The sequence below is a fragment of the Arvicola amphibius genome, chromosome 3 (genome assembly GCF_903992535.2).
Source record: "Arvicola amphibius chromosome 3, mArvAmp1.2, whole genome shotgun sequence".
Taxonomy (NCBI): Eukaryota; Metazoa; Chordata; class Mammalia; order Rodentia; family Cricetidae; genus Arvicola; species Arvicola amphibius.
Window position 1 is genome coordinate 119,256,447 of NC_052049.1, and position 72,089 is coordinate 119,328,535.

General features: G+C 41.4%; 3 protein-coding genes across 3 annotated transcripts in view; 1 reads left to right on the plus strand and 2 right to left on the minus strand.

Moving 5' to 3' along the window:
* Window positions 1–11,069: 11,069 nt before the first annotated feature.
* On the minus strand, window positions 11,070–29,624 carry Layn (layilin). The gene is given in 10 exon segments (XM_038323446.1): window positions 11,070–11,968; window positions 13,740–13,842; window positions 16,762–16,845; window positions 17,725–17,760; window positions 20,776–20,803; window positions 20,805–20,885; window positions 20,887–20,919; window positions 20,921–20,936; window positions 26,447–26,744; window positions 29,423–29,624. Coding segments are annotated over 10 exon segments (1,227 nt in total). The 5' UTR covers window positions 29,604–29,624; the 3' UTR covers window positions 11,070–11,601.
* A 28-nt stretch (window positions 29,625–29,652) lies between these two features.
* Hoatz (HOATZ cilia and flagella associated protein) lies at window positions 29,653–55,655 on the minus strand. The gene is given in 5 exon segments (XM_042054719.1): window positions 29,653–29,847; window positions 29,942–30,040; window positions 54,384–54,454; window positions 54,911–54,949; window positions 55,430–55,655. Coding segments are annotated over 5 exon segments (630 nt in total).
* A 13,339-nt stretch (window positions 55,656–68,994) lies between these two features.
* The window catches only part of Btg4 (BTG anti-proliferation factor 4), a 4,281-nt gene continuing 1,186 nt past the window's right edge, over window positions 68,995–72,089 (plus strand). Inside the window, 6 exon segments of the mRNA XM_038324519.1 lie at window positions 68,995–69,042; window positions 69,044–69,086; window positions 69,089–69,167; window positions 69,601–69,738; window positions 70,307–70,487; window positions 70,489–70,506. Coding sequence (XP_038180447.1) covers window positions 68,995–69,042; window positions 69,044–69,086; window positions 69,089–69,167; window positions 69,601–69,738; window positions 70,307–70,487; window positions 70,489–70,506 — 507 coding nt within the window.

A 72,089-nucleotide genomic window follows, 5' to 3' on the forward strand; every position in this document is an offset into this window, starting at 1 on the left:
AAAACAAAACAAAAAAAAAGGAAGAGAGTGTAGCAGGCACACTGAGATCTCGTGGTGTGAGAAGGGTTGGTGGAGTAGGGGACAAGCCTACTTCTAGTTTCTTTACTAATGCAGAGATCTGATCATTCCAGAGTATCAGAGTAGACTGTACACAAACCCAAATAGCAACTTGTTAATCTGTAATAAAATGAATATCCTGTAGACCAGAATGCCTAGATAGCCTGAGCATTTTCTCCCTAATTATTAGAGCTATGTGAGAGGGCTGCTTCATAATTCTGGCATCAGAAACTGGGGTAAGGGGTATGATCCAGAGGCTCCTGGGATATGATTTCTAGTCTCTTATCTGTCTCTGCAGTATGGAGGAAGTTATTCTTTGGAATAGGCTAAAATAGGGCTTTATTTCTTGGAGGTACACACTGATCACCATATTTTTCTTTTGACTGTTTTTAGTGCTAGCCATTTGCTTTTGATTGCTTCTTTTTATTTCTATATATCTAGTTGATCCTTAAGTCCTATAATTTTACTTCCTTAAGCTCTTATTAGTCTGTCATTTCTTTTCATTTTTACTGCCGTCAATCTCTTGTCTGCAGTATGAAATAACTTCTTAAGTGGCTGTACCCTTCCCCCTACCTTTGCTTTCCTCCACTCTCTTCGCACTGTGGAAATGAAGATCTTCCGAATGTACATACCTAATCGTGAGATACTTCTCTTAAAACCCATGTGCCTCTGCACAGCCTTTTGGATTATAATAGTTGGGGTCTTGACCCATGATACGATTTATCTCACATGGTTCAAAGAAAGACTTTCATCTATATAATATATAATGTATAGATGTATGGAAAATTGGGAAAGTCAGTCGTGCATAGAGAGGTATCCAGATTCTACCTGGGGAACTGTTAGAGCTGAGGGGAGAAGAAAAAGAAATAGTTACTGGGTGTCTTAGTTTGCTTTCTGTTGCTGTGACAAGCACCATGCACAAAAGCAATTTAGGGAGAAAATGGTTTGTTTGGCTTGCACTTCCCGATCACAGTCCATCACTAAGAGAAGTCAGGGCAGGAATTCCAGCAGTAGCGGAGGCAGGAGCCATGGCAGAAAGCTGTTTACTGGCTTGATCTCTCTGGCTTGTGCTTCGCTATCTTTTCTATAGAACCCAGCACCAGATGTTCTGGTGTGACACCACCCTGAATGGGCTGGGCTCTCTCACAATATTCAAGAAAATGCCCATAGGTATGCCCATAGGCCAGTCCTTCAGTTGGGAATAATAACTTTCAGTATGTCAGGTTGACGGCTGGAAGCTAAGAGAATGGTTGGCATCAGCTGGAGGAGAGTCAGTGGCTGGGGCTTTAGTCACAGGGAGGCAGCTGCAGCCATCCATATGAAGTGAATGGGGGAAGAAATACTATGACTACCTGCCTGCCTGCTCACAGATGGCCTGCTCAAGCTCCCTTTCCCCTATCATATGGGAAAACAGATGGTAAGGGAGTTGGGAGTGCAGTATGCTGGGGACAGGACAGCAAAGGGGAGGGTAGAAAATGGATGTGTATGGGGATGTGTTGATATGGCTAAAGAAAAATACTCAGCACAGGGCCAGAGTTCAAATTATACAGCAAGGCTTATGGCTCCTTTTATGAACTATTTCTATCTTTTTAGTCTTGTTCTCTGCCAATCGCTATGCCACAGCTTTTTACATTGTGGGGTGAGATTCCATATGGAATTATGTAACTGATTTTGGGGATCATGAGAAACTTGACAACAGTAAAAGGTTTCTGAATGTGCAATGACCAGAAATTAGTTCAAAACCCAGTACATAATGAACCCGAGGTGCGTTTGGCAGTGCTCCCTCTGTTGGATCACATGGCTTCACTGCAGCCTTGGTCTGAACATACAATATGTGTACTTTACACTGTGCATGCTGTCACACCACACAATTCCAACAAACGCTGTCTGAAGTGCCTCAGCTCACATGGAGATTTTTGTATGCTCTGAATTGCCATGTTTTTACTTTGCTTACAAAGTTTTACATAATGGCTTAATTACAGAAAACAACAACTTAATATTTTTAATTCCTCAGCATGAATCAAATTAGTGTATCTTTGTATTGTATTGTGTTAGAATGTTTGCTTTTTAAAATTTCCTGTTTGCATTGCTAACTTTCATTCAAAACAGTTTTTTTGCAAGTCAAAATGTCATCCTGCAGTAGGGTTTCCAAGTTTTTGATTATAGGATATTTTCACTCTATAAAATTGAAAGCCTCTCCAAGAACTTTTGCTTTAGTTAAATCTATTAATATTTTTTTGCTAGGAATTTATTAATGTAACAGTTTAATAAAGTAACCATTTTTGAAATAAAAAAGTGAATCTTGTCTTGGGGTTAGGACAGAGTTTCTAACATTAGGTTTTAGGCCATTGTGCACTAGATATGTGAATGCATTGATGGCCATAAAATCACAATGTCAATCACCTGAAGATGCTCTATTTCCTACAGTTTCAAGTGTTCAGCCAAAGTTTAATATTCATGTAAAAGTTAACAAGCACATTCATATATTAGCATGCAAATTTGCTTTCACCTTCAATCAGTAGTAAAATTATATACATGCCAAAGAAATGTTTTAAAGCCATTTTTTTAAATAATGCATTGCCAGCAAAGGTTTGGTTTCTATAGCTGTTTTTTATATCTAAATACCTATGGTTGTGTAAAGTAAAAGGGGTTGCAAGCAGAAAAGTCTAAGGAGCTCTGGTTTACCCAACATTCCGAGCTCAGTGGTGCTGGACCCTGCACACATGCCTCATTCATTCTCACAGTATACTTTATTGACTGTCACCTGGCTCCTTCCTAGACTATCACCACTCTGAGATTAAAGACTGTGTTCTACAGTTCACATCCCCAGTATCTAACAGAGTAGTTATCATATATAGAACTGGTACTCAATACTGGTTTGTTGATCCATCAAATAAATACATTAATACCATTTATTCTTCAGAACCTATAGATCTATAGTCAGACTGGGTCAGTGTAGATCACATGTTCTGGAAACATTCAATTTTTTTCAGCTTTTATTGTATGTGAATGGATGTTTTGCTTGCATGTATGTCTGTGCACTATGTGTGTGCAGATGTGGCAGAGGACAAAAGAAATCAGATCCCCTTGAACTGGAGTTTCAGACAGTTGTTAGCAGGCGTGTGGGTCCTGGAAATCTAACCCCTGGTCCTCTGGAAGAACAGACAGTGCTCTTAACCACTGAGCCATCTTTCCATCCCTCTTGAAAACTTTTTCCCCAGTTACAAGTCACTATCCAGGTACAGGTTGATTTTTTTCTTAATAACCTCTTTATTTTGGGGTCTTTTTCTCTGCTGCTATTCCATTTGCTATAGGCAAAAAGTACTGAGAACCAGGAGAAAAGTAGATAAAGAGAAATAGCTAAAGAACATTATAAGAAGAGAGGGGCTTCGAGGAGTGTTTAGCACTTAACTGAAGTTTTACTTGTGGTAAGACTTGTCACATAAAGATATAGGGAAAGAGCATTCTTGCCCAAGGAAAGAAAAGGAGCAAAGTCAGCAATAGGCAAGTGTGTACCAGAGCAGCAAGTCTTGACTATTAGGGAAAGTCATGGTGAGTCAGATGTGGCAACTGACAAACCGCATAAGCCATTGGATGCTGAGCTGAAGAATTTGGACTGGATTCTGTAGACTCTGACAGTTTGAAAAAAATAAGGGGAGCATCTCGAAAGAAATGATTTTTTTTTTAGGGTCAAGTAGGGAATTTGCAACTCTGGAAATAAGTGCTGTTAGGGACTGTAGGAGTTTCAGAGCAGGCGAAGGAAAACGAAGGTTTTCAGAGGTAGAGTGAAGAGGGCTGAGCAAGTTGTTTTGAAGCCATTATCCTTGACTACAATGATCAACAAGGAGTACATGAGTCCAAGGTTAAACAGAGATTTGTTGGGCAGATATCTTCACAGCAATGTTGTGGTGACCTTTGGGTAAGATTGTGGTGTTCAGAGAGTCCTTGCTGCAGTTCTTACGATACACCAGAGCCCTCTCATCAAGGCCTCCTGACTCTATTTTACTAAAGTTTGACATAAATGATTATAAAATGATTTTTATGTGCTTCTAGATCAGAGGGAAGATACAGGCATTGGTCCATGTAGGAGATATATTGTAACCTTAAAAATGCTTAACCTGCACCTATTACTAGAGTGATTGGGCTGTAATGCAGAGGAGGCTGGGCTGGCTTCTTATCTCATATTCTGTCCTTAGTTTCTCTACGGCAGCCTTGGTGACACCTGGTACTATAGCTCCCTGTCCAGGAGCAGAGCCTTAAAACTCAGCACTATTTTGTGGGTACTCATTACTAGATTTAGTAAAAAGCAGAAAATTATGAATTTATTTGGGGGATGACACAAAGAAAAGTCAGATTGATAGGGAGAAAAGAGCTGGTTCCAAGATGCTAAGAGCTCATCGGTGGTTAAATGGCTTAGTAGCCCTGAACAAGCCATTTCAAGAAAGCTCTATTCTTGATCTAAAAAAGGGAAAGGAAAAAAAATCTCTTCTAAAAGGAAGACATTCTTTTCTTGGAAAACAAGTCTTTTCAAAACATGAGCTTCCTTGGTTTTAGATCAGGCAACTCTCTATAAAAATAACTCTTTACATCAGATCTCTCTGCCTACATGGGACTTTGTAAAAATAAATAAATAAATAAATAAATAAATATGCACTAGTTTTTGCCTATATATACTCTGTGTCAAGGTATTGGATCCTCTGGAACTGGAGTTATAGACAGTTGTGAGCTGTCATGTGAGTGCTAGGACTTGAACCCAAGTCCTCTAGAAGAGCAGCCAGTGCTCTTAACTGCTGAGCTATCTCTCCAGCCCCCCCCAAATAATTATTATCTCATAGAAAGTGACTCAATCCTTGCATGTTTCTTTGTATTCAAAGATTTCATATATATTAAAAAGACGTTCACATCGGCTAAGAGATTCTAGACTGACAGGTTTTTTTTTTTTGTAGGAAAATAAGGGAAATACACAATTGAAAGGGCAACTGGGAGAGTAAATCATTAAGCCTGTTGTACTTGCTTTTTCATTTTCCATGAACACACGCCTAACCAGTAACGTGGAAAGCAGTGCTCTCTGCAAGACAGCTGAGTTGAGTAGGGTGGCTCACAGGAACGGTGAATTCGAGGGTGACTCACTGTGAAGGATGCGTGATTTATCTGTGGCTGTGAGGAATGCTGTGATGAAGCACATGTTCAGGCTGTGGGCGACAGGGTGACTGACTGATCTGTATGGAAGTCCGGGAAGCTCGCACAGGCAGGTGGGACTTTGGAAAACTATTGGGTTTATGAAGAGTAGGCTACGTCAGGCACCTCCCTGTGCTACAATTGCCTCTTTGATGTACTTCAAAGGCAACATGTAATACACAGTGACCTTTGCTTATTTACAGGTAGACTGTGGACACTTTAGGGTAGGGCCATATTTATCTTTGTGTTTACAGGGTTGGAAACACAGAAGGTATTTAAGTTACAAGCGTCAATGAGAAAAACAGTAGGGGCATTGCATGAAAAAAATGCAAGTGATTTTCATTTGTGCTTCTGTAACAGCAAAGTTGTATATATTTAAAAGAACAATGACATTCCAGTTACATCCACATTAGTATATACAACCTAACCATCTATGGGATGATTTATGAAACAGGCAAAAAAAAGCAAAGCCCCCTACTGGTTAGCCCATTGACCCTTGATAAAGGTATTCTCTTCCTTGCAGTACTGTGAGGAGTAAGAGGTGATGAACTCAGCATGGAGGCATCTCTCTGGGAATTGGTATCTTCTTATTAATCATAGCTCAGCTCCTGGGAGAGAGCAGATGTTAGGTAAAAACCTGATAAAACACCAGTGTTCAACTCTACGCCACTCGTGATTACTTCCCGTGAGGAGAAGAAACTCATAGGGATTTCTGAACTTTCTACCTTACCCAATGTAGAACTTCCTCCCAGCAAGAGGAAGGTCTGTGATTTTTCCCCCATTTTTGTTTTTAAAACTTTCCAGTGGAAACCTTTTAAAATAAATAGAAAAATGCCTCTTTATGATATTCCATGCATGTATTGCTTTATACTTTGTTCTTTTGCATCTGCTACTACCCTCTCTTTGTCCTTTTCTTCCCCACAAATAGTCTTTCCTTATGCTGTCATGTCGTATCATATATATTCTATCTCCCGCTCTTGCTACTCCTGCCCCCGTAAGAGCTCTTGCTCCCATCAGTTCATTTTCTACTTTCATGACATCCACACACTCACTCACTCTAATGGAAACTCTCATACATAAGTACTTAAGTACATAAGCGCCAGGAGATTAATACAAGGAACCACCAGATACCTGTTATTCTGCAGAATGGTCACCAGTCCTCTGGTCCTGCTTCACTCCTCTGCCCGTCACTGTTCTTGCTAGCATGTTTTAAAAGATATGTCAAAAATTGAATCATTTTACCATATGCATCCTTAAAATATTTAAAATTTAAAAAGTAGGTAAATAATAATAATTGCCTCTCTGTGTACATGTGTGTGCACAAATGATGTGCGTGTACAGGCTCCTATACCATGACACGTGTATAGAGGTCAAAAGACAACTTAGTGGGGTTGGTTCTCTCCTTCCACTTATATGTAGCTTCCAGGGATCAAGCAGCTCATATGGCAAGGCTTGTGCAGGAAGCACCTTTACCCACCGGACCATCTCACCAGCCCCTAGATATACCTTTAGCCAGTAAGATCTTTTCTTTAAACAAAACACCACTCTTAACGGGAGCATAAATAAATCTTTAACTTTGTCATTCTATGTTCAGCTTTCCCCAATTGTTTTGAGATGTCTTTTCTTTCTGATAAATTCATTCAAGTAGAGACTTAGATGAGGATAACACACTAATGATTCCTTTCAGTTCAAGTTCTAACCAGGGGCTAATGTGTTCTTGTGTTCTCTCTCATTTTCTTTCTCTTCTGTGAGCTAAGGGTGTTGTCTGTCCCTGAGGCAGTTAGTATGGACCTTTTGAGCTTTTGAGGCCACCCCGGGAGGTAACACTCCCTCCCAGTCTGTTGGTACTGTGCACACGGAGCAGGAAGCTCTGAATCCACACCGCTGCTGACAGCACTGCAGTGTGACTAACAGGAAGGAGGATTTGGAGCGATTTGCAGTACTGCTTATTTAAGCACAGCCTATTTACTCTGCCTAAGCATTGCCTTGGGGGTTAAGGTTAGGCTGGCGCAGCGAGGAGGTGTGTGGTGGAGGGTAAAATGTTTATAGCAGTTAAGAAAAGACTGTATTGTCATGTGCACGTAAAAGTGTAAAGCTATTGTTAATGAGCTCTTATCATGTGCTATATTAGTGGCTTAGACTGCCAGAAGCAAGTATCACAGCCTGGGTATGGATTGAGCAAAAGAAATAGAATTTTTCCCCTCACAGTTTTGGAGTTTAGAAGTTCAGGATCAAGGCAATGACAAGTTTGTTTCCTTCCGATGGTTGCAAAGGACACCCTTATCCATAACTCTCACCTGGTTTCTGGTGGTTTGCTAGAATCTTTGGTATTCCTTGTAGGGAGAAGCATCACTTTGCTTTGCCTTCACTATCTCATCATGTTCTTCTCATGAGCACAGCCATTTACAAATGTCCCTTTTTATGGCAATGTTAGCCACTGGAATTAGTGAGCTATCTTAATGATCCCCCTCTTAACTAAGACCTTCAGTGCCTCTTAAAAGATGTTTCTTTTATGTACTTAGATAATTATTATTATTTTTAAAATTTTTATTAGTTTTTAAAGAATTTCATATAATGTATTTTGATTGTATCCCCCCCCCCCTTTTGGATCTACTCCTAGCTCTCATTACCACCCCCCAGACCTGTTGATTCCAGTGTATGTTGCCCAAATACCCTTGGGCATGGTTAAAGAAACTGAATCTCTTTCTCAAAGCAGCCTTCAAGTGCCAAGAGCTCCTCAGCGAGGAGTGGGACTTCATGTCCACCTCCCCTCTTCTAGGGGCCTCTTAAAAGGGGTTAGGACTTTCAATATGTGAGAAACTTAAGAGTTATACACAAACCAACCGTTATATATACCAAGTGCACTGTGTGTGTCTGTGTGTTTATGTATGTGCTCCTGTGTACTTGTGTAGAAGCCAGAGCTTGAAAATGAATGTCTTCTTCTATTGATCTCCACCTTATTTTTTTGAGACAAGGTCTCTGGCTGAGCCTGGAGCTGGTTCAGCTAGTCTGACTGGCCAGTGAACCCTGGGGATCACCCTGTCTCTGTCTCCCTGATAGGGAGCATTCTAGGTCCTGCTTTTTATGTGGGTGCCTGTGATCTGAACTCATGCTTTGTATGGCGAGTACTTCGCAGGCTGAATAATCACCTCAGACCCTATTATCCTTACTTTAGAGATGGAGAATCGGAGGTTTCAATAATGAGGCAGTTTAAGATGGCACAGCTAGTGAGCGGCAGAAGGAAGACTGGGAGCCTAGACACCTGATCCCAGAGCCCACGTTCTTATCGACTTTGTTTTACTGTGTTTCCTCACCTTCTATCCTTACCCGACCCTCTTCTTGCTTTAGATGGAGGAATTTAACACAAACCGGATTAGTAGTGGGCAAAATTTCTATGGCATCTTAATGCTGCCACCTAGTGGTATAAAAAATTAAAGCCGCCCCCAGTTTTCTGGCAAGGTCAGTTATAAGTCTATTCGGACTTGTGAGAACAGATATTTACAGTACAATCCTAACATTAGCTCCTTAATGTAGAATAATTTTCTGATTAGAATGTTTAAGTGCTAGAAAATGTTCAGGTACCTATTCAGGTTATTATACATTTAATAATTCAATTTTTCTAGGAAACTTTTAATTGCCCCTACTATATTTTGGGAGACTGTTTCTCCAAATGTCCTTGATCTGATAACTCGTTTCGGTCACCTTTTCTGATCTTCAAACTCAGGACTCACTGATAACTAAAGATTACTTAGCAGTTAGTAACCATTTACTGATCTTCGTTAGAAAGAAACAAAGGTCTATACAGAATTGGTTTCACCTCTTAGGGTGCAAGTCCCCATAACCTCATATTTGTATCTGTCTCTGTCATTATGCATGTTCTTACTACAAGTTCAGAAGGCTGTCTTATATTCAGTAAGTTAGGAAAAATATCATTTTGAAATAAAATAATTTTAGAGTTGAAAGACACCTTAATGTTTATTTATTCTAGATTACACAACTTATTTGCATTTCCAAATGGGAGAGAAGGAATCTTGAAGAAAAGGAGTCTCTAAATTGACAGGGTGGGTCAAGGTGCTTCATTACAGCTCCCTGCTGCCTTTAAGGAGGTCCATCTGTGAGATGGGCCAGAACCTGGGTTCTGATGATGGCTCTGTCAGAACTTCATTTGGTTTTGTCTAGGATCAAAGACTGTTAGATGCTCTCAGCCACAGCATGTGTGCTGAGCTCAGATACATGGATGGCACCATGTAACTAATGTAATCAATAATTATAGTGCTGACATTTGTAAGTGCTTTTCCTTAAATAATTTCTAACTAAGAGAAGAGACAGCAAGTACAGTGCAAAGAGCATTCCTCCATCCCCAAAGCGCATGAGAGAGAGGAGAGAGTTGTCAGCCTGTGGTCTTTCATCCTTCATTACTTTAATTTTCGACAATGACATTCCCCCTGTCAGGGCGTATCCTCAGCGCAGCATAAAAATCAGGAAATTAGCACTAACACATGATTGCCATTTACTCCTCCGACTTCATGCAAGTGCGTTCCCATATTTTCCTTTGCAGGGAAGAAAGGGATCTGTTTCAGAATCAAGTGGTGCTCGGAGCCGTCTCCTCTCTCACTGCCCCCGTCTTGCTTTCGCTCTCACCGTCATCCGGCTTCACATCTGCAGTCCAGTTATCTCGCAGGTCGTCTGTTGACTTGTGAGCAAGGCTTTCTTGCGATCAGCGTGTCCACTTAGACTGGAAAGCACAGATGTGATGCTGTGCCCTCACTGCACCACAGGGCGGTCTCTACTCTCGGTAGACCGCATTATTGGCAAGTTCACGTTGATCAATTAACAGAGGTGGGGTTTGCCCATTGTGTCACTTTTGTAATTAGTGATAATTTTGTGGGTGAGGGACTTGAGATCATGTAAATATTCCGTTCCGCATCAAAGTTTCTTTATTCATTTATTTGATATCAGCATACACCAATTTATTTGTTTTATCTAGTGGTCACACTCACTTGTTGATTTTTACTGTTAATGATTTTGATTACCCCACATGTTACCAGAGGTGGGCCATTGTAAACTGAATCCTGTTATCTGCAGATTTCTACTCATTCTTCCTTGTTGGTGGTGTAGTTTTCCAAATGTCTACTCTCGTTCCCAATCTCTTTAAATATAAACGTTTTAACAGTAGTGTGACTTATCGGCATACATACACGATGTGTACCGATTAACCAGGGCAATACCTATCCTCATATCCTTATCATGACTTTGTGTTTGCTGCCCTTGAACTCCTTTCTTGTAGTTATTTATCAATATGTGATAGGCTGTTGTGTTGTGCAGGCCACTGCTGTTCCTGGAGAACAATAGACCTGTTAATTCTACCTATGTTTGGGTACCCATACTTTTCATTACTCAAGTAACTCTTTTTTTTTTTTTTCTGCATCTGTCCTGGAGTTGTCCAACTTCACGGAGTCCTGGCTCACTTTAGTGGAGAATATATGTGTATCTGTATGTGTCCCCAGTACGGAAAGCCCCAAAGCAACACCACTGTTTTCTCCCTCTGATGCCTGTGATTGCCTTCTCTGTGGTGAGGAGCCTGCCTCTTCTCTTTAGTATGTCTTCTCCTTTCACCAGTCTTTCTGCCTACACAGTCACTCTCCAGTGCTGCTGCCCCCCCCCCCAACCCCAGACAACACAGACTGTCTGAGCCAGGAGAACAAGGAACGCTGAAGCAAACACAGACTTCATTTTTACTTACTAAAGGATTTCCAAGTTGGGTTTTTCCAAGTTTAGATGTCAGGAGAATGAAAAAAAAAAAAAAAGTCCCCTGAGGCTACATGCAGAGGAAGGACTGTAGACACACACTGACTAACATTCTGCTTCCTGCTTTTTATTGGATTTTACGTGAGGTGGGGGGCAGATATGAGAATTGTTGATGTGCAGGTCAGCTTGGGGCTTCCCTATCCAGGCCTTGAGAAGATCCCCCAGTGTCTGCCTTTTTGTGATTACATGTGCTGCTGGTGCAGAGAGCAAGAACAGAACCTGGAGGAGGGCTTTCTAAGCTCCTTGGCCACACCTTCATCCTGACCATTGAAAGCACGAGCCCCTGATGATCTGTTGAAGCCCACTGGCTGACAGGTGCTGAGGGTCTGCGGTATGGCAGCCCCGGGGCAAGGTGCTTTCTCACAGGCTGAGCTGGGTGAGGCCTTGGAATAAGGGATACAACCAGAACTTGGGGACCCAGTAGGAACCTGTGGAGCTTCTGTGTTTATCCTAAGACCCGATCTGCGCATTTTCATCAACTTTCTGAACATTTTCCTTGTGAGAAATAGGATGCTTTTGCTTCTCTTTTCTCATTTTTGCCAGTTTTCCCCATATGTCTCAGTAGTATATTTCATTTTCTACCCAGCCGCTCTCCTTGCTCCTCCCCACTCTGTCAGGGGAGAACTCATAAATGTCATTGGTCACAAATCCACTCTCCATACTTGCCAGAGTCATAAACCCACTTTCCGAAGGGTTCACAGCCATGTTATCGTAGTCACAAGTTACATCATCATCGTCGGGAGTGGCTTCACCAGAACACACCCGAAATGAGCTGTTCTTCAGGTCTGGTCGGGGCTCAGCTAAATCGGCTTCACTTTGTTTTCTGATGACATTGTAAACATCTAGGTTGGGGCTGTTTTCTCGGTGAGGAGTGGGCCAGATGGTGTGTTGCTCCTTTGGGGTGGGGTCTTGCTGCCCTCTTTTTCTAGAAGAAGAGAACCAGGCTGAGTCTTTGAGCCCAGGGTACTGAGAGTATATATTCCTGTTCCTAATGAAGGGGGAGGAAGTAGCCTCAGGAAGTGACCTCGTTCTACTTCAACTGAATTCCACCTATAGGTTTTGTGGGTTGGACAGGAGACAGCCTAGGAAAGTGTCACAGTCATAGTGATCCTACATCTGCCATTCACTGGCACTAGCTTGGGTTCCAGGACTCCCTTGAGAACGTGGGGCCAGAAAGCAATAGGAGAAAAATTATACTAAAAATCTCATTTCTACATAAAATTAGCTATTTCTGTTTCTAGTCTATTTCTATTCTACCATTAAAAGTTTAGGTAACAAGGGTAGGATTAATAATATTGACTCTATCACCAACAGAAATCATGTTCCTATATCATATCAGTTATTATACTTGCTTTGAAATATTTTATACTCACCTGTACTTCAAAATTATAATTATACCTACCATTAAGAATCATTAATAAAGAAACGGTTCATTTTGGGAAATATTTTTGCCAAACTATGTAGTGGTATAATTGCTTCATTTTTCTACCAATGCATTTTGTTTGCTGCACTTAAAAGATATTGTTTAAAGGACTGGGGATAAAGCTAAATGTTACTTGTCTGGCATGTGGAAAGCCCTGGGTTGATCCCGAGGACTGTTTTAAAAAAAATGAAGACAGGAAAAAAGAAAAAAAGAAAAAGGAGGAAGGAGGAGAGAGAGAGAGAGAGAGAGAGAGAGAGAGAGAGGAGAGAGAGAGAGGAGAGAGAGAGAGAAAATGAAAACAATTTGGGAAGAAAGCTGTAATTCTCCAATCCTAGTAAAGTAATAAATACATTTGAAGAACCAGCTGCAGTGTAAACCATTGGGAAAAATGTATCTATAATTGTTTAACTGAATTCTATTTTAAATTCAAGAGAATTACTAACAAAATGACTATGGCAATGGCTAATACTTTTGAGTGTTCAATAAATATATGCTTGTTATGTGTGTATTCATTGCTTTAATACCATAATAACCCTTTAAGGGAATTTTTAAAAGGAATAGGTTCTGCATTGAAATTTCACAAATTTATTTCAAATTGCTCATCAAAGTGATATTGACTTAAGCTGGGCCTTGATTTTCCTTCTGAAAAGTGAGGCTGCTAGCCTTTTTGTATGTAGACCACGATGATGGGGGACAAAGTGTAACTGAGGACAGTAGCATGCACCTCAAATACGTGAGCACACGATCCAGATTACATACAGAGGCTGCCTATGCTACCTAGCTTAGCTGCTTTGCAGCAATATACTTTTGAAATTAATAAAAGAAAAGTCAGTTAAAAAGAATTTGGCTGATTCGTTCTGAATGAACTGGCTTTGTGTCAGATGCTTCCCAGAATGCTCTGGAACACACAGTTTTCATGTGGTCCATTAGTCATTCCTTACTCAATAGACATTTTTGGAATGAGGACCTCCATTTAGGAGAGCGCTTTGCTGGGTGATGCATGGCTACAGAGGAAGTGAATAACACTGTTTTACCTTCCACACACACAGGAAACAAAGGATACAGGACCACTAGCTTAATCACAACCTAGCACAAATGCTTGCTGCTTGTCTGCTGTGCACCTAGAGTCTTGAGTCAGCCAGAGTTTACTCTCAGACTGCACCGATCCTTCTCTTGGAGTTTGCATGGCTTTTAGTGACATCACCTGGGCAACCTCCAAGTCTCAAAGAACGCAGAGGGGAGCAAAGGTTTTCATGATGAAGGTTCTACTTGCCTCCTCCTACAGATCCAAATCCAACACGCAGCTGAAGTGACCACTAGTAGGAGGAAAAGGGGAATGCTAGGGATTAGGATGTAGGCAAGATTCAAAGCAGCCTCTGAAAAAGAAAAAAAGCATATATTAGCCCTGGTGATCTATTTTTCTGCCTATCTGTACGTTTTGTTTCAAAGCAAACTTTAAATGCATAATCAATAGAATATGGCAAGCAGCACATGTAGGAAACAGATGAAGTTGCCCCACTGGCAGAGTCCCTAGTTTCAACAGGTGAGCGTTTTCTACATGACCTGTTAATCTAAGTGATTCTGTAAACAAGTTTAAAGTTTGGAGTCTGGTGAATATTGGAAGATCATGTCTTATAGCTTTTTTTCAGAGTAAAACTATCTTCCTTTTTCATGTACTTCTTAGTAAAACAGGTCTTGGTGGGGGCAGCGTGGATGTCTTTGCCTCCAGGGGCAGTCACAGAACTTTGCAAGGTTGGGGTGGGAAGAGCGAGTAAAAAGATCAAGCCAGAGTCTCAGTGTCATTTGCAGGAAAGAGAAGGAGCACAGTAAAGTCGGTTGTCAGACCTTCCTGGCACATCTGGCTGAGGCCCAGCGGCTTCGGCTAGGTCCCCGAGTGCCGCAAAGAACACTTAGGGGTCCTCTTTTCTGAACCCTGTCATCTTTGACACAGAACGGACATGGCTCCCTTCAGGGGCTGTGAGAGACATCAAGGGTCAGCGACTAACCCTTCTGCTTTAACTGACTCAAGGCTCTTGATCGTCCAGAGCCTGTTACTCCCCGCACTTTCTGTGAGGATAGAGACTTGACAATCATCAAAACCAGCAAACACACTCAGAAAATGGAGGATTCATTTAAAATACCATTATAATTTTAGAAATGTCACCCACTTAGGATGGCTCTTTATTCTCTTTTTAAGATATTAAGATATTGTCACAATTCATCCATTGGATAATAAAGAATTTTACGAGCCTCTATCCCTAGTCCTTCGTAGAGAGGCTCCAAATCCTTGAAATTCTCTAAGAAATAGGATTGAGTTTTTATTCAAACACTACAGAGTTTATGGTAAGGAGATTACTTAGAATGGGGGCTGTTAATACCAAGACTTACCAGGTGACCACAGACTGGAGCTTTGACCAGAATTCTCCTTTGGAGAAACATTCCCTGACCTCTATCCTGCTCAGGTAATGAAACCCAACAAAACTTCTGGATGCCAAAGCCTGATGGAGCTTCCTGGGTGGGTAACATGTCAGTGTGCCAGGAGAAGTATAGTGTTGGCATTTGTGAAGCTGTGAGTAAGCTATCTAATAGAACAACTTAAAGGAGGAAAGGTGATTTCAGCTCTGGGTTTCATGACTGGCTCCATGACGTCAGACAGAATTATGGCGATGAGCAAATGTGGCAGAGGAGGTGACTGTGTTCATCATGATGAACAGGATGTAGAGAAACAGGAATGTAGTGAGGAGCTGCGGGCAGGCCTGCTTTTCATCCTGCGCGGATCCACATGGCTAGCTTTACACGTGAAATAACAACACACAAACTGTATTCTTTTAAATACTGCCTGGCCCATTATTTTCTGCCTCTTACTCACATCTTGATTAACCCATATCTAATAATCTGTGTAGCACCACAAAGTGGTGCCTTACCGGGAAGTTTCTAGCGTACATCCATCTTGGGCTGGAGCTTCATTGCGTCTGGCATCTCTCTCTCTGAGCAGAGGCACAGTGGTCTGCCTAACTTAAGAGAGGCGTGGCATCTGACTGAGCCATCTACCTCACTTCCTTCTTCCTGTTCTGTCTACTCCACCCACCTAAGGGCCGGTCTATCAGATGGGCCAGGAAGTTTCTTTATTAATTATCCAATGAAATCATCAAATAGATAGAAGACACACCTACACAGGAACATACCAGGCACTATGTGTAAGCTTCACAGGCATGCTCCCTGTGACCCACTTCCTCCAGCAATGGCCCAAACCCTAAAGTTTCCAGAATTTTCCATATAGCACTACCACCTGGGGACTAAACATTCAATACATGAGCATTCATAAGATATTTTGTAGTCAAACTGTAGCAAAGAGGTTGATAGTCCTGATTCCACTGGGAGATGACATAGAAGACCCCATCTGAAACCTTTCCAGACCTTGCCCCGGCTGTGTCTTTGTTTGGCTGTTCTCAACTTGGATCATGTATAATAAGATGTACAGACACTGTATCACTAAATTCTGTGAGCTCTGGTGAACCACAGAACCTGGCAGGGCTGGTGGGCTCTACTGGGTGTGTAGCCAGTTGAGCGTGAGTGTGGGTGGTCTGGGGACTTTGAGACTTGTGACTGATGTCTGTCTGATGTGAGAGGTATGGAAGGTGCCTTTAGGCTTTGGGGGGAGACTGCGTAGACCCTCAGTGTCAGAACTGAATTGCAGGGAAACATTACATTTTACTTTATGGAACTGATAATGCTGTCAGCTAGGTATGAAAAATACTAAACAATTAAACTGAAACACAGAGGATTTTTTTTTAAAAAGTTAAGTTGCCCAGTGATAAAACCCCAGATTTCCCTTTTGAAACTCAGGGTAAGAGTGAGGTTCAAAGCTCACTAGCACTCCAGTTCATCACCCCGACTTTCCTTTACCTTTTTGATGCAGATTTCTAGATGTTTATCCTTCCCAATTCCTCAGTTTGGTTTACAGATGAATATTTGTACCAGACGGCATATATTATGGCTTGGGTTATTTCACTTGTTTTTCTACATCCTTTCTCTCAGTCCCTAGCCTGTCCCACTCCCCATGGTCAGGTAAGTTCCCAAGTCTTGGAGACGGGCAGGACCTGCCACCTCCTGCCTATCTCAGTCGTCTTACGATTGCATATTTCATTGATGAAACCTAGCGTTTCAAACAGTGCTTACAACGTCACAGATCTTTGCCTAATTTTGCTTTTTAAGGAACTGTATGCAGAAGAAAGTAGGAAGTGTAACCATAGGTAATTTCTAGTCACACGAGTCCCATCATCCTTCCCAAGTACCTCTGCTTTCTTTAAATGTTTCTTTGGTGTCTTCTTTCTGTGTTTCTTCTGGAAGTGCTGGTGTTGCTGGCTCAGTAGCTTCACCTGAGAGAGATACACATGGACTTGAGAACTTGAGGAAAGGTGCTATAGTCCAGGCATGAGGGGATGCAAGAAAACAGTAGTGATTTGACCAATGCCACTGATACACACAGTAAAGTTTGAATTTGTTGCACTAGAGGTTTGTCTTCATTGTGTGTGTATTCCCGAGTTCGTGTGTATGTGCAAAAATATGTATCTGGTGTGTTGTGTGTGTGTGTACATAAGCTAGAGGTTGACATTAGGTGTCTTCCATACTGTTTCCTCACCTTGTGTTTTGAGAGAGTCTCTCTGAAGGTGGAGCTTGCAGATTCAGGTAGATTGGCTCGCAGGTAAACCCTGTCTCTGCCTCCCCAGTGATGGGGTCAGAGGTACATATCACGGTGCCAAGCTTTTAGACATGGATTCTGGAGTTCTGACTCAGGTCTTGAGCGTGCACAGTGAGCACTTCATCCACTGAGCCATCTCCCCAATATGTCTTCATATTTTTGGTGAGGAACTTTGCCCATGATCGGGCACCAAAACAGCCAACAAGCAATATAAAGACTGAAGTACATGGGTGGGGGGGAGGTACAATGGCTTACTGCTAGGACCATAAATAATCAGCTGGGCTCATTTCTTACTTCATTAGATTAAATTACTCCCTTTATATCAATAAGAAGAATAAACGTCCAAAATGTAATTTTCAAACTATTACTTTTCCGTTTTGACCAGTATAGGTAACAGTGGGCGGAGAGTGAGCATGACGAGCTGGCTGCCACAATGAGATGGGTAAACGCCAGTGGTCTTCTGCCGAGTAATCTGCTCAAAAGGCGTTGTTTTAAATCTATGGGCGGGACTGTGAAATGACCCCCAATGACCCCAAATCTCACAGAATAGACTTACCTCCAGTCCTTATAGAAGGTGTTGTACTTGGTTTCTCTGTAGCAGAAAGAGACAAAAGCAATAGTTACATTTTCCTCCCTCTGAATGAAGCCAGCTAGTGTGGCATCTAATTCTAATAAATTCCATTTATTATCACCTTATTAATAATTATTATTATCAGATACCAGAGGTAGGTTGCCTAAATCAAAGAGTTACTTGCACATGAATACTAGCCCTGTCTTCAGCTTTACTCTTCAGTGCTGTTTTAAAAAGTATTCAAGAACTTTAATATTAGGCTTTCCAAATGCACACAAAAATAGTATATTGATATCCCATGTGCTGTTATACAAACTCCACCTTATCAGCATGGAGCTGCTTGAGCTTCAGCATTGATCCCTACTCCCCCACTGCAACTCCTGGCTGAGACTGTCTTAAGTGGTCCAAGATATTTTATCAGTTCCTACTGAGGACATTTCAGAGAGCAACAAACACTTGGCCTGCAGGAAGTGGAAGTGGTTGAGGATTGCCCAGTTTCAAGGCAGAGACTGGTGATTAAGCCTTGCGATGCTTAAAACATTCCTAAGAGCTTTATGTCACAGACAACTTACGGCAAATGTTTTTGCTGTTGGATGACCTGGGTATTAGCACTGAATCTCTTACACCAATCAGATGCCTGGATTCATAGGATCCTGAAGATTTCAGAGATTATAGTTTTCAGGCCCAGCTATCAGGAATTTCATTCAGAAAGGGAAGTAATGCTTAAACTTTCGTTTTTATCCCCCTCTTAAGATTTAGTAAGTGTTCTGCCTGTATTATCCCTGAGCACCAGAAGAGGGCGCCAGATCTCATTACAGATGCTTGTGAGCCACCATGTATATGTGGTGGCTGGGAATTGAATTCAGGACCCTCTGGAAGAACTGCCAGTGCTCTTAACCTCTGAGCAGCTCTCCAGCCCTTATCTTCTTTCTTTGCATATGTGTGTATAGGCATGTTATAAGTCTGTTTATTTACTTTCAAACTTACCCACATAGTGCCTACTAGATCCTAGAAATCATCCTAAGTGTTATATAAAAACAATTTTGATAACAGGCTTCTAAGGGGGCCTTATTAGTATTCTTACTTTGCACACGGAAAAACTAAAATAAAGGGAATAAATAACCGTTTAAACTTTTATAGCTAATATTTTTAGCTGAAAGGAATTTCAACTGAATAAATCTAAATAAAAATTAAAACCATAAGCAGACACAATTGTGCTATTTAGTAGAGATAAAACAACAGATGTGGATGAATCTAACTCTGTTAAAGGGCTTATCTTCTGACACCCTGCGATTCCCATAGACAGTGATCTCCTGTAGTTCTGACCACTGACACTGGACCATATGCACAGCACAACAGTGCACACAGCACATCGGCACACACTGGCCGTGAACACAGCACACCAGTGCCCAAAGGCCGTGAACACAGCATATTGGCGCACACTGGCCGTGAACACAGCACATCAGTGCACACAGCACATGAGTGCACACTGGCCGTGAACACAGCACACCAGTGCACACAGCACATGAGCGCACACTGGCCGTGAACACAGCACACCAGTGCACACAGCACATGAGCGCACACTGGCCGTGAACACAGCACATCAGTGCACACAGCACATGAGCGTACACTGGCCGTGAACACAGCACACCAGTGCACACAGCACATGAGTGCACACTGGCCGTGAGCACAGCACACCAGTGCACACTGGCCGTGATGAACATTTTGCGGGTGGGGCAGGTTGGACGGAAGGGTGTACTGTGTGGCACATCACATCACACTAGGATGAATAAAGAGGTGTTGGGAAGATGGAGGTGTGGGGTGGGTTTTTGTTTTGTTTTGTTTTGAAATAATTTGGGGGCAAGCATACTGCAGGGGTGAGAGGTGGATATGGAAGGACTGGGAGGTAAGCAGGATTGGGATACATGATGTGAAATTTTCAAAGAGTCAATAAAGAATTATGTTTTTAAAAAAATGTGCAAACACTTAAACCATAGAGTTAATAGACTCTAATAAACAAAAACGATAGAAGTTGGAAAATCCATGTATAACCAGTGCTTTCCTTCACTGCTCTGAGAAGGTGGTCTGCGGAGCCAGTCCAGGTCTCTGCAGCCTCTCTCTCCCTGGGCAACTGCATATGTGGGAAAGACAGGGCACGGAGAAGAGTTCATCTGAGGCTAGGATGGGTGAGGAAAAACATCTTTCAGCACAAACTTGCCACCAGAGGATAACGTAGTTCAAGCAGCTAAAAATGGCAATAGTATTTAGTCCCGAATTATACAGATACAACTAACAAGTCATTCTGCTCTGTTGGGAAAAGGCTGTGGCATTGGGCCCAAGCAGTTGGCTTCAAGGAAGTGAGAAACTTCAGGACACATCAAGAATGAGTTTAATTCTGAGTCAATTTTAATAAAGGATTCTAGGAACTCAGTAGAGCGAGACCTGTGGGGTTTTTTTTTGCCAGTTTCCAACTCTTTGCAGATCTGGAGGCAAATGCAAGTTGAATTTGCAAGGCAAATCTAGAGGTGGTGGCTGGAGACTTTTAAACTATCTTCATCAAAGTGCCCGCTGTCTAAGCCTGCCCAGTGGGAAGTTGGGGTGTTTTTGCCTTTTCTGATCATTATTATGTTGCCTTCGATTTCAGGACTAATCTCATGTGGCTGCCAGAGGACTGCAGAAGTAACCCTTAGCTTATTCCTGGCTCTCACAACCAACCACACATGGAATGAGTGGGCTATGCCTGTTCACAGCAGAGGCCTTTATCAGATTTCACATAAGTATTGGCTTTTAACCTACGTAAGTTAGAACCTTTTTCCCTACCATCCCTCTTTTGCCTCTCCTTTGCTAGGACTGTTCTCTGGGAGGAAACGTCATCACATTTCCATTTACAAGAATTCTCAGAGTTCAGATGTTGCTGACATTTGCAACAAGCTCTCTCAGGGAGCACAGACCTAAGTCTTGATACCAGCAGCTGTTTTTTGAAATGGGGAAAGAGGTTGAAACTTAGCCATATAACTGAGGAAAAAGTTTCGTTACCATCAGCGTATTTGCAGATGAAATTGTTTCTTCATGTTGCACCGGTCATCATTCCACTGGACATGTACGAGCCCCCGATGGCCCGGTGCTGCCGACGGCTGATGGTACATTGACCACGCAGACCTCGCTGCCGCAGGATGGCTCAATCCACGTACCAGTTCCTGAAGGAAAAGGAAGGACAAATGGAGCTAACTGGGAAAACACACCCCAAGACTCCGTGTCTTTACTTTCTCACACGAGGGTTCCATTGACCCGCAAGTCAGACTCTGCTTCAGAGCACGATGCAGAGAAGGAAGATTGAAAGCACTGCCAGCAAGTAGACACATGCTGTTTGATCCAGCGTGGCAGTCACAATCAATCATCTGACATTTGCCACAACCTCTTTGCAGGGAGGAATATATTATGTTCTTATGTCTGCAAAATAATTATGAGAAATAGCAGCTAGCACAGAGCTAGTCTGGAAGATATCAATGCTTGCCTTCTTTTTTGGCTTTTGTGCTAGTTGGGCTTATCTTTTCAGACATCATACATATTGAGGAGAGACGTGGCACCTCTCTCTCAAAGCTCTCCTGCTCCCTCTGCTACTTCCCAATAGATACCTCTGCCACACCAGCCCCAGATGATGGATGAGAAGATGAAGAATCTGAAGAGGATATCCTAAAATTTAGAGGCTGCCAAAGTAAGAGACGGGCTGGGGAAGGGGATAGGAGGCCATCTTGGTCTTGGTTAGTTTTCAAATAATTTGCATAGGATCAAGGAAATAGCCCCTTTGCCTCCACTCTGAGGTATCTTCCTTTTGCCTCTTTAGCTCCTTGAAAGGGTTCATAGCAGATTTAGCTTTACCATCCAGTAGTTCCTGGGGACTGGGTGGTGCTGCCACCTTGTTGCCTATATGGGAACCAGGAGAAGGTCTTGGAGCCCACTGAGAAGTTTGTAAGCACTTACCCCCTATGCCAATTGAGGTCGGGCTTTGTAGCCTGCCTGAGTATCTGATCTGTTTCTGCCCAGGGCTAGGCATTTAGCTCCAACTCTCAGACTATTTATCTAGATGCTGCTGCTCTGTTCATGTCTTCTCAAGCCTCTCTTCAGGAGGGTTGGCTAAGAGACATGCCTGGTAGCACCACAGTATGACTTTACGTTAGTCCTGGGCTACAGTCTGCTAAAAGGAAGATCCTTTGTTGCACCTACTGTGTTGAAAGTGTTTTCTGGACAACAGCTGAATATATGATAAAACTCTGGATATTATGCATGAACATCTGGGCTGGGTCTTGGTGGAGACTGGGCTTTGTGCCTCATTAGTTAACTCCAGCACAACCGGCCCTCCCCAAAGCCTTATGGGTTTATGTTACTTCATCTCAGAGAGGGAGAAGGAGGCAGAGGGAGAAAGAAAGATTGATTCCTAGAATAATATTTTTGGACTTGAGCCAGTTTTCAGTCTCATAACTTACAGATAAGGGGAGAGGCCAGATGCCTAGAAGGAAAATCCTATGATGCTGTGGCAGGTGTCTATGATAACAATTTCTTCTGTTCTTTCTCCAGAAGGACCTTTGGCTATTTAACCAAATAACCATATACTTGGGAAGGGGGTATGTCTAAATATTGCTAGATTTGTTAAACATAGGTTATAAATGGTCATTGATGACATGAAAGCCACACATTGGAGTTGGAGCACATTGGGGCAAGGTGAATCAATCAGTCAGCTCACAGTGGGCCTAACCAGTGTGTGTATATATATATATATATATATTAATTGGCTCTAATTTTCATTTGTTGTTGTGAGACAAGGTCTAGTGTAGCTCTTCCAGGTGGGCCTTTAGCCAGCTGAGGCCAAACATGAACCTGATCTTCTAGCTTCTACCTCTGGAGTCGGAAGGATCACATTATATGCCAGTGTGTCTCAAAAACCCCATTTTTAGGGCTTGCCAAGGATGGAACCCAGGGCCTCTGAATAGACCTGTTTAGTAGTTGGTATAGTTCCACATTGACTCCTTAGGCTATCATAGTATAGAACTCCAAGAATAACCTCTGAGACTGCAGTCCCCTCAGCACAGCATCTTATCTATAGGTAGATGGTAGGAGGCAGTTGTGCCTTAAAAACCTGACAGTGCACAGTGCAGTGCTCTCTCTGCCTGTCCTGCAAAACCCAGACCCTAAGGATTATACAAGAGGAGCACACACTCAGCCTTGTAGTAGATGAACCTAATGTGGCTGCTGTTCTGTAGTGACGTCTTTGCTAGAGAAGTAGTAGATCTGGGGAACACATTCAAGAGACCGTGGAACAGTTTACATTCATTGAAAACAGATCACAGTATACACTTATAGTTTTGCCTTATTTTGATTTTTTCTCACACCCAGTTATAATATTTGAATTGCCTATGAATTGTGAAGAAGATCATACTGGCCCTTTATGCTGCTGACTGCTGTGCCAATTGCACCAGATAAGCAAGGGGAAAAAAAGGATATGTTGGAGACCTTAGTAAGACTCATGTATTCCAGAAAGTTGGAGAAAAACTCAATGAATATTCAGGACCCATCACTTTGATGGGATATATAGATGTCTAGAGATCATCCCTTTCAAATTTAATGCAAACCACTATATCATACAATAATTTAAGGGAAGCATAGCACTTGGCAGGTCTCTTTGGGTTCTGGAGGTTTTACATTTTGCATCTGAGAGTACTTACTGTGGCCTTATGACAGATGGCCAGTTTTGAGTGGGAATCAGAGCAGAAAAGAGACTCTTAAGGAAGGACTAGACTCAGGCATTTCTCACAGTTGTACCAGCGCTTCTTCCTCAGCTCACACCCCGTGTGTGGAAGAGTCCCTTGTGACTAGTTGATACAGTCAGCTCAATCCTGGTTCTAAGTGAAGTCAAACAAGCTGAGACGACGACAAGCTTCGCTGCAGCTGCACTAGGAGATGGCCCTGAAAGCCAGTGGTGAGGGGACAGCCTCCCACTGGCTGGAACTCTAGTTAGTATACCTCACTGGACACTTTATAAGGAAGTAGAAGTTTCTGGAGGTTAAAACATGTGAAACTTGGGGGAAACGAAGATGCACAGCCAACCAGTAAGAATGTAAAAGAAAAAGGATGAAGATAGGAGATAATGACATCTTGGACAAATGAAGTGAAGAGAGATAAAGAAGTGATCACGAAGTCGGAGAATCGTGTCTCATGTGATAAGCCCAGCAGGGAGTATCTTCCACAGAATTGGCACTAGTCAACCAGGGAGACAGAAATGAATGAGCCAAACGATGCCAACCAGTTGTTCTCAGCCACACCCATAGAACAATCATTGTGGGGGCTCTTGCATGGGCTCACCAGGTTGGATTGCACACAGCAAGACTGATCTGGCTGTGACTACCAACAAATATCCAGCCTTCCAGCAGTAGAGACCAATATTAATATGATGCTAATTCCAACCTGAGACATTCCAGGTGACCCCAGAGATGGTCTGGGCAATGATAGCACTAACAGAGGGAGGGAAGGTGAGAAGGGGATAGGATAAACACTAGTAATTAAGGAGACCCACATGATACTTGGCAAGTTAGCTACACGACCCTGAAAGGGACAGTTACTCATTTTGGTAGAAATAGATATAATCTGGGCATTAAGTTTGCCTTTTTCTGCCTCTGGGTTTTAGTCAGATCCACTACCCAAAGGGTGTAAATAGTATTTTACCTATCAAAGTAAGACCCCAAATACAGTCTCATCAGGCAAAAGACCAATGTAGCAAAGAAGGTACAAAACTAGCCCCCTGGTCTTGGGAATTCCTGTTAGATTACATTGATTCCCATCCCAAAGCTGCCAGCTTGACTCTTGGAAGAGCTTGTTGAAAAGGCAGCTGAAGTATCAGCCTCAAAGTAATTGAACTTTGGAGAGGGACGTCACTCGCCAGGTAGTACAGACTTTAAAGCAACAAGTTCCATAACCCTGTGTCTCTGAGAATAGAATACATAGGTCTGGAGCAAGGGAAAGAGCAGCAGCTCCTCCCACTGGACCCCATTGTCACTTGTGGAGTTCGTACTTCTCATTTCTGCAATGCTATGATCTGGGAGTTTGCACGTACTTAGTTTCCAGGAAGGAACACTTCTGTTAGGAGAATAGCAAGAATCTATCAAGCACGAAGCCTGGTTACCACATGGCAAGACAAGAAGAGCTGTCAGTATCTAGGCAGGAGGTTATATACTCTCTATTAGGAGGAGGTCGTTTGCTGCTGTATGTTAATGGTAGGAAGACCCTTAAAATTATGTGCTGGGGAATATCTTCATGTGTCACCTCCTACTTTTGAAAGTCAATGAGAAAGCACATTAAATCAGGCTGAAAAGTACAAGTTGACTAGAGCCTCATGCTCTTCAGAGATGGACTGTCTGATTATGCTACAAAGTCAGCCATTGAGACCGGCAGCAGGGGTTAGGGATGTTATGTAGGAAAAGTAAAGGTGGGATGTCAGCAAGTGTCAGTGTGGATCTAAGTTCATCTTCAGAAATGAAAAATATACTTCCTACTGAATTCCTTTTTCAAATTTCTTTCAGGAAGAAAAGGCTATAAGAATGTCAGAGGAGTTTCTTCTACAACTTATATGAAGATGAGATCTATAAGTGTAACCAGTAGAGGAGCGCTGGACATGCTGCCTTAATGTAACAGATAAACTATCATTTTTTAAAATATCTTATTTATTTATACATAGGAGTGTTTTGACTGCTCTGCATGTTTGTGTACCATGTGCACGCAGTGCCTTCATAGTCCAGAAGAGGGAGTAAAAACCCCCTGGAACTGGAGATAAAAGACAATTGTGAGCTGCTGTGTGGGTACTGGGAACTAAACCTGGGTCCACTGCAAGATCAGCCAGAGCTCTTAACTACTGAGGCATCTCTGCAGCCCAGATAAACCACCTTTTAATTTATGCTTTTGATGGTGATTATACATTTTTCCATATAATTGCATAGTAAATTCGATTGTTCTTCTACTTGATGAGCTCTCGCTTAGGATCGTTGTCTTTTGTCTTTGAGCGCTTTGTATTTTATCACCTGTGTCTTTAAATGACTTACAACTTCTTATCATACAAAGATTAACTCTTGGTAGATTGTTCCCTTCCCGTCTTGTTTACCTTGTAATGTTGATATTTTGAAGTGTCGTCCATGTTTCGTAGTTTTTAGGAAGGAGCTTGATGGCCGCACTCATGGGACATGGTGGGATGGCGAGTGATTATCAGGTATCTTGATTGCTGTGGAGTTGAGGGGTTTTCTCCAAACCGTTAGTAGTGTCTTTCAGTCCTCCATCCTTGGTCATGTCTGTAGAGTAAGATGGATTTTTGGCCCTTATCCTGATTCCCTGTGGTCTGAGTCCCTACCACGGCCCTATCTTTATGCACCTTCAGTTTCTCAAGGTACACCCGTCTTAGCTCCACGGGCCAGAGAACCAGAACCATAGGTGCCAAGCAAGGTGTGCTATTTAAAAGTTGCTGCTGGGACCTACCTACCTGAACAGGGGCACTTTGGGCCCGAAGTCAAGGCTGCGTTGGGTCTCCATCTTTGCCATACTGCTCTGATCTAGGTAGCCATTCTGTTGTTTACTCCCAGACCTTCTCATGAATCTGACTGTGGGTCCTGCTTGACTCTTCTCTGAGCTATGTTCACGGGAACCAGCTGCTGTGGGATCACACACTTACCTAAATTGTGATGTGCTTCCATCTGTCCAAGCATAAAGGTCTTGGCAGGCTGTGTTGTTGCCCTGCTTCTCCTCCAGCCTCATGAGGCCAATCCAGAAATCACCATCAGATGCCAGGAGATTTTCAATGAACTTTTCTATCAGTCTCTGCTCATCTTCTGTTTCGATACTGACTAGCTGTCCCCCATCTCTCCTGCAGGCTTCTTTGGCTTCCTCAAAGTTCAGTCTTTGAAAAGCCTCATGAAAGTAAATGACTTTGTAGCAAGGCCTCCGAGTCCCTCCCCAGCAGACCAGCTGCCCTAGGGAAAAAAGAAGGCAACCTGTTTCAGTGCCCCAAGAAAGTGTACCAGAGCAGATGTACTTAGAAACATCTGGATGAAACTGTCTCTGGGCAGGAATTCAGATGGTTCATCTGTGGATTCTTAGTACTCGGGCTTTCTAGAGAAAATTAATATTCTTTCCAACACAAAGGAACAGTGGCTTTAAACTCTAGTGCCTGTATTGTATAGGGCATCTATATTTTTGTTTCAGGGCAGATTGCTGAAGATGTTTTTGTGTTTTAAAGAGAATAGGTAAATATTTATGACTTCACTTAATGCATACAAATGAGACATTCATGCCCCTTAGGAATTCCCAGGAATTATGGGGGCTTAGGGTAAGTGTTTACTGTTAAGGTTCCTTCAGTAAAGAGGAGCATTCTGAAATCAGTCATGGACCCGCAAAGTCTCCTGTGTATGCAGGACTAACTTGCTCGTCCTCTGGTGTGAGCAGAAGCTAAGAGCATCCATGGGTTTTTCTGCCACTGATAATCAGATCTCTGACCAAAGATAATAGCTAGAGTTTTCCGAACTTTTCCATGTCCCATTAGCTATATAGTAAAATTTTATTTTTATAAAGATTATTCTCCTTTAGTCCTCGTAACAGTCATCCAATCAAGACCATTTATGCCCCACTTCATGAATGAGAAACTTGAAGCTCAGAGAAACTGATTGTCATACAGCCATCAGCAGCACTGCCAGAGTCAGGACCCAGATCTGATTAGAAGTCACAACCAGAATCACTGAGTTGTAATGATGGTGCCCCACCTCTCTGACAGGCTTAGGTTGCACTGGGAGCGCATGTCTTATTTGATTGACACTTGAAGGACTGAAGACAAGTTTTAGAAAATGGATGAGACCCCATCGAGCAGCAAGTAGCAAACTGTTCACCAGCACATGACCGCCTTAGCTTGTGTCTGGATGACTGGTCTTGTTGTGACTGAAACCTAGCCCAGTCCTCCCTTTGTTCAGCCGACATTTATTGGGTGATTCCTCCTTGCCTGATGTGCTAGATATCGAGAATACAGACATGCCAGTTCCTACCCCACAGGAGCCCATAGCTCGACTCTGGATTTCAGTGTACAAAATAAAGGACAAATTTCAACCAGGAGACTAGTCCCCTTATAATAAGAGCCAAACTGTAGGCTTCAGGTGTGAAGTGCTGCCACCAAGTAAGCATAAGTGATTTTAGTTTCTGAGCCTATTGCCAGGCCTTCTGGAGTGTTCCAGCTTCCCCCAACATGTATTCAGCTCGCAGGGGAGCCAGACATGTTCATTATTTTTCAATAATTGTTCAGCATACAGGTCAAAAGACCACAGACAGTGCTAACTTCTCCCCCACTCCACACTTGAGCAAGGAGCTGGGAGTGTTCTGTACCTCTTCCTTTAGAAGGCGCTGTTGCTGCTAAACAAAAGGTCTGTAACAGGACGGTTCCCTGGAGGATGAGGAGTGCTCAGAAGCTGGCCTTGCTCACGGGGCAGTGTGTCCAGAGAAAATGGAGATGTGGGTAGCAGAGGAAGGCAGAGGGGCCCCTGGCCTCTCCAACCTGGCTACTAGCAAAACAGAAACTGAGTTGTCTTTTCTAGCATTCCCATCTTCCAGGCCAGACTGCCAAGAGAAATCTTAACACCTTGATAGGGTTTCCTGTATGGTCCGGGATTGACTGCACACATCCCTGTATGATTAGCGGAGTTCCAGGGAACACCAGAGCTGGAAGGCAGCCGGGACCCATCTGGTTCCCCTGCCTTCAGGAAGTGTCTTTCTTTTCTCATTTGCAGGAAGGGGAGGGGCAGGCAGGGGTCTCCCATCACCACCAAGTGCAGAGCCATGCAGCTCTAACCTCGCTGCCTCCTCTGCTGAGCTGAGCCACATCCCATGCTGAAACCAAAGGTAGATTCTTTAAATCAGGCCGACAGCTGGGATACAGTGGGAGATTCCCATTTTCTCCGTCCCTCTTTGACCAAGGGGAACTGATAAAAAGATATAGATACTCTCTCCCAGACATGCAGGCCAAGTGGAAGGGGAAAGAAGTCAGAGCACTGTACCTCCTCTGGGGTCCAAGTCCGAGGCTGCAGTGACACACAAGGAAGGAAGCAGAGTCATTCTTGGAGCCTGGCAGGGCTGGTTCCGTTCGTTCTAACTAGACTGCTTCCTAATCTCCAAGCGGTCCCATTCCAGGCCAGCCACCAACCCCTCAGAGGAGAGCAAGAGTAACAGGTAGGCTTCCCACAGTCCCGCAGATCCAGAATTGGCAGCCTCCACCAGAAGGATCAGGCACTGCACCGAGCAGGCAATGCTCAAAGGGTGCAGGCGGAGGGGCACTCACTGGAGCAAGTTTGCCCACTGCCCCACCCAGGCTATCCTCCCACTCACCCCTTGGTAACCCCTGGGCGAGAAAGGACTTTTCCAGCGTTTCAGGATTATCCGAGGCAGCCCAGGAACCGAGCTGGCTGCACATTTGCTCTCTGAAAGCAAAGAACTCAGAAGTGCAGAGACTGGGTCCCAGAGCGGATCTTGGGATCGCTGAACCCCTCACTACGCGAAGGGCACAGGAGTAGGGGTGCAGTGGCCCTTGAAGACAATCCTCAACAGCTGGGTGTACTGGCGCGTCAACCCTAGGCGCTTGGGCACCAACCCTCTTCCCGGGGCGCACACTCACCGCTCAGAAGGCGACCCTTCGAACCCCGCGGTTCTGCCAGCAGCACAGCCAGCAACACGGCCTGCAGCGCTGGTCCCGGCTGCATTGCGGATTCCAGTGCGTTCCAACACCCCAGGGCTAAGGCAGAGAAGTGGGCAAACAGGCGGCTGCGTTCTGGCACCAAGGCAGCCGCATCTCCCATGGACCCACAGACCCCGCACTGGGAGGAGTCCGGGAGGGCGCAGAGTCCGTTAGTTGGTCGCCCCTCCGCCTCCTGGGACGTCCACTGCGGCGAAGGCAGCCCCTTGGACTGGCCCGCCCCCGACGGCCTGGTCTGGTGCTCCAGGCTCCAGGCTGGAGAAACTGCTAGGCTCACTGGAGGGAGGCAAGGCAGCGGAAGGGGCCAGCTTTCCCGAGAGAGCCGCCCAGGGAGGTCCTGAGTTTGCCTATCAGAGAGGAAAGTCCCACTCAACAGGAAGAGAGTGCAGTGTCTTCAAATAGCATCATCTCTTACTTTCATCACGACACCCAGTTTCTTACCAAGTGGGCCAAAGTGACAAGACCCCTACTCACACCTCCGTAAGCTTCAGACTCAGGCTGCTCCTGGGACGAAAGTCCAGGATGAGAGAGGAATGGATTCTGAGGCAGGCAGTGTATACTGACTAGGAGAGCTTCAGACAGGAGCTTCCACAAAAGGAGGTAGAGCAGGAGTTCTTAAGAGTCCTCCACCAGAAGCTGGAGTGTTTCCAGTCTCAGCCAGAAAGCCATTTGCTTTGCACAGGACGCATACTGAGAGGTGGGAGTGGTTTGTGGAGTTCAGCCTTTGGTGGACAGAAAGATGACTCCCCTAGGAAAGAATGATCCTACCCGCCAAAAGCTTCCATAACCAACCTAGCCTAAGTGGACGCTCCCTTTAAATTCACAAATAGCTTTGTTTATATTTGTGTCTTATAGTAAATGGGTTTTCAAATAATCCAAACGATAGAGTCAATCTCCTGTCAAAACAAAAAAAAACAAAAAAACCCCAAAAAACTATGAACCAAGTAGGTAGCTCATAATCACCTGTAACTCCAATTCCAAGGCATCCCCTGCTCTCTTCTGACCTAAAGGGGCACCAGACTTCACATGTGGGTGTTCATTCATGCAGGAAAAACACTCATAACACAAAATAAAAATGAAAACTTTAAAAAAAATGTAGCAGCAATGCTCCCACCGTCTTGCCCATGCCAGTTCTAAGCAACAGGCCTGGAATAAAGCAGCAGTCAGCGCAGGATCTGCTGCAGCTCTAGCTGAGACTGTAGCAGAAGCTCTTACAGTTGCAGAAACTGCAGGGACAGGGCAGGATGAGCAGCCCTTGCCTCTGTTCTGACAAAAGTATCTCACAACTTACAACTGTTCTTTCCAGACGTCTTGGTCATCCCAGCCAAGGCAACAATGGCTGTGGTGCTATGCACCGGAATGGTACCTGATGCTCTGTACCATCGGAATGACACCTTTCCTCAGGGTCTGTGTGACCTTGGCATTATCGTTACAGTTCTTGGGTTTTTGCGGTAGTTTGTCAAGGATAATATGTATGTAATGTCAGTTACATCTGACTTAATGTCAGTTTAAATATTTTTTTCTAATATTACAAGATCTGCTTTAACTTATGAAATGACCGCTTTGTTTCAAATAGTTAAATTGCGTCTTGAGTACTCCCTATGATACTCTGACTTTGGTCCATATTGGTTTTGTTAGCATACACAATAAGCTGAATGTAGAGACTTGTCAGTAATGACCCCAATTCTTCACACCTCCCAGGATACATATTCTTTATTATGCTAGTACAATCCCCCTTGCTAAAAGGCTGAATATATTTCTCTCTTCCATGATATCTGATTAATCCATAGAATAAGCTAGAACTTTATGAGCCTACTGCAGAAAAGTCTTTCATGTTCTATCATTCTCTTGTATCTTTGATTTCCGAAAGGAGCAAGCCTCAGATATCCTACTGGTCCATGAGTGTCTCCAAGAGGGGGGATATGTAGTGCAGGACTGCCTCAATCCGTCAACAGACTTGGAGCGTGAGCGACAGAACTGCTTTAAGTGGCCTGAAATCAGATCAGTCAGACCATGAGTTGAACTTTGTATGAGCAATGGCAAAAATTGCTTTAGAACTCTGTTAAGCAGTACTGTTGTAGTAATAACTGTTACACCTGGCAACACAGGGATGTATCACCGTGGGAGGACTAGTTGCCAAGAAAAACTCACAATGTGTTGTAATTTTTCTTTCTTCTTTTTTTTCTTTTGTTTTTTTGAGAAAGGGTTCTCTGTGTATCCCTGGCTGTCCTGGAACTCACCTCTGTAGACAAGTCTGGTCTTGAATGCACAGAGATATGCCTGCCACTGCCTCCCAAGTGCTGGGAATAAAGGTATGTGCCACCACTGCATGGCAGATAATGTATAATTTTTATGGTAAAATTCTTTGACCCAAGATCCATTCCTCAACTTGATGTGCTCAAAGTAGAGACCACCAATTAAAATGCTTGGGCTAAGAGTGTTTTGCACTTTGGAATGTTCACACACACACACACACACACACACACACACACACACACACACACACATTTTGGTGACAGTACACAATGTCAAAGGCAAACTTGTTTCCTATACAACTTCTATACCTAGTCTGAAGATAATGTTCTGCTATATAATATTTCTGGTTTTTTTGTATGTGTGGTGTATATATGCACATGTGTGTGAAAGTGTGTACTTGTGCATGAATGTATGGAGGCCAGATGCTGACACTGGGTGTCTTCCTCCACTGCTTATTTTGCACTTGTTTTACAACCCTTTGCTCACCAGTTGCCCACACTAGTAGGCCAGTGAAGAGATGCGCCACCCCTACAGGTCCTCCAGTCCCTGCCGCCAAGTCCGGCATTACAGGTGCTGGGAATCCAAACATAGCTTCTCATGCTTGTGTGAAGAACACGCATAGCCACCGGGCCATCTCCTTAGCACCTTCTGCTGTACTTTTAGTGTGTCCATATGAGGCCAGGTACAGAATTTTCTCTTTGTGGTGTCATACCTAGTACTAAAAAAAATTTGGATTTTTGGATACACAACCTCTTTTCTGATTCAGGTTTTTGGATGATGGCTGCTTAACCTATAATATGTTTATATATTGAGAATTATAAACCTAGGAGTAAACCAATGCTTGCCTGTGTAAGTGTATGTCTTCCTTTAGGCAAGGAAATAACCCCTCATGAGCACTGAATCAGAGCAAATGGGTATTAGTTACATGATCTTAAACTTTAGGCTGTGACAGTCTGCTCTGTCAGTCTTCATGAGAGCCAACTGTCTGATGAATATTTCAGCATGGCAGGATACCTTTGCTTCTTGATAGTGCCGAGGAATAAATCCTTAACCTTCTGTTTCCAATATATACCAAAGGGAGTAGGCTTTGAGTGAGGTGGATTGGCAGGAGGGTTATGTATAAGATAGCAGCTCAGGCCTGGTTCAGGCCTATTCTAGAAATGAATAAGCCACACTTTGGGAAAGGGATATTTTTTGTTTTTGTTTTTGTTTTTGTTTTCAAGACAGGGTTTCTCTGTAGCTTTGGGGCCTGTCCTGGAACTAGCTCTTGTAGAGCAGGCTGGCCTTGAAGTCAGAGATCCACCTGCCTCTGCCTCTCGAGTGCTGGGATTAAAGGCGTGCACCACCACCACCTGGCTGGGAAAGAGATTTTAAAAATATATTTATTCATTTTTTTATTAAAAGTTTACATCTCCTCCCACTTCCCTCCCCTCCCCCCCCCACCCACACCCCCACTCTCTCCCTCTCCAGGCCAAAGAACAGTCAGGGATCCCTCCACTATGGGAAGTCCAAGGTCCTCCCAACTCCCCCCAGGTCTAGGAAGGTGAGCATCCAAACTGACAAGGCTCCCACAGAGCCTGTCCATGCAATAGAATCAAAGCCCAGCGCCATTGTCCTTGGCTTCTCAGTCAGCCTCCACCGTCAGCCACATTCAAAGAGTCCGGTTTGATCACATGCTCCATCAGTCCCATTCCAACTGGCCTTGGTGATCTCCCATTCAATCTGTCCCACCGTCTCAGTGGGTGAACGCACCCCTTGCGGTCCTGACTTCCTTGCTCATGTTCTCCCTCCTTCTGCTCCTCATTAGGGCCTTGGGAGCTCAGTCTAGTGCTCCAGTGTAGATCTCTGTTTCTATCTCTATCCATCACCAGATGAAGGTTCTATGGTAATATGCAAGATAATCATCAGTGTGGCTATAGGACAAGGCCAGTTCAGGCGCCCTTTCCTTTGCTGCCCAAGGAACAAGCTGGGGACATCTCCTTGGACACCTGGGAACCCCTCTAGAGTCAAGTCTCTTGCCAACCCTAAAATGGCTCAGAAAGAGATATTTTTAAGAGATGTCTTTAGGTTTTTAAGAATGCCTTTTCATCCTTGTTTTATTACTTTGCTTATAGTAGACTCGGGGGTTATATAGAGCCCCTTATTCTTATGTATTGAGTATTCATAATACAAATAAAATATACACATTCTACAAATACCCTTCAAATAAAACAAAAAGCAGGAGTTTGGGATGTGTAAGATGACAAAGGTATGATGTCATATATGATGTATAGTATGATGTCAAACAAAATAAAATAGACACAAATGTCAATGACTGCCAAAATCCACTTGTCTACATTCTTAACTTTTATTTAGTGTATTTTAACATGAATGCTCAGTAATTGTCAAATTCCTTGAATCTGCATACTTTTTACTTGGTGATCCTGATGTAAGCATAACTTGCTTCAAGGTGAATAATGTCAGCCACCCTACTACAATATGTCAATCAAATCATTGCAAGGCTTTGACTCTTCTTGGTCCTGTTTGTCTGACTCTGATGAGACTTCCCTGTAGGCAACAGAAAGAGTCAGTTCTCTATATAACAGCATCAGTATGTGATCACGAATGTAGTAGGGAAATGACTTTTGAAAATGTCCCCAGTAGGCAGCATCGTGGATTCTGAATGTGTATTAAGGCTTGTGACCAAGTACAAGAAACAGATGTGAGAGAAATTGGTTATCTTACTGAGAAGTGTTCTGTGAAGGAGGCCATAGCCTCCTACCCTAACGGGACTCAGTCCCCCTTGAAAAATGCAAATATTACTGGGGCAAATGCTAAATGTATCACTTTTAAAGCATTGCTATGAATTTACTTTCTGCTGGAAAGGGCACAGATTATTCCTGAGAAGGTTTTAGCCTACATCACTGTGTGTAGGAATTTGAGGCTGAGTGGACAAGATAAGGAAAAAAATATTTAAAATTTTTTTTTCTTTTTTTCTTTTTTTGGTTTTTCGAGACAGGGTTTCTCTGCAGCTTTTTTCGAGCCTGTCCTGGAACTAGCTCTTGTAGACCAGGCTGGCCTCGAACTCACAGAGATCCGCCTGCCTCTGCCTCCCGAGTGCGGTGATTAAAGGCGTGCGCCACCACCGCCCGTGCTAATATTTAAAAATTTAAGAAATGTTTGTATACGTTAGTGTACAGTATAGAGGCATCAATTTCCAAATTAGCTAATGCTTAATAACATGGTATTTCAGATTTTTAAGACAAATATATTCTGAATCCAAGATTGACTTTAAGTTGGGTGATCCAGTTTCTCAGGGAACCTATAATATATTTATAGACAACGCAGAAAATTACGTGAACTATTAAATAACCTAAGAGTAGTGAGCTAACTAATTATAAAATTTGGACACAGTAGTGTGTGATTGTCAAAAGGATGATCTTTAAGTGCAGAGGGAAATGTCACTGTGAAATGGAAAGAAACTCAAGCTTTGGGATTAAGGAGAGAATATATTATAAGAGAAATTAAGCAAGAACTTAAAATTTAAAATTATCATTTTAAACTTGACCCTGAATCACAGCAGTGGAATAATCTACACAATAGATAGCTAGGTCTATGATAATGGGACTGTCAGCATTCATTTCTAGAGGGAAGGGGGTCACAAGACCCTCTGGAGACCCTTACTAAAACCTCTCTGGGATTCCATATGATACTTCCTTATGCCCAAATGTTAAATTCTGTAAGCGGTATAAAACTTATTCAGGGTGAAACTTAATTTTCATTGGTATAGCTGCTTCTGAATCATCCCTGCTCTAGTAAATGATCCCACTAAACTCATTATCACTAAAAATTATGTTAAAGTTGTAAAAAGAATGCCTTCTATATGCAAATAAACAAGGACAGTAACGGCAATATTCTGTAAAAATTGCAGCATAATCTAAGGCACCCAGACATGTCTGTGCCATTCATAAAGCAGTCTTCGTCCACCATCTGGGCCAGTTAAGTCTTTCCTTTAGGCTGCCTTCCTCCCCTCAAATCATCTTGCTTGGAAGTAAGAAACTAAGATGTGAGGCATGATGTAGAAAATATAGACAGGTAATTAGTGATTTAAAAAAAAATCTATGTAGACAGAATCCTTCTCCCTTAAGGCTACTTGCTGACAATTCTAACCTTCTGTCACCTACAGGCTGGGTGCCGCCACACTGCTGGTTATCGATAAGATCTGAGGACGCACTAAAGATGGCAGGCTGCTCATGGGAGGTGGAGCTGGGAGGCCATGAAGACGGGTGAGAAGGGACAGTGAGGCACACAGAGGCTCCAGTACCCACTCTCACTCTGCACTCCACACCATGTGTGCACATCCACAGATCTGCGCCGGCTTGAGCTCAGTTACAATAGTTTATTTAGGCAAGAAACCCCAACACAGTGGTGAGGGTTTTAGATTTGTTGGTAGGAGACAAATAAAAATGTTCTTTAAAGACAATAAATAAAAACATGAGGATTTTTGGAAGTAAACTTACTTTGCTTCAGGTACTTTGGCCTTAGGCTTATAAGGTAATGAAATCAGTTCTTTCTAGAAAAAATAAAAAGGGAAAATGCTTACTGCCAGGTCTCCTTAGCCTTATTCCCCAGGGAAAGGTGACTGTGCTATCTGCCTGTTCTGTAGCCCCACTATGCAGGACAATCAGACGTGATAGGGAGTCAAGTCAAAGCAGGAACTCAGTTTATTCTGTGACATGGTGTGATGTGGGGGATACCCTTAGCCAATGAGAGACAGCCAAGCCCTTCCTCTGGCTGGAGGGGTGTCTACATAGATTTTGCTGTATCATCCGTGGTGGCTTTCAGACTATCCCTCAAACTTGAGCCAGGCTTTTCTTGTCCTACAGGCCTCGAGGTACAGGTCCTGAGATAATCTTGGCGCTAGCACTTACTTCCTCTGTCTGAAATGTATTCACTTGAAAACTGTCCTAAGGTAAAAATCTTCACAGAGTCTAGACAAGCTTCTTACATTTGAAAACCATTTGAGTTAAAGATGTTCTGATTACAGAATTTGAGGCATATTCAGAAGTTGGTGTTTGAATTATCCTATATTTCTAGTGAATTATTTTTCTAAACATTTTAATCACTTAAGTTGTATTTTTTATGGTCTACAAAGATCAATCATTGTAAAGTCATTAGCAATGAAGTAGTCAATATTAATAGCCTACAATTTTGTAATATGTGAACAATTTCACATTCATTTCCTGACTGTCAGACCCAAATAGTCACACAGAAACTATACTAATTATACACACTGTTTGGCCAATGGCTTAGGCATATTCCTAGCTAGCTCTTACATCTTAAATTACCCATTTCTATTAATCTATGTGTCACCACAAGACTATGATCTACTGGTAAGGTTCTGGAGTCTTTCTCCTTCGGCTGCTACATGGTGTCTCCCTGACTCCACCTCTTTTCTCCTTGCATTCAGTTCAGTTTTTCCTGCCTAGCTCTATTCTGCCCTTCCATAGGCCAAAGCAGCTTCTTTATTTACAATGGTAATAAAACATATTCATAGCATACAGAGGGGAAATCCCACATCAAATAGACTCCCTGACCTATACACCTTGTTTCTTCTGCCATCAGAGTTACAAATTTTGGAGTTGTCTCTGGTTTATGGTTTGTCCAGTTACTTAATTTCTGTTTTCTCAGCCTTTGGTGCATAGAAGACTCAGAACATGAGAGTATAGATTTAAAGGGTCAGAAGAACCTCTGAACATTTGCCACAGATCATGCGTGCCTTCAGTCAGCCATTCAGTGCCCCACCAACGCTCTTACTGAAATTCTCTCTTCTCTTTGTTTCCTTAAGAGTTGGAGAATCTCATCTCTCTTTTTGGCCTATTTGAACGAAGAAAAAAAAGCATGAGCCTTTTGACACAATAGTAAAGCCTGTATCTGTGGGAAGATGAATTTTTCCTTTTCTTCTGGTTTAGTGGGATGTTAAAATGTGTTTTCCACAACAGATCTATACAGAATATTTGGTTTTGATTGTAAACATACAGGTTTTGTTCATACAACCAACTTCTATTTAGACTTATCATATGAGCTAGCCTAAGATCTTAAATACCTTAATTATGATTTTAACAATTCAAAATTTGACATTTCCTCCTCCATTTGACAGGTGGGGGAAACTGGGGCAGAGTTAGGTTAAACAATTTACTCAAGCAGTTCAATGACAGATCTTATGACAAAATCTTAGCTATTGGCCACGGAAGGAAAGTTACCCTAAATGGCAGGTAGATATAAGCTCAGTAAACCCAGAGATCACATCTCACCCAACTCACAACGAAAGAGTGCTGGCCTTAGAACTTGTACTTGATAACAAGCTTTCCCTGTAGCTCTCCCTTTTCCCTCTTGGCTTATCAGATATCATATACTAGGTGAGTTTTCATAAGCTAAACTTAACTTATCACAGGCATGAGATATATCAGTATATAAACTAAAGAGCAGACAAACTCAGGGAAAAGGACATTCTGTTTAGTACAAGGCTAGAAGAAAGAAATACAAAGTGAGAATAAAACACATTTTTCAGAATCAGGAAAATCCCAAGTCAATCTGTCCATCCAAATGTATTACGCACTGTGCTTGGGCTTCTATTTCAAAGTAATACACATTTTTTAAACAACACCCTTTCTTGCAGTTTTGGAGGCGAATTGTCCATAACCATAGGAGTATGCAAGGCCAGTTCCTCTGAAATTGACTTCTGGGCCTCTTCCTATGGTCTAGTGGTCTGCTGGCTATCTATCTATCCTTGGCTTATAGAATTAGAGTCTCTGCCTTTGCTGTCACATGGCATTCTCCCTTATGTCTCACAGTCATATTGGGGAGGGAGTTGTGCTTATTTTTTATTATTACAATGGTCTACTTACAAAAAAAATTTAATCATGAAATAGTATATCTTATTGTGGAGAAGCGCCTCAAAAGTCTTGTTTACTATGCCATCTTAAAGTTTTTATTAGCACACGGTAGTTGCATTTCATTTGTATTTTAATAAATAAAGCTTGTCTGAGGATCGAAAAGTAAAACAGTTGCACTGGCCAGCCATTACAGATCAGGCAGCAATGACACACACCTTTAATCCCAGTAGCCACACTATTTTGCTATAGAAACCAGATGGTAGTGTGCACACTCTTAATCCCAGAACTAGAGAGGATTATAAAACAGAAGGAGCAGCTCTCAGTCTCATTCTGAGGTTTCCTGGAGGCAGGATCACTATTTTCAGACTGAGGTCGAGTAAGAGAGCCAGTGCTGGCTGCTTTGCCTTTCTGGTCTTCAGGTTAAAACCCCATATCTGTCTCTTGAGATTTTATTAATCGGGCTACAGCACACATTAATTATATATAGGGAGTTTTCTTTATGACACTTTAATATTTGTACATTCACCCCACATACCGTCTCTTATCCCTCTTCCACACGCACTGATCTCCTTCCTTTCTCAGCTAGTCAGGGTCACCTTCTTCTGATGACTTGTCATAATGGATTAGGGGTTCACCCTATTCCAGTGTGATTCCATCTTAACTAATTTCATCTGTACCAACTGTATCTTCCAAATCGTTTTTTAAAAAGTAGTAGTTTATTTTAATTCATAATTAGCACTTAGGCTATCCACTGCCATGTTAGTGGCTGAACAAGAATAATCCCTGCTGGAAAAAGAATTCCTTCTTATGGAGAAAAAACTCAGAGTGGGTGGTTTCTAGTGCTCTGCGATGGGTTTAGGAGAAGCATAAGGACAGAACTGAGGTCCAAGAACCCTTCGTTCACATGAGGGCATGTGTGGGACTGGGATTCAGAGGTTAGAGAGGGTGAGTCTAATTCCTCAGGCTTATTCTTCAGTCTCCATGACATGGCTGAGGAAGATAGTGACACCAGGATCCTCGCGACAGAGGGAAGGCTCGTGATTGTCAGCTGGTACCAGCAATCGGGCCAGTTCTACTGGGTGCTTTGGATTTGTATTAAAACTTGTATGAATTTGTTTTTTATTCTTTTTTAAAATTGTTTTTATTGAGCTATATATTTTTTTTCTCTGCTCCCCTCCCTTCTTCTCTTCCCTTCTACCCTCTCCCATGGTCCCCAATTTACTCAGGAGATCTTGACTTTTTCTATTTCCCATGTAGATTAGATCCATGTATGTCTCCCTTACGGTCCTCATTGTTGTTTAGGTTCTCTGGGATTGTGAATTAATTGTAGGCTTGTTTTTCTTTGCTTTATGTATAAAAGCTACTTATGAGTGAGTGCATATTATATTCATCTTCATGGGTCTCACTCAATATAATCTTTCTAGATCCATCCATTTGCCCACAAGTTTCACAGTGTCATTATTTTTTTTCCGCTGTGTAATTTTATTTCCATTGTGTAATGGACCACATTTTCCATTATCCATTCCTTTGTTCAAGGGGCATTTAGGTTGTTTCCGGTTCTTGGCTATGACAAACATGCTGCTGGAACATAGTTGAAGCACATGTCCTTGTGGTACAATTGAGCATCCTTTGGTACATACCCCAAACTGGTATTGCTGGGTCTTGAGGAAGATTGTTTCCTAATTTTCTGAGAAATCACCCTACTGATATCCAAAGGAGCGGTACCAGTTTGCACCCCCACCAGCAATGCAAGAGTGTTCCCTTTACCCACATCCCTCTCCAGCATAAACTATCATCAGTGTTTTTGATCTGGGCCATTCTTACAAGTGTAAGAATGGAATCTCAGTGTTCTTTTTGATTTGCATTTCTATGATGGCTAAGGATGTGAGCAATTTCCTTAAGTGTCTATTGTTTCAAAACTCTTTTTTGAGGCAGGATCTCAGTATGTAGCCTGTCATTCTGGAGCTTTTCTGTGTGGTGCAGGTTGGCCTTGAACTCATAGCTGCCTACCTCAGCCTTCCTGAGTGCCACAGTTAAAGGTGTGCCCATCATCATTTCCCAGCCCCATTTTTTTAAAAGATTTATTTATTTATTACATATACAACATTCTGCCTCCATGTATGCCCACACGCCAGAGGAAGGCGCCTGATCTCACTACAGATGGTTGTGAACCACCATGTGGTTGCTGGGAATTGAACTCAAGACCTCTGGAAGAGCAGCCAGTGCTCTTAACCACTGAGCCATTCCTCCAGCCCTCCCAGCCCAAATTTTGCCTTACGAGCCTACAAAATTTTAGTATTTTTGGAAGAAGGTTTGTTCTTTATATCTAGCATTTAGGACCATCTATATCATAGTGTGATGAGGAGTGTCTATGTGTTACTTTCATTATAATAAAGAAACTGCCTTGGCCCTTTAAGAGGATAAAATATTAGGTAGGCGGAGTAGACAGAACAGAATTGTGGGAGAAAGGAAGCAGAGTTGAGAGACACTTCGGGCAGTCACCATAGTGAGTCGCCATGCCTCTCCTCTCCAAGATGGACGCAGGTTAAGATCTCTCCTGGTAAGCAACCCCTCGGGGTGCTATATAAATTACTAAATATGGGTTAAAGCAAGATATGAGAATCAACCAATAAGAAGCTACAGATAACGGGCCAGGAGCCAGGCAGTATTTAAATGAATACAGTTTCCGTGTAATTATTTTGGGTAAAGCTAGCTGGGTGGCGGGACACAGCCCGCTGCTCCTTCTACAATAGTGAATGTATGAAAAAGCATGAACTCTTGTAACTAAGCAAACTTTTGTATGACCTATCAACTGTTACAGGTTCTATAAAGCAGTGTCTGCCAGTACAGACCTGGGATACCACCATTGCACAGGTTCTGTGTTGGTTTCTTCAACTCTTCCATGACATGTGTCCTCAGTTGGAGTGAAGCACTCCCATATTGTGATGACGTGCATGCTCTACCTTACTCCACTGCTCCTCTCTCTTTCTTAGTGGCTGTGTGTCTCTTTTAGAACTTTACCATCTTTCCTTTAGAGCTCAGAGATGCCTAGAGTGTGATTTTAATGTGTTTCTGTTGGCTCGAATTGCTTGAGTCATGGTTATATGAATAGAATATTGTATTGTATTTTGTAACACAAGTAGTAGGCAAGGTAGTTCTTAATGTTTTAGAAAATGAAATTAAAAATTGGTTTTAGTTATAAAAATTCTCTAGAATAAAAATTTTATAATTCTTTTTTTGTGTAACTCTTGGCACATGATAGAAAACTAAATTGCCACATGATGATGAATACTATAGATTAAAAATAACAGGAAAAATAATATTCATTTTTTCCTTGGATTTCAGGTCCTTTGTTTATCAAATAGATTTTAGTAGCTACAACCCCAGACACAAAGATTTCAAATGAGACTTGATTTCTGCTTCCTGGACATGTTTCCTGGGAATGAATAACAAACTGTAAACAACTGTGTCCTCTGAACAAATGTTGTGAACTATTCTAGGAAATTTTCTTTCCAGGAAAGCTAAATACAATTCAGTGTTGAGAAGAAATCCTTGCAAGTCAAATCATGAGTAGTTCATTTTCAACCATGTTTTGGATGAATTATTATTAAAGGTTAATATTTATAAAGCATTTTGATAACTTAGTTAGCCCCTAACACAATACTATATGGGGATCATAATTAACATTTAAAACAGTTAACTTTTGATAATTACTGTATGCTTTATTTTTATTTATTTATATTCACGCTCTTCCTGAAAAAATAGGAAATAAAAGCTGATTACAGTAAATTAGAATGTGACAATACTATATATAAGTTTAGTGTGCATTGGATGATTAATAATTTTGTATCACTCTGGAGGTAAAACATTTAGTTCTCACTCATTTCTTGGTTTTTCAAAGCCAGACAATTTAAGTGGCAGCATGGGTTAAATGAAGTCGGGTATGTTGGGCTTGGATCCCAATTTACATTGAAAGTAATACTGTAGTTTAGCTAACGCCTCCTTTTCCTCTCTGCAGCTGTAATCACTAGCATAGGTTAAAAGTTTGTGGTCTTAGGGAACAAAGGTAGCATTCCTGAGTCTTACTTCTCTTCTATGGGGAAAGCTGTGAAAACTGGAGATGATAAAGTGCTTATTATAGTGAATGGCAGATGGTGGTCGTTTAATAAGTTGTAGCTATTAAACATTATTTTTTATGAGAAGAAACGTTCTTCTAATCCCTTCAAATGTTTGAAAAGAATGGGAGGGAGAAAGATAAGAGCAGAGAAGGCCTGAACAACATTTTCACTGAGTAACTTCTAGGCCTCAGGCCTTGTGTGAATTTAGCCTTACAACACTTGCTGTTTCTTACACAGAGAAGTAGACATCCTCTCTCAGGGGCACTAAGCCAAGCAGTAACTGATGCTCCAGTTCTCGTGGATGCCACACTCCATGCGTTTGTTGTTTCAGACACCTGTTAGAGCTCTCCAAATAGCTAGGGGACAGGTGGGAGAGGGGCCGACAATCTTCATTTCACAAATGAAGAATCGGTATCAGCTATTGTGAAGAAGACAGTCTCTGTTACTACAGGAAAGTTTATGCTGTGGTAGAAAAGGCAGGTGAGGGCCAGGGAGCTAATCCAGTCTTCGGACATCCTTCATCAAAATCAGCTTACACATGGTACTTTGCAAAAGCATGATTAAATGGTAAAGGTGTCATGGGAGAGTTACAGTGGGCCTTACAAATGGATAAGCTTTCTAATGTCACAGTTAATTGTAATGAAATATTCGTGGTATGGGTTTGGTTATATTAACTAAAAATGGGCATTACACTTCAAATTAGAATGCTACATAGGCAGAATCAATGTTCTATTGTTTTACAGAGATTAAGAATATATATGATCTTCATTTTCTTTAGGTCTTATCATCTAATGTTTAATTCTGTATCTATGATCAGGAGTAAACTAGGAAAATTCTGTTCTTGTCTTCACAGAATCTTAATCCTTGTTGGAACAAATTTCACATCTATGTTACAAATGCAATCTATGGAAGTTAAAAAGTGTGATTGACTTGAGGCAAAATTAACAATAAAAAGCCCACATATCTGGATTTGATTTCAAAATGCGAAAACTCTGCTCAGCTCCATCCATGAACTTGTGCCATTCTTTGTGCCTGCCTCCTGGAACGTGATGTGTAGATGCCACGTTCGCTGCACTGTGAGTTTATATTCACTATTGTAATAAGATGCAGAGCTGTTAGCTCTCAAATAAGCTACTCTGTTTAAAAGACCAGCTGAATAATCACTGAAAAGACTTTCTCGAGAAGCAATCTGAGTTTTGTAAACAGCACTAACCGTAGTCATCTATGGGAATGGACAGAAACAGGACTAACTGCAGTGATCTAAGGGAATGGACAGAACATGACAGAGGGTTATTAATCAAAGGGAGCAAGGATGCTGACTTGCAGAAAAAGATGCAATGCTAAGACCATTCCATACTTCTTGGAAATAGCTCTATCTTGGCTCAGTTTCTCTGCTCTAACACATATAAGCTTCATTTTAAAAGCGACAATTTATTAACTGAAGAAATTTACAAGTCATTCCATAAGAGAGAATTAATATAAATTTTAAATATAGACTTTATAAAGAACATAGATTTCTATTAAGTATGATTTTTTTCTAGGGAGGAAAATATATTTCCTGGCTCTGTTACATATTTATTTTTAGTTGTGTTTCATATATATACATATATGAATAGAAAGGCAATAATAATTGCTTAAAGAATGTAGCTCTTATTTTAAAACTTTCACATATAGTCAGATGTAGTAGCTCATGCCTATAATCCTAGTATTAAGGAGACTGAGGCATGAGGATTACTGTGAGTTCCAGGGACTCTTGGGCTTCAGAGTAAGACTGTGTCTCACTCCTCCCACTAAAAAACAAAAACAAAAATTCAACCTTTCCCTCCTCTCACCAAAAACCCCCAATTACACAATGCATGAAAGGCTAATATGGTGTGTTTTTTAAAGACTGCTTTAATATCACTTTAAAAAGTGCATTTAAAAAATGCAATGTAATATTTTAATATTGAGGAAAATATGAGCATATAATAAATGATATAATTTAAGATTTCATAAGTTACACATATACTAGGGATAGTTTTCAGCATATGATTGAAATACATTTTGTTAATAAAAACCGTATGATCATCTTATTAGATGCTGAAAAAGCCTTCGACAAAATATAACGTTCCTTTATAATAAAAGTCTTGGAGAGAGCAGGGATACAAGGAACATACCTAAACATAATAAAGGCCATATAGAGCAAGGCAACAGCCAACATCAAACTAAATAGAGAGAAACTCATAGTGATACCAATGAAATCAGAAACAAGACGATTGTCTACTCTCTTCTTATCTATTTAATTATAGTTCTTGAGGTTCTAGCTAGAGCAATAAGACAACAAAAGAAGATCAAGGGGATACAAATCATAAAAGAAGTCAAACTCTCACTATTTGCTGATGATATGATAGTTTATATAAGCGATCCCAAAAATTCTACCAAGGAACTTCTACAACTCATAAACACTTTCAGTAATGTAGCAGGATACAAGATTAACTCAAAAAAATCAGTAGCCCTCCTTTACAAAGATGATAAAATGGCTGAGAAAGAAATCAGAGAAACATCACCCTTCACAATATCTTGGAGTAACTCTAACCAAACAAGTGGAAGACCTGTATGACAAGAACTTTAAATCGTTGAAGAAAGAAATTGAAGAGGACACCAGAAAATGGAAAGATCTCTCATGCTCTTGGTTAGGTAGAATTAACATAGTAAAAATGGCAATCTTATCAAAGGCAATCTACAGATTCAATGCAACGCCCAGCAAAATTCTTCATAGATCTTGAAAGGACAGTACTCAACTTCAGATGGAAAAGCAAACCCAGGATAGCCAAAACAATCCTGTGCAATAAAGGAATTTCTGGAGGTATCACAGTCCCTGACTTCAAACTCTACCACAGAGTGACAGTACTGAAAACAGTCTGGTATTGGCATAAAAGCAGACAGGAGGACCAATGGAACTTAAAACCCAGATATTAATCCACATACCTATGAACACCTGATTTTTGACAAAGAAGCAAAAAATATAAAATGAAAAAAGAAAGCATATTCAACAAAAGGTGCTGGCATAACTGGATCTCAACGTGTAGAAGAATGAAAATAGATCCATATTTATCACCATGCGCAAAACTCAAGTCCAAATGGATCAAAGACCTCATCATAAAGCCAGCCACACTGAATCTTACAGAAGAGAAAGTGGGAAGTACACTTGAGCACATTGGCACAGGAGACCACTTCCTAAATATAACCCCAGTAGCATGGACACTTGATGGAGGACTCTCATTGGTTAATAAAGAAACTGCCTTGGCTTTTTGATAGGGCAGGATTTAGATAGGTGGAGTAGACAGAACAGAATTCTGGGAGGAAGAAGGCAGTGAGACAGATGCCATGGAGCCAGCCACCAGGTCAGACATGCTGAATCTTTCCCGGTAAGCCACCACCTTGTGGTGCTACACACATTATTAGAAATGGGTTAATCAAGATGTGAGTAAGAGGCTAGAACTAATGGGCCAAGCAGTGTTTAAATGAATACAATTTGTGTGTTGTTATTTCGGGGCATAAGCTAGCCAGGTGGCTGGGAGCCAGGCGGCAGGAACGCAGCCTGCAGCTCCTTCTACAGACACTGAGAGAAACAAGTAATAATGGGACCTCCTGAAACTAAAAAGCTTCTATAAAACAAAGGACATGGTCAACAAGACAAAATGGAAGCCTAAAGAATGGGAAAAGATCTTCACCAACTCACATCAGAGGTCTGATCTCCAAAATATACAAAGAACTCAAGAAATTGGTCCTCAAAAGAACAAATAATCCAATAAAAAATGGAGTACAGACCTAAACAGAGAACTCTCAACAGAGGAATCTAAAATGGCTGAAAGACACTTAAGGAAATGCTTAACATCCTTAGCCATCATAGAAATACAAATCAAAACAACTCTGAGATTCCATCTTACACCTGTAAGAATGGCCAAGATCTAAAACACTGATGAGAACTTATGCTGGAGAGGTTGTGGAGTGGTGGTGCAAACTTGCATTGCTGGTGGGGGTGCAAACTGGTACAGCTCCTTTGGATATCAGTAGGGTGATTTCTCAGAAAATTAGGAAACAATCTTCCTCAAGACCCAGCAATACCAGTTTTGGGTATGTACCCAAAGGATGCTCAATTGTACCACAACGACATGTGCTCAACTGTGTTCATAGCTGCTTTGTTTGTCATAGCCAGAACCTGGAAACAACCTAAATGCCCCTTGACCGAAGAATGGATAAGGAAAATGTGGTACATTTACACAAAGAAATACTATACAGCAGAAAATAATGACATCTTGAAAACTTGTGGGCAAATGGATGGATCTAGAAAACATCATATTGAGTAAGGGTAACCCAGACCCAGAGAGACAAATATCATAGGTACTTCACTCATAAGTGGCTTTTAGACATAAAGCAAAGAAAACTAGCCTACGGTTCACAAGTACAAGTGGTCCAAATGACCATAGTACAATTTGCAACTAGGGGTAGTTATGGTAAGTAGATGTGGGGAGGTGTGGTAGGTGGCAGATCTGTACATTTAGGCTATTATTAGATCAGCTCTAGGAGTACACTAGATTATCATTATTTGCAGTAGTGTTGTTCTGGAAAGTCATTGCAAACAATGAATGGTGACTATCAAGTCATTGCTCTTAGGTTCCTGACAGCCTTTTGTTATAGAATTTCATCACTGGAACTACAGATAACCTTGTTTTATGTGTGTTTCTGTTTCAAAATATACTGTTGACTTCATAGAACTCATAACTAATAGCATGCTAACTCAATCCTGAGTGAGGCTCATATGATTAATGCATTTTCTCCATAAGTTGCATCATGGTATTTTTACATTTAGTGACATTAGGGTACACTTCAGTACATGGAGGCTATTTAAAATAGCCAAGTTATATATACAGGAGCACACAAACTCACACTAAAAGGATTCTTGTTACAATATGATCTGAAATGTGAAGGTAGAGGATCATAGTGTTCTCAGCAAATTTGTGTGCTTGACAACTCAAAAATTTCAAATGCTTTGTGAGTGCATGTCTTCAAATGATTCATTCATTAAAAGTACCCTTTTTGCATCATTTTACATTCAGTAGATTTGTTTATATTTTGTAAGTAGATGGTTAATGTGAGTCCTTACCTAATGGTTTAAAATGTTTTCATGTTGTTCTGATGAAAGCACATGGAAGAAGACAAAATGTACTGAAAATCTTTGAAAAAAGGGAAAGAGATGTATTTGAAGAAAAGCTCTAGATAATTCTAAATCTAATTCTAAATCAGTATTTTTTTGTTTTGTTTTCTTTTTTCAAGACAGGGTATCTCTGTGTAGTCCTGGCTGTTCTGGAACTTGCTCCATAGACCAGTCTGGCCTTGAACTCAGAGATCCACCTGCCTCTGCCTTCCAAGTGGTTGGATTAAAGGTGTATGCCACCACTGCCCAGCTAGGTTGGGCAAAGGCATTCAGATATCAATCCCCAAACTGATGTACTAGTCTTTCATAATTTGCTTGTAAAATGGTGGGCACACAATGCAATCTGCTTTTATGATTGTTCCAGTTATATGATGGGATGAAATCAGACTATCAAATTTAGCTAGATATATTTTGTTGTTGAGAAGGAATCCAGCAACCCTATTGTCTTCTTTTTTTTTTAAATATTTATTTATTTATTTATTATGTATACAATATTCTGTCTGTATGTATGGCTGCAGGCCAGAAGAGGGCACCAGACCCCATTACAGATGGTTGTGAGCCACCATGTGGTTGCTGGGAATTGAACTCAGGACCTTTGGAAGAGCAGGCGATGCTCTTAACCTCTGAGCCGTCTCTCCAGCCCTCCTATTGTCTTCTTTTAATGGTAGAAAAAGAATTTCATAAATATTATTTTACATTAGGCCAAGTAACGCTCCTACTAGGACCGTTTAGACTTGTCTAGGAAGGCCCACTCTTATCACTCTGACACAGCAGAGGATTCTCTTCTATCGGGATGTCTCCACAGCAGCTCTAAGGATACTGTTATCTTTCTTTGGCTCTTTGAAGCTGACATACTGATTCTAAGTGTCCCTTTTACTACTCTGGAAGTGTAGGATAATAGATAGCAATGCTGAAAAGCTTCCCCTTTCATACCACAGGGTCTAGAAACATTTTTGTGAGGATTCTAAGGTTCTAAGAATGACATCATGACCTGACTTGCTTTTGCTGTAAACAGAAACCATGTAACAAACTTCTGGGGAGGAACTATTCTATGGTCAGTATTTGTTGTATAGGATGTGAGACAGACTGACAAAAAGCCTATTCCTAGGGAAGAACATGTCTGGGATGTTGTCCTACAGATGACACATTTTCCTCTTAAAAACATTTAGTTTACATTCCCTTGTGTTAGAATTGCTTCTAGATGCACATTACCAATGCACCTTCTATGTATGTACCTAAAATATTCTTCTGATCGCTTCTTCACTCTCCTAGCAAATACATTATTTATAATTCTTTTCATAAAGAGATAATCAGCTAAAGAGCTTTCTTAAGGTGGCAAAACTAGAAAGCAAATTAGTTTTATGATTTTAGAGAATTAGCTGACTATTCATTTATTAAAATGTTTTCAGACTACTTAGAACTCTTAAAGGAAAAATAATGGTCCAATACAGTGCTATAAGGTTTCCTTTATGGACACAATAAGCCATTCAATCTTGACATGCTCAAGTGGTTTTGAGTTTCTGCCATTGATATCCATCACCGAAATAGCAGTTGTGATTAATAGCATTTGCCTACTAACGAAAAGCATTTATAATGTATCCCTGGAAAATATTCCAAAACGGAGAGTAGCATTAGAGTTTAAAACCTGGGCCACTGAAAAATCAATATCTGTTGGGAAAGAAGGCGGCAAAACTACTTTAGGAGAAATGGAAAAGAAATTTCCAAGTTTCCATTTAAGAAAATGGTTGAATATAGCTTCAAGAGAATTTATAGGGAATATATGAAACACACCTGGGATATACTTATTAATGTGTATGTTCACAATATGGAAAAAATTAAATAGGTAACATAGGAAAAAAACCCATGTCTTCTTTCATTCATTTTCTACATCAAGCTACATAGTATTGGTGGTGATATCAACAAAGCAGGGAGGGTATTTATTGTAAGATTCAGAGAAACAGTAGTATCCAAAACTAGATTTGTTTTAATATTTAATGGAATTACATTCTCTCCTCTCATATTCAGGCACATGAGACAAAAGCAAAATTGACAAGACAGGAGATGTGCTTATGCATTTTGAAGTATTCTTGCAAAAGATTATCAGCCTAGCAAAGTTCCCAGATGAGTCTATGTGGAAAGGATTAGACTTGATCCACTGCACAGTTGTCAGCATAGCTGTGGTCCTGTGTCATGCATGGGACCCTGGGCTTAATCTCCTGGACCCAACAACAATAGGAAAAAAATGCCAACAAAAATATTACTGTATAAGCAATCATTCAGCCATTAGAATAATTACATAGATTGTATGTTCATGGGCTAATGAACAAATGACACATGACTTCTACTTTTTATAAGGGACAATTATGGAGGGTAAATAAACTATGGCCAGGTATTTTATATAGGTTACATTAAATATATGAGGTGGTTATTTCTTCTTTACTGTTTGAGGAAGCTGTTCAAGAGTTCAAGTGTGTGGCTCAGTCACATTAGCAGTCAGTGGCAGAGCTATGCTTTTGGTCAGCCTGGGTCTCTCGAGTCAGCTGATTACGGTGCCTGCAATCTAGCAGGACAGAGAAGCATGGGCGATTGCCTTTACACTGCACTCTGGGAGGCCACTTCGGACTGTATGTAAGCACTGGGAAGGTGCTGGTCACTCAGTTTCTAGGTAGCCTCGGGAAAGCTTTCTCAAGCTGTCCTGGAAGCCAGGCCTTGAAGGCAGATGCGGAAGGGATTTTAATGATAAGACGTGTATGCAGGCTGAAGAAAAAAAATTTCAAATTCAGTGTTTTGGGAATGTTTCTTCATTTCTAAATTTCTTAATTTTGACCTTCAGTGGGATTTGTTGTTGTTTTTGAGACAGGGTCTCACTATGTAGCTGGAATTTGGGATATAGACCAGGCTGGCCTTGAATTTCCATTGATCTGTCTGCCTCTGCTTCTCAAGTGCAAGAATTAAGGGCATGTACCACCACACCTGGCACTTTTGTTTGTTTTTGTTTTTTTGCATTTTTGTTTTTTGAGATAGGATGAATTTCCTTTCTCCACCTCCTGCTGTGACCCACACAGATGACTCCTGGAAACAAAACTGGGGTTACAAGAGAATGAAGAAAGGATAGACACACAGACACACATACAGAAATGCTGGGATAAGACGGGTTATGCACGCTAGTGGAGACGCAACAGTCAGGAAATTCAGCCTGCTTATTTTATACAGCTGAATGAGGAGGCAGGGTTATTACATAAACCTGAACAAGGAGCGAGGTTTAGTTAACCTTGTGTAGGAGGAGAAGTCTCAGGCTGTAAACATCCAGGAGGAGGAATTCATGAGTCACATTTTATGAACACCATGCCAACAAGGACTAGGGGAAGGCTTTGCCATTCCCATGGGTCTGAGGCATTGAGGTCCTTGTCATGTCTGCACCCATATCTAACAATTCACTGGGGACTTCATCTGCTTCCCATAAGCTCCTAAATGGTGAGATTAGAAGGGTATGCTACTATGCCCAGTTTAATATGTCCTTGTGCTATCATATACATATATCATAAGAATACATCATAGTCATTGACTACATCTAACATAGTACATGTACCAAACTGACTCTCAATAAGTATGTGTTGAACTGAGTAGTTAATAAATTGAAAGAAGGACGCAAGGCATGGAAGCCTGTTCTAAGATTAGTTATATGTGGTTTATAATATTACAATCCCCTGTAATTCACATCATTCTTATTTTGACAAAAGCTCATAAAATTGACTATTAAATTTTCCTTTAACCTTTATTTCTAATCCATTCCTAAAATGAAGTACAATGAAAATTAAATTTCAAAAGTACCAAAGCAGTTGAACTTGCCTTGGAAATCACTATGTAGCCAAGGCTGGCCTCAAATTCATGAGGCTCCTTTTGCCTTAGTTTCCTAATGGTTGGGATTATAGGAATGAGTCACCAGTCCTGGCTCAAAGGTGTGTGTGTGTGTGTGTGTGTGTGTGTGTGTGTGTGTGTGTGTGTGAGAGAGAGAGAGAGAGAGAGAGAGAGAGAGAGAGAGAGAGAGAGAGAGAGAGAGAGGAATGAACTGAATTAAATATATGGCTTCATAGATGCTTGGCTAGGTAAGTATTGTACCACTGAGTTATACTCCCAGCTCTAATGAAAATTAGGCTCTAAAAATCCCCATAAAGGGGACAGAGAGATGGCACAATGAGTAATGTCTGATGACTTATGTTTGATCTCTGAGACCTACATGGTAGAAGGAACCCACTCACACAAGTTGTCCTCTAACCTATACGCATACATTGCACGCACACACAAATAATAAATAAATGTGATTTTAAAAATGAAAAGATAATCCCTGTAAAGGGTGAGGAGTAGTAGCTCAGTGGGTAAAGCACTAGCCTCATAAGCCTGAAAAGGCCTCTGATGCTGGAGCCCATGTAAAAAGCCAGATGTGGTGTTACATATCTATAATCACAACAAGACATGAGGCAGAGACAGAATTATCTGGAAACAGAGAAGCCAGCTGGCCTGAACAGCCTGCAGCAGAAACAAGAGACACCTTCAGCAAGGTGGAAAGTGAGAACTGACTCCCGAGAATTGTCCTGTGCCCTTGGCATGCATTCAGTGGACTGTGTGCCCACCTGCACTTTCTCAATACAATGTTCTTTTAAAAAACCCTATAAAATTCTATTATAAATATATAGTACATAGTATTCTTTTCTGTTCTTTGAGACAGGGTCTGGTACTTAATATTCTAAAAATAGAAGAAAATGCTAATTATTTTAATCACTTAATTTGAAATAATCACCAGTAGTCTTCAAAGTGAATTGTTGTGACCAGAAAAGTTAAGTGAATTGATCTGTAATTTATGTGGAATTCCCAGTATGTCCTTTAGAGCTTGCCAATATGTTCAATGATTAAACAGACTAGGTTCAAACAGGTAGGTATTCTATCTCTACTTTAATACAGAAATAGAGTTCATCCATGAGTCAAACTAAGTGATGCTATTATTCATGGTATTAGCTGCTGAGTTAAAAGCTCTAGTTGCATTATGTGGCTGCCGAAAAGAGGCTTCAGGACACCAATGTGTTTACTATCAGTTCTCAGTGAAAACAGGCCCAGATGACAGACTTATGGTCTGGTTCCCTTGGTGTTGACCTATTAAGGCAACAATTTTCCCATTTTAAAACTATTTTTGTTCTTAGACGATTGTGTATGGTTTGAAGCTTTTTTTGAAAAGTGAGTCTGTTTATTTCTGTTTCTGATGCTCCTGTGAGCTTTGGCAGAGACTGAGAATAGCCGAAGTTTAATAGAATGCATTTTTCCTTTTTAATATTTATTTATACATACATACATACAGTATTCTGTCTGCTTGTATGCCTGCAGGTCAGAAAAGGGCACCAGACCTCATTACAGATGGTTGTGAGCCACCATGTGGTTGATGAGAATTGAACTCAGGACCTTTGGAAGAGCAGGCAGTGCTCTTAACCGCTGAGCCATCTCTCCAGCGCATTTTTCCTTTTTGTAGCAATAGCGATCAAACTCAGGGCCTGCCACATACTAGGCAGATATTCTCAGCCCTCTTTTTAACTTTTATTAAATTATAAAACAGTCTCATCAAGTTTACCAAACAGACCTTGAACTAACTCTATATTTCCACTTAGCCTTGAATGTTTTTGATATTTGTGAACTAAGTATCCTTCCTATATGCTTATTAAATTTACATCTTTGTGTGTGCTGTGAGGGATATAGATGCACTGGTTTGTGCTGATACACGCTCCATTTTGCATGTTAAAGAGAATATTGGGTATCTTGCTTTACTATTCTCTGCCTTTTTACCCTGAAACAGGGTCTTTCACTGAGCCCAGAGCAAGCAAGCCCCAGCTATTTTCCTGTCTTCATCTCCCACAGCACTAGAGTTACAATGGCATGCAGCCATATCTGGCTTTTTACAAGAGTTCTGGAGATTGTTTTAATGCAGGCCCCATGCTTGCATAGCACCCTTAATCATTGATCCATTTCCTTAACTCCCAGCTCTGAACTTTTGATTCTCTTGCCTCTGCTTCTCTATTAGCTGGGAATAGAGGTTTGCACTAGTAGGCCTGTCTTTTAAAAGATGTGCATGTGCACATGCGTGCCCACAGAGATAAGAAAAGGGCATCAGATCCTCTGGAGCTGGCGTTACAGGCAGCAATTTGCCATGGGCACTGGGAACCAAACTTGAATTCTTTGAGAGATCAAGTGCTCTTAAAAACTGAACCGTCTCTCCAGCCCCAAGGATTTCTAAATTTTTAATCAAAATCTAACAAAAAAGCTTTTCAAGGCCAAAAGAGCTAAAAAAACCCCATTTTATTTGCATGTGTTTAAAAGTAAAATATCCTTAGCACCAATAAACAAACAATATTTATCAAGATTATTTAGAAGAGTAATGAAAAGCATTGGCCCACCTTTTGGAGATACTTTGCTTTCTCTTCAGCTTCCTGAATCTTTTGGGCTTTTGCGAAGACATTTGCCTCCTCTAGAGTAAATAAAGTCAAATTTAACCTGAAATAGCTTTGTCATGATTTTTATAGTATTGTCATAAATTTGGATATGGGTTAATAGAGCAGGAGGGAACACAAGTATATACTGTCTTGAAACTTTATAACCAGATTCTTAAATAGCTGGGGACTGAATTAATTATCTATGCCAGCAGGAAACCTTTAATCAATCCCTTAGATGATGAGTAAGTTTGTGTGGAAGCAACAACTGTCTCTAAAGAGAAAGTGCCTGTGTGCTCAGAGATGCTATCTACATTTCTAGTAAGGCTTTATAGAAAGTTATCTTCTGAGAGTGGTGTGGCCCTGAGGCAAGGTGGAGGTGTATGCAACTTAATTAGACTACAATGTAAATGTTTACATTTCTAAACTTTCTAAAAATCCTAGGAGCAATCTGGGCAGTCTACCCATTGAAGGGTGTTAAACCTGGTACTTACTGTTACGATCAAAGGGAAAGGGTCGGACTGGATTTTTCTCTAAGAAATACAAATGGAAAGTAAGTATTGGAAAAGCAGACATTAAAAGTGTTTGAATTTTCTATACTTATTAACATTGAATAAGAACACTTTATAGATCCTCGGTGAAAGGCTTGTCAGTCAGGGAACGTGGTTCCTAATTTGATTCTGCCTCCAACTTTTTCTCAGGCTTTCAAATTTAAATTCAACTTTATGTAAACGCTTTTCCTAACCTTTTTAGTCAACACACATTATTTTCTTAGATTAACACATCCTATTTGCCAAATTAGAAGCCCTCATTTAAGGGACTCTTAGGACGTATTTTTCTAAGTAGCGATGACCCTATCTTTGCGGTGGAGAATCGCAAGCAGTTTCAGAACTATTTGTGTATGCATTTGCATGTAGCTATTACCGCTTGTTTTATATCTAGCAAGACGGTTGATTTTCTTGCAGTTAGGGCTGGGCAGTTTCTACTTCCGAGGAGGCAGCCCCATTACTCACCGCTCACTTGGACTTTAGAATGCTTTGCCACTGGTAGCCGCTGGCTGCTGTCCCTGGTTCAACACCAGCTGAGATTCAGTGGGGGATACATGGACGCCCCGAGCCAAAACTGCTTAGCCAAGTTGGCATCCTGCTCAGAGCAGCCGGTGAACACCAGTAATCCAGGAGAGCAGATTTCCTGGGATTCCTTCCCGGAGCTAGGACAGTTTCTGGGGCCCGTTTCCATGGTGACTCAGGACGCTTCGCTTAGTTCCTTCGCCCCGCCCCCACCGGAGAGAACCGTCCCTTTGGTAACTGTCACAAGGAGAGTTTGAGTTTCTTAGTTATCTGGGGTTCCTCAAGCGCTTGTGGCCCTGGCTTCTGTCGAGGTCACAGCCTTCGGGGCCAGTCAAGCCTCGGAGTCAAAGCCTCAACTGTGTGATGTGTACAGCCCCGGAGTCAGTGGAGAGCAGTTAAGTCTCTTAGTTCCTAAATCAGCATCCCTCCCCAAAATGGCCGAATAAAGTGAACTTAAAAAGCTCTTTTGGACAAGATTGCCAAGGCTCAGCACCCCAACCCGCGAAGTTCTCAGGTCTGCGTTGATACGTCAAGGCGGCATAATGTCCTAGGCCAGAATTGGGCCAAGAGGGTACCCATGGATACGGCTTTTGTGCTTAAAAAAAAAACATCTTTTATTGCAAATCTTAGGAAACAAGCTGGATTTAGATTGTGTTCACTAATTATTCACACCAAAAGTTATGTACAGTGCAACCGTTATCATAAAAAAAAACCGGTAAAGTGGCTTGAGCCCCCCCCACCGTGAAAAATTATGAAAACATTTTTAATGTATTCTTAAAAACAGGTTTACAATCATGTGTGAGCGTTTTTTTCCTGGAGATTTTTGTCTATATAGGAACTGACCATTTAATTACTTCAGGGAGCAGAGATGGACAACCTAAAAGTCAGTTTTGGAAAGGAAATGGACACATGATAATGTCGATAGCTGACATTTTTCGTGGCACTTTATTTTTCGGTGTTAATACAGTGTCGGGAAAAGTCCAGAGATTTATAATCACAAGTCGATATAATGACCAGATCAGCTAAGGAATGATTTCTATTTTCCAATATATCTAAAAATCACTGAAACGTACCCCCCAAAACACATCTTGCACACATTGTATACTTACTTCCCCATACACATATTGCACACACTGAATACTTAGCAGCTAAGTGCTAGCTTTTCTTTTGCTTAAACCACTTAGTAGGTAATAGATGAGCATTTCCCTATGGCCCTGTCCTTACCAAATTGATGACTCACACGGGGCTCAATCGGAGGAATCTCAGTCTTTTTACCTGGCCGTGTGGTTAGTGATTGGTACTATTAGCAATCAGCTAACTACACTGCCTAGTAACTAGACTCATAGAAAAAGCCTGCAGTCTTAGTTGGTGCTCTCAGATGCTGGTTCAGACCAGCACATCGTCAGTCAGGCTGTGGTTGACTCTAGTCGCTGCCTTGGTGATAGTGGAAAACAGGAATCACAGGAACTGTTCTGGGGGGATCCTCCGGGCATTTTTTTTTTTTTTAAATGTTAAGGCCGGTGTACACCGATTATCTTTGCACATCACTGAACGTTTTGCTTTGGCTCCTAGACACAGGTAATCCCTAAAGGAAGCCGCCGCTCTCCGAGGGTTACTTGCACTTAGACCTCGTGCTCCGGCCCCTTCGCTGACGCATCCTGGCTCCAGCCTCCGCTTTCTGCCGAGTCAGCGGGGCTGCGGCTGCCTGCTTCTCCTCCAGCGGGCAGCGGGTGATGCTGTGCCTTGTTTTGATGGCAGTGGAGTTAGTGATTGTCAGCACCGCGGTACAATCAGCTAATTACACTGCCTACAAACCGAGCACCGGGCGTCCGCCGCTGCAGTTCCCGAGGGTCCGGCCCCTTGCCCCCTTTTCGCCACGGCCGACGGTGGTGGAGCGAGAGATGTTCTTAGGCTCCCGGCCCCTCCATACCCCGCAGGGCCGCGCGCGACCCCAGGTGACCCCAGGGCCCCGGGGGCCCCGTCCCCGCGGTCCCCCAAGACCCTCCCGCTCCGCCCCCGTCCCCTGGGCATCAGGACAGACTCCTGCTTCCCTCCCGCCGGGTCTGACCCGCCTCCGTCAACTTCTCCTCGGCTTCCAGCCCCAACTCTACAGCAGGATCTGTCCACCCCGCGCGCCCGGCAGCTCCTACTGGCCAAGTGGCCGTGGCTCTGCGACCAACCGCCCTTGGAACCCCGAGGCCGAGGGGGCGGGGCGAGTGGGGGAGGGGAGGCAGAAGCCACTAGAAGGGGCACTGGGCGGGCTCCTGAAGAGCCTCCTGGGAAGGGACCTGGGAGATGGAGACACAGATTCTTGAGAAGTTTATCTTCATGGTGTAGTAGGAAGCGCAAAGACCTACATTCATCTCTCCTACCCTGTTGCCCAAGAAGCTTCCAAGCCCACTCAGTGTTCATGCCCATTCGCAGAAACTGCTTCTCAGGCACCTCAGCTGGAGGCTTGCGCTTTCCCGCAGGAGCAGGGTTTCCCTTGCCAATACCTGAGTTCTTTCTAAGGATTATTTTTTTACAGGGCCAGTGCAGTGAGATGAGGGCCGCTCTTCTAGTCAAACCACTGAACCAACCCCCCCTTGTGGTCAAAGTGTGACCCTTTAAGATCAAAGTCACCATTTTTGTGATCTCATGGTAAGCCTCGAGGAAACCATTCCTACTTCGGGCTACTGTTTTATTTAAATGTCTGTTACATAGTCATCATCTAAAGGGCATTGGTTCTACTATCCATCAGACAGTCTAGGTGGTAACACAAAGTAGTCACACGTTCTTTGCGGTCCCAGACAGTATAAAACCACTAAACTGATAGACTTCACTAGTAGAAAAAGGTGCGCGGGGGTGGGGGTGGAGGGTGTCTACGAGAACTGACAGGCACCGGTCTTGAAGGAGGTGAGATTGAAGCAAGGGTGGATTTGATTATTAACAATAGGTCTGCGGAAGCCCGAGTCTTGTGAAAGTTAAATTTTCCTTGCTCTTCCTATCCCGTATCCGATAACGGGTGCGTTTGTGTATATTTGCAATAGGAGGCGCTGAGGGGGCAGGGACAGCATTTCTGTGCTCTCTTCACTAATATTTTTATCCTTTATGTTAGTCTTTCCTTTCTTTTCGTTTAATTGATGAGCCCAGAGAGGATATATAATATTCTCGGATTGCAAACTTTGTGGAATTCAGTAGGAAGTAGCCCTCAACAGACTTTGGTCTTCATGTCTTCATATACACGGTATAATAATACCCATTTGTATTGATCCAAAAAGTCTTACAGTCTACAAAGGGAGACTTAGCTGTACGCAGATCCCTAAGCCCAGCAGATGGTCGCATGGATTGCAATTATCAACATGAATACATGCTAGTCATCAGGAAACATTCAGCACAAATTCCAAACTCAACCATTTAAAACGAAGGAACGTCTCAAGAATAAGGTTATGTGTATTTTAACATTATCTTTGAAAATGAAATAATATTTTTTCTCCAAAAGCATAGTTTGTTTTATGAACACTTAAGTGAAAGGAATCAAAGTGAAGTAGAAAATAACAGATAATTGTAAAAATTAACTTGCAAGAGACATCATTTCTAATAACTATATTTTGTACTCATTCATGCTGAATTTGAGAGAGCGCAATATTGTGTACTACAAAATGTCATTTGAATGTTCACACATAAATGAAACTAGTAGAAGGCAGCCTCCATTCCACTAGCAACAGAAAAGTTATAAATTTTGTGAGGATATCATCACAAAACCAGTTATTTTACATTTTGCTCAGTCTTACTCTATCCTTACTGCTTCTACCTAGCTGATGTGTTTTTTTCCTGATTATCAGTTGTATCTTAAATATCTTACCTGAGTTCGATTGCTGCCATCCAAAGCTATAGTTGCATTAGATATCTTGAAATTTATACTGTAAAATTTTTCTTCAAAGATGAAAAAAAAGGACAATAAAAATGTGTGTGCTCTAGTTCTGTTAGAAAAGCAACAGCAACAGAAAAGAATGTGTGTTCTTAGGGTTGCTGTTGATTTGGCCTGCAGTTACTAGAGAAACTCCGCTGACCTCACTGCATCTGCGGGTCATGTCTAGGCATGTCTAGACACCAGGGAGACTCAAGTTTTAATCCAAGTAAGAATGCTTGTGGTTACAAGGCCCAAACAGGAGTTTGCATTTGGTTAGACCAAACCCAAGAACGCACCTTGAGGAGGAATTATTTACTGTTTTAATTTCTGGTCTTTTGGTAATCAGGGAGATGGGGAAGGACCTTTGAGGAGATAGAGTGAGGTTATTGCCTGGAAGGAAACCAAGACGAGTATCAAAACAAGAACTTCCTACGTTAGTCTGGCAAATTTATGTTGGCTTAACTTACTACTCCTGAATAGAGGGTTAGAGAGGGAGAGGTGCCCCCCCTTCAGAATACACAAACATCTAAACATTTACTATTGCTTGTTTGTTTGATTTTTAGACAGGGACTCAGTGAGCTCGGGCTGGCCTTGAGCTCTTGATTTTCTTGAGACAACTTCCAGATTACCGGCTATTTCTGCAGCTTTTGAAGGTTATTGGGGGAAGAACTTAAGAACTAATTAGAAAGTAATTGTCTTTAGCAGCTTCTTTTAAAACTTGTTTTTAAAATGCATAGTCTTTGCTAGGAAATAAAACCATGTTTTGTTTTTCATGTAGACTAAGACTATCAAATGTCAGCTGGCCATATTAATATTCATGATGGTATACTTAGGGACTCGTTTATAAAGTTGACGCAAGGATGAGTTGAAGTCATTTAATGTTTGAAAAGCTACAAATCAATGAATCTGTTTAATTATGAGAGGAGATTTTCATCTGAGCTAACATGAACTGCTGGCAGTTCCATGATTCTGGTTCCATCTCATCGGACTCCCATTAGGAAGAGTGCACTAGGTTCTTAATTAGCTTCTTGCTTATATTTATTGATTAACCAATAGCGTTGCTTTACATATCAAATGTTAATTTATCTTTTAGGCAAATCAGAAACAGTCTAACAAACTAGCTTCCTAATTGAAGTTGCTGGAACTCTGTGGCTCAGCATCAGGAACAATTCTTGTACAGTTCCCATCTCTAAGGAACAGAGTCCCCAGAGATGTGGTCTAATTGGAGGGATAGGTTGTTTACAGAGATAATTAAGAGTTAAATTATGTTAATCATATCAACACATCATAATATTAATGTACAAATTAATATTACATTAATGCATAAAATGCCTAGATCATACATTTATATCACATAGAAGTTGTTAGATTAATAAGTGCTTAAGGACTCTGGAATTCTAGTGTTATCTCTGTTATTCTCAACATTTGGGGAAACATAAGAAAAAGCACTGAAATATGGGACAGAGAGAGGGCTACATAGAAAAAATGGTGTTAACTCCAGTAGTAAGAGGTAGACCTGGAAGCCTTAGAATATCAGTCTAGGGAGTTTGAATATCATTCTTCTGGCTGGAAAGCCCCTGAAGAATACAAGTGTGTTGTTTTATGGAGGCTAGAGCAGCATAGATTGCAGAGGAGATTTGATGTAGATGATTTTTTAACATCTACATGGAGTGATTGAGGAAATACAGGATAAGTAAGAGATTTCATGAAGGGACTTTTACAGGGTTTGGTGGCTGATTCACAGTTAATCAAGATCAGCAACCGACTCTTGGTGAGGAGCTTGAGGTGCTGAGGGGAACACACGGTCAGAGAAGGTTTATGATGAGTTTGGGTCTAAGCAAGTCTGGATTGAGTTAGGGATTTAAGTCTGAAAAGAGATCAGAACTAAAAAAAAAGAGATTAGAAATTTTCTGACTGTGAAAATTCAAGTTGAATGAAGTCTCCAAGGGTGTGTGATAACTTATTCTTGTTGCCATGGTTCTCATAGGAAGGATAAAGTAGGTGAGCAACAGTGGAATGCCTTTGTATGTGTGTGCTGGGATTGAACTCAGGTACACACTAAATAAGGTGGGTGGTCTTCTCTAGACTGGATGTAGACAGATTAGCTTCCCTGGCTCTAGATTGACTTCTGTCACTCACGGTAGATTTCCTGGTTTGTAAAAATAACTTTGGGGTTTCAGAACAGCTAACTGGTTGTCTAGGTGTGTTGTTGAAAAGAGTTTATTTTCCTCCAAAGATCTAACATGTATTCTTAACTCTGTAAAGCCAAAATAGGGAACTATCTCATCAATTAATTTATTTACAAGAATGAAAATAATTTATGTCATTCCCATAGCCGTCACACTGTGTATACTAGTTCTGGTCTTTATTTGTACTGTTTTCATCTGGTGCTTAAGCTGCTTTGATTCCTCTATGGAACTTATATATAGTTTAGCAATTATATAGCTCACTTCTTTAGTTCCTCTAAACCCATAACATATATCTCAAGGATTTCATTGTATTTACCTTTAGCTATGTTTATATTGTCTTCTTCCCTCTTAGCTCATCTATAGCCTGTTTAAAGTTTGAGCTCAAGCCCTACTTCCTGGGAAAATATTCCAGTGTGCCTTTAGTCACCTTCATTCTTCCTCTTCTCTCCTTTCTTTTGAACTCAATATATTCAGTCTATAGTTAGCATCTTCCATTAATAAAAGTATCAACCACCTATACTTTTTAATTTATTGTTTCAGACAATATACAATGCTGTCACATGTACAGACACATTTGTTAAATTAGTCTACTTTGTGTACAAACATTTTTCCACACTCAGAATTATTTTTGCTGTACCATCTTGGTTTTTAACTTAAAACTTGAAAATTATGTCTCAACAATTTTTGTAATTTTTTAAACTGCAGTTTGAACACAATAAGATTGAGTTTATATATAGGGTATAGAGTCCACTCATTGTTTTATGAAATGGTGTACATATACTATTACTAGAAGAAGCTTCCAATTATGGCAAATTTTTGCTAAAACAGCTATATCCCTCTACTTTTATTAATAGTGACACGTGTTTGCAAATGAATAGATGGGCCTAGAACTATAACTTGCAGTTTAAGGAATGAATGGTAAAGAAATTAAATAGGAGACAGGCATGGTTTTGCACACCTTTATCTCAGTACTTAGGAGGCAGAGGCAGAGGAGGCAGGCGGATCTCTGTGAGTTCCAGGCCACCCTGATCTTCATAGTAAGCCACAAGCCTTCTAGGACTATACAGTGAGACCATGTTTCAAAAAAAAAATAAAGTAAGGCTGATTATAATTCTCTTTATTACTTCATAAATCAAAAAATTTAGTGTTCAGTGTAGGTAAATGCCAAACACGATCGGGTGCTCCAGGAGGCCAGAAGATGGCATCAGATCTTTTGGAGCTAGAGTTACAGGTGATTGTGAATTGCCCAATAGCCTGGGTGCTGGGAACTGACGTGGGTCCTCTGTGAGAGCAGCAGGGACTCTTAACTACTGAGCTGTTTTTTTAACCCCCATGCTTTACCTCTGTAATTGATTGATGCCTTTGGGACTTGACCATACCTTGATTTATTAATCAAGTCAAAGTCTGTATGTTTTCTTTTTTCTTAAACACTCGTTTTAAATTTTATTTTACATACCAATCCCAGTTTCTCTCTCCCTCCTCTCCACCTGCTCTCCCCCACCTGTCTCCCACCCCACCTGATCTCCATGTTTAAAATGGAGAAGTTGAGTTTTTGGACATTTCCTTGCATAAGGCCATTTTCATGCTCTGTACCGTTCTCACGGGCATACTAGACAGGAGAATGTATCTTTCTGCCTCCTTTTCTTTCTGATCTCCTCATCCAATGGAATGAGCCTCTCTTTTCTCGTTTTCTTACACAGGCTTAGCCCCCTTACTCAAACCTCTATAGAAAGAACATCACCGTTTTGTCCTGTAGATAATTTATCTGATACTTTTAAAAAAGAATTTCTTAAAAGACGATGTCTTAGGTAAGAGAATAGATGTCTTATAATGGGAACTTTAGACATTACACGTGATTGGTTGAGAGATTTTTTTTTTTGCCTTTTAAATTTTAGTATTTTCTGGCTAAGTGAGGTTAAAACTGGGCGTGGTGGTACATGCTTGTTGTCCCAGTGTGGAAGGTTAAAGACAGGAAGATTGTCTGCAATTCCAGGCCAGCCTGATGCACATAGTAATCACTAAACCAATCAGGGCTGCATAATGAGACTATCTCAAAAGAAAACAAAGTCACAAAGCCCAACAACCAATGAATTTAGAGGTTTGCTTAGTCCCTGTTGGATCTAAGTTTTTATATCCCTTCCTAATAAAATTATTTAAATTTACATTTATTTCCTTGTATGTGTGGACATACGTATCCTTTAACACACACATGGAGGTCAGAGGACAAGTTATGGTAGATGATCCTCACCTTTCACCCGTGGGTCCTGGGGCTGAACTCACCCTTACTTACTGAGCCCTGCTGTTAGGCCTCTCATCTCCTCTCAGTAGACACTTAGTATTGGACATTTAGTTGTCTCTGGGAATTCAGTTTTAAACTTAAGGAATCACTATTTTTGTTTTGCCCTGACCATCCCCCTGAATGACATATTTCAATATTTTCTTGGCTACTGAAAAACTTGGAGCCATCTTGTGAGTATCCCATCTTTAAAATACTGTATTCAAATAATAGCTTGTGTGTATGTTAATTTCCTTCTCTGGATTATAAATCTCTTGAAAGGGAAGGCTGAGTTTTGTGTTTTGGTTTGAACCACTCAGTACACAGCAATGTCTAATGTTAGTGGGCGGTCAGAAGGAAGTCGATGTCAGTAAAGCAGAAGGGGCAGATTGCCATTCATGGGAAGGAGGCCACTGAAATCAGGTGGTTGAAGTCCTACGCAAATGAAGTTTTACATGGTGTTTACTCTCTGATTTTTCTTTCCTGAAATATAAGTACATTCTTATTATATGGTTCTATTAATGCTTTCCTAGGCCTGCTTGGGCCTGTTGCAGAAAGTAATGCTAGGGAAAGGTTCAACACCTCACCGGTGAATAAGCCTCGGAAACTCAGAGTAGCTGAGCAGTAAGTTATCTGGGAAGGTGAAATCATAATTGTTGAACACTTGGCACTATTAATTTAGCAGTGTAAACAGTAGTCATTTTCCAAGGAAAAGCATGTATTCGCTATTGTCTATGTTGCCTTGAGTTCAAAGCAAGTTCTATTTCAGCAATATGCAGTGTAGTCTGAAATTTTAGTTTTGCCATTTCTAACACAATTAAAAATACTTTGAAATAGTGTGGAAAATGGCAAAAGAAGATGAGAATAAGAATTATCAAGATAATCTCTTAAGGCATTGTTGAGTAGTTAAATATGTAATGTGATTTAAAAGTCTCATTGATAGCAAGAGGATCTTAAAAAAATATTGATATTGAGTGCTGGTATCTCTCCAATTTCATTCAAATGACTGAAGAAACTGGAAAAGCAGTCGTGCTCCTGATGCACGAGAGTCTGCTATTGGTCGTGTGTGTAGAGTGCGTGTGCATGTGCGTGTGTGTGTTGTGTGTGTGTGTGTGTGTTTGGAAGCTTTGGAACTTTAGCTATGCTGTCAGCTTTGAAGAAAGTGCCCTGCTTTACCACACTGAGTTGGCAATTTATAACTATTAAACAGCATATTGGTGTAGAAACATTAATTTTATTTTTTTTCCATTTGTACAGGGGTAACACACAGCATCAAATATGGAAGGTGTTATCTATGGGGTTCTAGTGCAAAAAATTAATATTCTCTAAATTAAATAAAAACATTGCTGTCTAGGTTTTAATTATTTCTAGTTCGATTGCAGTGTCAGAGGATAGGAGAGGCAGCCTTCGGCATCTTCAGGGTGATTCCAAAGCATGGCAGTTTGGGGACCTCTTTCATGAGTAAAGAATGAGAAATGCATCATGGGTGGCTGAAATAAATAAGATAATGAGAGGGTAGATGATTCAAGCCCTAGTTTCATTTTTGTTTTGTTATCATATATTATGGACATAGCACACATATAAATACTGGATCTAACTGAATTAACCTTAATTTTATCTTAGATGGTCATTCTTAGATGACAAAATACTCAGTTATCTATTTCAGTGGTCCGTATCTAGCTCAGTGGTCCTCATTATATATATATCATGCCTAGATATTTAATGTCTAGGACAATCCTTAACTCTGTGTTATATCTTAGTCCACCACTGCTGAGTTTTTGACATTCATGCTACTCCAACATGCCAGGAGCTCTCTGGACCCATATTCCACTACCATTAATTAATAGCTATACATGCTTAGTCCCAAATGTCTCAGTCTGGGTCCTTGAACACAGGACTCTGAGTTGGGAGTTGTAGGTGGGGAGGCTTTAGGGAACTGAAAATATAGGATTCAGTAGGGGGAGATGCCACCCGTAACCCAGGTTGTGGTAGGGGCCTTGGCCTATCTTTGTGGGAAACTGTAGAGGTACAGTGGCCCTTCAGAGTTGTAACTTGAACCAAAGGAGTCAGTTTTCATAAAAGGGAAGATGGTAGGCACCTTAAATTGTGCACCAGCTATCCTGATCCCAAGCAGGCAAAACTCTCAACTCTCCCCAAACAGATGGTTCCTGTATATTGTGAAAGTTGGGATTACTTAGAACAAGAGGGCCATGTCTGTTTAAAATTCCTTCTCCTTTTATAATAGTACTGCTCTCCTAACAGATTAGGAAAATGTTGATGGATTTGTAAGATTTTCATTTTACCACTGACTCTTTCCATGGTATATGAGAGAATTAATTGGCTGAAGAGAAAGAAAGGCAATTGGAAGAGGTGATGCTTAAGGCTTTGACAAAGTCTTGTGGTCTTCGCCCTGTTCAGCTTGTATCTTGGAAGGCACAGATGGTATTCTTGCTAATATGCAAAGGTCAGAAAGCCAAAAGAGATAATCGACTACCTAACACAATTTTTCATTCACTGTAGCAGTGATCCACATTTAACACATGCGCAGGAAATATGGCTCATTGGTTGAGTACTTGCCTGGTTCGCACGTGGTCCCGGGTTCCACTTCTGCACTTCAATCAATCAGTTAACACACACAGCGAAATATGATAGCATAGCTTTAATATGTAGTTTCTAGTCTAGCCAACCAAGGCAACATCAAAATTGACAGGGAAAGAGCATAAGACCATTTGTACTCTGTTAATAAGACAGCCACTTTGAGCACTTGTCTTATGCCGGTGGTCTATAAAAGACTTTATGCGTAGTTTTATAATTTAATACCTTGGCAAAATTCCTTTAAGACCACAGTCAAGTTGCTAGCAGAAGCCGACAATACCTAACATTTATAGAGCACTTGCTGAGCTCCAGGTATCCTTCCAGCATTTCACTCTTAGTTCTCATGACAACCCTACAAAGTGTGCACCGTCGTTTTCTTGTATACAAGAGGAAATGGAGGGACAGAGTGGGGAATCAATCCCAGGGTTGAGCTGGGGATCCAATCTCAGTGTGATGGATTAGTATGGAGCCAGCAGTCTAGTTCTTCACTTTATTTCTGTCTTTCCAGACAGAGGTCAGGAAGGTTAGAGAGCACGTGGAACTTTGCTAGCTCCTAATGAGATGGAGGGCTGGGATTGAAACCTACAATGCTGACAGCTGCTTTGTATTTTCTTTTCTTTCTCTTCCCTCTCCCTCTCTCTCTCCCTCTCCCTCCCCCCTCTATCTTCTCCCCTCTCCCTCTCCCCCCTCTCTCTGTTTTGTTTGTTTTGTTTTTGTTTTGTTTTTTCAAGACAGGGTTTCTCTGTGCTTTGGAGCCTGTCCTGGAACTAGCTCTTGTAGACCAGGCTGGCCTCGAACGCTCACAGAGATCTGCCTGCCTCTGCCTCTCAAGTGCTGGGGTTAAAGGCGTGCGCTGCCACTGCCTGGTTTGTATTTTCTTTTTAACTGTCCTGTACCTTCCTACAGTTTATGGCCAGGTGTATTAATTATTCTATGTAACTTGATAACAACCCTGTGAAATTGCATTCACCGACAGGAAACTGAAGTTATGAAGATTTGAAACCAGTTGCCAAGATCCTGCAGATAGGGTTTTGTTTTACGTGCTTCCTTTCTTTTGTTCTTTCTGGTTTTGTTTTTGAGTCAAGGCCTGTGCTGGAACTCCTTCTGGAGCCCAGCTGCCTCCTGAACCCAAGCTCCTCCACTCCCAGCCTTCCTGAGAGCTGTGGTTCCAGGTGGGCCTACCCACAGTCAGTTAACAGTTGGGAGCTGCTAAGTTGCAAATGCACAGACCTCTTAGACATTTTGCCATGCTGGAAGAGAAAGATGTGAGAAAACCAGCAGCTCAGGGAAGAAAAGCATACTTGCAAATTCAGTGTGAGGTAGTGATATGTGATGTTGGTGCCCCATAAGGGGTGGCCACCTGATGCTGCATCCGGGATGGTGTCCAGGGCAAGGAAGGTGGCAGTCCTACTCCAGTGCTGGTCAGTTGACATACCTGAGCATTGTGAGCAGTTTCCTTTAAAAGAGGATGTGAGTCTGTCACACAGTGTGACGCTCATCTAGATGCCGGCTTGCCACACTGCACTATCTGAGCAATATGTACCCAGGAACAACTGCCCAACAAGCTGAGAAAATTTAGCCTCTAAAATGGAAGCATGAGAGGTCACATAGCTAAAATTTAAATACCCTCCACACATGATGGAGGATTACATCTAATCTGTATAGTTTCAGTGTGGAAGACTAGGTTGCATAGGTACAAAGTGGTGGAACTGGCTCCTTATAAGGTCTGTTGCTATTTGGGAGGTTTTTGGATATGAATCAGCTTGAATTAGTTGAGAGTCAGTTCTTTTCACCGTGGAAGAAACTGGTCACTAATTGTGTGGTGTTACCAACACACCACACATATACTGTAGAGTGGGTATATCTTTAAACACTTTAGAGAATAATCTACATTTGCTATGGCGAATCAGATGAGTTCTGGAAAAGCTAAGGGATTGTCCTAATGGAGAGCACTGTGTGGGGCCAGCTACCAATCAGCTTTGAGAGCCTGGCATATATGGAGTAGCCCAACCTCACCAGAAAGGTGTGAGCAAGAGTGGGCAGTAAGGAGTATAGCTGGCTTTCTAACCCAGGCCCCATTTTTTTAGGGACTGAGAAAATTTAGAAATTTACTGGCAAGCATAATGCGTTTTTATTAATCTTAACTTTTTAGTGTAAGCCAAGTTTTTCACTGCAGTCCCTGAACCCTGAAAAGCTTGACTCTTCGTAAGTACGTTCTTAAAAAGTGCTCGCTAGTGTAATCTACTGTCAGCATGGTAACTTTGTACTTATGTTGCATCTTGACTGCTTAAGTGTTTTAAACTTCTAGCAACAGTTGTTTTTCTTTGGAAAAGTGGTGAGACTGGAAGGTGAAGACTAGGTGTGTTTCTTTTTCGTGTGTGTTGATGTGTTAGTTCACTGAGGACTCACTCCCACCCCCCCAAAAAACCTAAGTTTTAGGCATAAAATTTTCAGCCCTCAATTACATATTGCTGAGAAGTTAAACCTAGGCCCCTCTGTGATCCCATCTTGCTTCTTCTCATTGGTTTCAGGTCTCCACACAGACTGCTTTGGAATCATGAGAGATGAAATTGCAACGGCAGTTTTTTTTGTCACAAGATTGGTGAAAAAAGCATGAGAAATTGAGTGCACAACAGATAGAAGCCTTTGCACTAAGCTGATGACCATCTTGTTTGAAAAGTACAGAGGTCATTGGCACCCTGACTGTCCTTCTAAGGGACAGGCTTTCAGGTGAGAGCCCATTGTGGCGTAGGGGAAGCAAACAATCAGCCAGCAATAGCATCTGCTAGGAAAAGGCAACTTTTTTTTGTCCATCTTCAAGTAAGGGATGTTTTATGAGCTCTATTAATTTGTTTGAACATAGGTTTAAAATAGATGTAATATAGGTGAACACTTCATTAGACAATTTCTCATCTGTTTGCCATAAAATATAGACCATGAACATCTATCTGGTGAGCTAACAATGTGATTTAATGTTACAACATCCATTCTGAGTCAGCATGGCAAAAGCTAATGAAGTTTATTCCATTTGTAACCATGGAGGGCAAGAGGATGAGGAGAAGATGTGGTTAAGGCAAGATCTTTACCCATGATGTGTAATTTCCTACTGAAGAACCCGTCAACTCACCTTCCTTGCCCCTTTCTTGCTTTATATTCTCCCCAGGTGTATCAGGATAAACAACAATGAGAATAAAGACCCTATATTAGAAAGGGCTTGTTCTGAGAGTAATGTGAATTTTTTTCACCTGGGACTTCCAAAGGAGATGACCATATGGGTCGATCCCTTTGAGGTGTGCTGTAGGTGAGTAATTCTGTGGTTGGTTGTGCTTGGTGACCCTAGGAAACTTAGGTTGTTTAGCCAGCTCTATGTATCTTTGTGAAAGTTGATGCCCAAAGCATTGGCTTAGCAACTAGGACACTATTGATCACGGTTGGCAGATGCAAACTTTACTAGACAACACATGTTTCCATTAGGGATGGTTGAATTGGCAAGCACAAAGGCACTGAAGTCTATGTGCAGTGTGACTTGGGTCACTGCAACCTGTTTGCATACTGCAGATTTGTAACTTTTAAGTACTGTAGGAACCACCAGGAAGGCAAGGGGGATCAGCTAGCGTGGAGGACAAGTCAGTCCATTAACTGACCCCGAAAAAACAAAGTTTTTTTTTCTTCTGACCAATTAAATGGATATGCTTGCTAATTGTAACATCCTTGTAGCTTCAGATTACATTGTCTTCAGTTTGCTTATTTAGAAGAGTCAGACTCTTTAAAATAGCTTTTTAAAAGTTAAGTTAGTATGGTGTCTCCAGACGAAGAGATTATGCTTGTGGGAAGTCGAGTCTCTAATGAATATTTTCTTTCCCGCTTAGGTACGGTGAGAAAAAGCATCCCTTTACCATTGCTTCTTTTAAAGGCAGATGGGAGAACTGGGAGCTAGCTCAGCACATCAGCTATGCAGTTAGCAGGGCCACTGCTGATTGCTCGTCTGGAACGTCTTCTGATGAAGAAAGCTGCAGCAGGCAGCCCCGAGTCATTCCCAAAGTCAACAATTCCCAACAGCATCTATCAGGTTGGGTGTGATACACCATTCTGTTCTAATTCTAGAAAGAACACACTCGCAAGAAACAGAGCAGGAAGTAGTGAAATGACTTGTCAGTATTTTGGCAGAAACCTTTTCTGTCCCCCACCCCCTGAGTGTTGTTGCCACTTAAACTGAGTTTTTATGAGGCATGGTCTTTTGTTGTCCTGTTTCTTCACATAGTTTTTGAAAGCACCTGGCTTTCTTTCTACTTATATTCCTTCTGGTTAAATTGTAATATTAGTGGTTTTTTTTTTTAAAAAATTTTTTGACACTCCCTAAATAGCACAGGCTGGCCCATAATTTCTGATCCTTCTGCCTGTCACCTGCTTGAGTGCTGTGATTTAGAGGTATGTGCCTCCTCACTCTATTTAGTAGGTTTTATTAATCAAAATAGCATGTCATTTAGAGAAAGCCTAGACAACTTAAGAAAGACCGGACACTTTCATTTTGACACTAGTGCAATTTGTTTCAAAACAATAACAAAATAAACCTTTTAAAAAAAAGCCATAGCCAGTTTCAAGGGAGCTTGTCCAGAGAACAAAACACTCAAATAATCAAAACCAGTAGAATCCTAACCCATCAACAGAGATGCCACATATATGTAGAAATAAGTTGCATGAAAATAATACGAATACTTACCAGGAGCCTCCCACCCCAATACTTCTGACTGTGTTCAGTAGATAATTACAGGCATCTTAAGTTGATTTCATGACCTGTTTGAAAAAAAAAAAACCAAATCTGGCCAGGTGGTGGTGGTGCACGCCTTTAATTCCAGCTCTCAGGGTGGCGGGTGGGGGACAGAGGCAGGCAGATCTGTGAGTTCAAGGCCAGCCTGGTCTACAAGAGCTAGTTCCAGGACAGGCTCCAAAGCTACAAAGAAACCCTGTCTCGAAAAGAAAAGAAAAATAAAGTAAAAGAAAAGAAAAGAAAGAAATCAATTTTGAAAAGCTTCTCTAATCAATTTTTATGCTGCTTCACCTAACCACTTTCGTTAACATTCAGTTCCTTTTCCTCTTAAGAGTTACCAGCCAATCTTTTAAATTACTTCCATATTGCTTTATTAAAAAACAAAACCCCCCAAAACCCTTAAAATTTGGGATCATTATAGAAGTTAGTTCTTTTGTTTTCTTCCTGAAGTTATTTCTTAAGACTTGATTCTCAGACATGGAATTTCCAGGCCATTAAATATGGTAGTCACTTATTCCTAATATATGGCTTAAGTACATACTAGAAAGCTGTATTTTTAAATTTTTTTTCATTAGTTCTACTATCTGCTTTACCATTTTCTCTAAAATTGGCCTGTTCTCAAAAGGCAAATAATTTGAAAAATAATTCCTGTAATGGATAACACTAATGAAATTAAGTATTCAAAACTGTTTCATGAAAGTTCACTTATTCGTTGAAGTTCTTATGTATTATCATATATTATGGGTCAGAAACATATTAAACTTTGTGTTATATTACTAGAAAATACTTTCCTTTAGTTTTTTTCTAAACTGTGTGTGTGTGTGTCTGTGTGTGTATGCATGCATCTGTGTCTCTCTGTGTGTATGCACACACGTGCATTTGTG